This window comes from Coffea arabica, chromosome 11c (assembly GCF_036785885.1).
Source record: "Coffea arabica cultivar ET-39 chromosome 11c, Coffea Arabica ET-39 HiFi, whole genome shotgun sequence".
In the NCBI taxonomy this organism is placed as follows: domain Eukaryota; kingdom Viridiplantae; phylum Streptophyta; class Magnoliopsida; order Gentianales; family Rubiaceae; genus Coffea; species Coffea arabica.
The window spans coordinates 29,693,747-29,765,835 of record NC_092330.1 but is presented as its reverse complement, the minus strand read 5'-3'; the positions used below and the strand labels follow the sequence as shown (position 1 = coordinate 29,765,835).

At 35.6% G+C, this 72,089-nt stretch overlaps 2 protein-coding genes and 1 long non-coding RNA gene across 5 annotated transcripts; 2 read left to right on the top strand and 1 right to left on the bottom strand.

The window, feature by feature from the left end:
- The first annotated feature begins 19,876 nt into the window (after positions 1-19,876).
- On the top strand, positions 19,877-28,560 carry LOC113715762 (uncharacterized). Of its 2 annotated transcripts, none has more exons than XM_027240057.2 (5): positions 19,877-20,312; positions 20,819-20,941; positions 25,199-25,298; positions 25,580-25,725; positions 28,034-28,560. In XM_027240057.2, exons 1-5 carry the CDS (start codon positions 19,947-19,949, stop codon positions 28,409-28,411), a joined length of 1,113 nt encoding a protein of 370 aa, XP_027095858.1. In that variant the 5' UTR covers positions 19,877-19,946; the 3' UTR covers positions 28,412-28,560. The 2 variants fall into 2 exon arrangements, with proteins under 2 accessions (XP_027095858.1, XP_027095857.1); XM_027240056.2 differs by having other exon boundaries at positions 25,199-25,313.
- Positions 28,561-30,624: 2,064 nt separating this feature from the next.
- On the top strand, positions 30,625-32,613 carry LOC140016669 (uncharacterized). Its single transcript, XR_011822873.1, has 2 exons — positions 30,625-31,448; positions 31,635-32,613. It is a non-coding gene; the product is annotated as an uncharacterized lncRNA (long non-coding RNA).
- Positions 32,614-43,926: 11,313 nt separating this feature from the next.
- LOC113717271 (autophagy-related protein 9-like) lies at positions 43,927-52,510 on the bottom strand. Of its 2 annotated transcripts, XM_027242026.2 has the most exons (10): positions 52,270-52,510; positions 49,971-50,623; positions 49,499-49,819; positions 48,597-48,819; positions 46,240-46,419; positions 45,958-46,164; positions 45,599-45,676; positions 45,420-45,490; positions 45,181-45,291; positions 43,927-45,010 (listed from the first exon to the last, which is right to left on the bottom strand). In XM_027242026.2, the coding sequence occupies exons 2-10, from the start codon at positions 50,546-50,548 to the stop codon at positions 44,191-44,193; spliced, it is 2,589 nt and encodes an 862-aa protein (XP_027097827.2). In that variant the 5' UTR covers positions 50,549-50,623; positions 52,270-52,510; the 3' UTR covers positions 43,927-44,190. The 2 variants fall into 2 exon arrangements, with proteins under 2 accessions (XP_027097827.2, XP_071926653.1); XM_072070552.1 differs by lacking the exon at positions 45,181-45,291.
- Positions 52,511-72,089: the final 19,579 nt, after the last annotated feature.

Below are 72,089 nucleotides of genomic sequence, written 5' to 3'. Positions count from 1 at the left end.
TGTTCTCTGAATGGATATGAAAGCTGACACGATCATAACCCTTATAAACGTATTTGTAGAGATATTTGACTAACTTGACAGTTGAGCAGATCTCAACGTTCAAATGGCAATCAAATAAAGCAAACAAGTACGGATTGTATGGCACCACCCGTCTATTATCCAACAAATAATCCCTCACTTTAATAGACCTGTAGACACCAAAATTTTGGTTTTGAATTTTATTTATTTAATTAGTTTAATTTTAGATTTATTTGTTTCTATTTTAGGTTTATTTTAGTTGATTCCTGTTTCGTGTCTCTTATTTTAATTAGTTTACGAACATTTATTTTATCTACTAATTTAAAAAGAAAAAAAGAAGAAAGAAAAAGAGGAAAAGAGGAAAAAAGAAAACAAAACAAGAGGGAAAAGAGAAAAATCATGAAAAAAGAAAAAGAAAAAGAAAAATAGCAATTTTGTTTTAGTTGGCTTTATTTATCTATTTTTAGTCAATTTTACTCAATTTATTTTTTATTTTTTTTATTTTTGTTTATTGATTGGTTAGTTCATTTAGAAAAGAGAAAAACGATGAAAAATGGAAAATGAAAAAAAAGGGAAAATGGAAATTGCACTTTGTTGTTTCTAGTTTATTTATTTTTATCCAATGTTAATTAAATTATTTTTGTTATTTATTCTTATTATCATTTTTGTTTTAAATAATCTCAAAAAAAAAAAGAGAAAAAAGAGGAATACGCGACAGCAAGCTACGTTTTTTTTTTCGCAGCTTGCAAAGAAAGGTTCGGGCAGCCCTTGGCTGCAAATATAGAGAGGATGGTTGAGGGTTTAGGATTGGTTTTTCTCTGATATAAAAAGAAAAGAATGAGAGCAAGAGGTGGGCGGCGGATAGAGATAAGAGTGAGAGAGGTTGAGAAGGACAGGATCGGGAAGTTTAGCAAAAAACAACAAGCAAAAGAAAACAGAGAAAACAACGGAAAAACAACAAGCAAAAGAAAACAGAGAAAACAACGGCTGAAGACAGCTAGAAATTTAGGGCTAGAAGAAAAGGGAGTAAAGTTAGCGGCTAAGAGAGAAAAGAGGGCAAGAGTTGTTGGACGACTAGAAAGGAAATCAACAAGAAAAGGCTACGGAGGAAATGGTTGTAACATTTTGACTGAGAGGTGTTGAGGGATCAAGGGAGTATTGAGTGACGGCTGTAAAAAGGAAAAGAGTGGTGGAGAAAGTTTGGGAGAGACCGGCCAGAAGAGGAAGTCACGGCCAGGAGGGAGACCGAGAGAAGCCCAGATAGCAACTTCATCCGAATCTGCATCGCGTCCAAACTAAAGCTGCAAATCCAAAGGTAGTGAACAGGTAGCCTTCAACCCTTTCTCTTGTCTATTTTTCATTTCATATGAAATCTGATTGCTGGACAGATGATGTTTCATGCATACCTTTTTATTATACAGCCAAAAGCTGCTACCTTTTTGTTGCTTTTGTTTTTTTGGTGTATCATAGGTTTCTTGCTCACTTAAATGTTGTGGAATCAGGTTTAGCAGGCCGAAAATTTCTTTTTGTAGCAGTCATGTTTCACGTTTCCTCTCTCTTGTTCCAAGTTCTTGCATTTGTTTGCATGTTGAATCTGTTATGACTTTCCGGAATTGCTACGTATGAATGTCTCTCGGTTGAGTAAAGAGATGAAGCTGCGTAGGAGTGTTGCAGCAGTTTTATTGAATGTGGTTTGGCCGTAAGAAATCTCAGTTTGCTTGAACTTTCGGCATGAGGGCCCTTAAAACGTGTGATGATCCTCTTGTTTGGTTTTAGATTACACATGGTTGAATTATAGGCATAAAATTTTTGCTGCAATAGACTTGAAGTTTTTTAGCTTGATGTAGCAGAAGAACAAATAATTTTTCTTCTTTTTTGGGTTTGCTGAAGTCCATGGAATGTCTTGAATTTTCTTTTGGTTTGCTGGTTGCTTGGTGGTAATCCCTCGCATTTGTTGGCTGTAATTTGAAGCAGTGTTGGTTTGGCATGATAGCAGACCACAACAATGTCATTTGCTCCTTGTCCGTCACTGCATTTTGATACATTAGCTGAAGTGTGGTGTTGTCTTTGTTGCATTTTTTTTTTGATTTCTTCACTGCTAAAATAGATATCTGGAAAATGTGTGTGCATTTGCTGAATAAATGGTTGGGTTTAATGAAATGTTTTGGCATTTTAACCTACATGAGCTTTGTAGCTACAAAATTTCTTAGCAAGAACAAAAGAAGTTGCATTCTCTGTTCTGTTTTTCTATTCTGTGATTGCACATCAAGTCTTTCCACCTAAGTTGCATGTTTAATCTGTTTTGAGGGAAAGGAAATAGGAGGTTGGGTGTTGAGTTTGTATGTTTAAAGTCTGAATTACTGGAGCTATGGTCGAACATTTTGCTGGAAAATGAACTTTAGGTTGCCAAACCGTTGTTGCATGAATGTTTTTCCAGAACTTGGCATCAGTTTTCTTCTATATTTGGGTTTGTTTGAATTTTGAAATTGTGTGTTATGATACTTAGATTAGCTTTGGATGTTTGGGTTGAAAAGTTTTGATCAAAATTAGTGTTGAAGTTGATGCCTACTTGCAAAAAAATAAAATTGCAGCAAACTTTGAAACAAAAAGGAAGCATGTTTCATTGTTCTAGTTGCAGAAGCTTAAACCATACGTAGCTGCATGTTTTGCATGAAATTAAATTCTGAAAATCACACTTTAACCCCTCAAGTTTCCCCTTATGCCTCCATGACCCAAGAAATTGGGAAAACTAATCAATTTGATCCCCTTGGTTTTTGGTTAATGCTACAAAGACTCAATTACATTCCATTCTCTTGCAATTAAGTCCTAAGTTGATTGCAATTTGAACTGTTATTTGGCCTTTCCTTCACTTGAGGACCTTTGAGTCCTTCAATGTTTCAATTGGATTCGAATGATTGAGTAATGTTTGCAATTGGGTCTTTAGTCATCTTTTTATTTTAGAAATTTGATCAAAGATTCCGTTTTCTTGGTTTTCATGCATTATTTGATCATTTTTAAGTTGCAATTGAGGAAGGATTCGATGATTTTGGTGGATTCCGATTGTCTTATACATGTTTTACCATTAAGTTGGTACATTAACCCTTTGTTTTGATGGTTTTTAGCCCAAGTTATCCTTTCTTTGGTGACTATAGCACAAGTTAAGTCTAGTCCACTTTATTAGCACCACAAAAGGGGGAGGTATAATTTCTTTTATCTTTTTGTCTCTCCTATGTGATCCAACGTGCTAAGTGAGAATTGCATGTCTAATTTGCTTTTCTTACCTTTCTTTAGTTCCTTTATTTCATTCATTCTTGCTTTTATTAAGTTATTCTTTTAATGGGGTATGTGTACACCTCTTGGCTTGTAATAGATATGGCCTGGTGATCATTCTTGTCCATTCTTCCCCTTCCCCTTTTGTTTTAGTTAGCAAATGTAATAGGTTCATTAGCTTGATTGCTTGCTTTTGTTGTTATGTGTTAAGTGCTTTATTAGGCTCTTGCACCTAGTCGAGCATGCTAAGTGTTACGTGCTACGTGTTTATGAGTGTTTGGCATGTCTACTTGCTTTCTATAGTCGTAGATGAATATGATGGATGAGTGCACGTCACCACACTAGTCCAATGCTAGTTGTGGCTCCCTTTCCCGTCACCACACTAGTCCAATGCTAGTTGTGGCTCCCTTTCCCGTCACCACACTAGTCCAACGCTAGTTGTGGCTCATTGTTCCGTTTCCACTAGTCCAACGCTAGTAGGAATTCATAGAATGGGCTAGTCCAATGCTAGACCCAATAGGCCATTTCCTTTCGTTTGTGCATATTTGCATGTTCACTACATTTCATGCATTTTTCTTAGTTTTTATCATTTGACATGCTCCTCCAATCCTTTTCCCCTCATTTTAGGCTTTTTGCATCCTCATGCTAGTTATAGGGTATATTTGCTTGAGAGTCCCCTCTCGATAAGGGAAACGAGCGAGTTTGGCTACAAAATAGCCTTAGCACGCTAGTTCTTCCTTCTAATCCAAGGGAAAATCAAAGTCATGAAATTAGGAGTCATTCCCGTGTCCGACTTGATGCATTCCTTTAGGATCATACATTTTATTTTTATCATATCATCTTCTCACTACTTAGACTTTTTCTCAATCTACACTTTCTCACCACTTTCTTCCTATCACTTATTTATTTTTCTATCTCATAAATAGCACCCAATTGCACTTATACGTATTTACTATCCTATTTTCATTCATTTGCACACACAAACACCTTTATTTTCTCACACTTGCACGCTTACACTTGAGTCCTCACTTGCATTAATCACGACTTTTATGAGAGTTTTCCTTATTGGCCATCACAATTCATGTGGTTGGGACCTAAAAGCCTCATGAGAAACATTTTAGGTTTAGGATTGCATTTTTCTTTCCTTTTCGCATCCATTAGTTTTATCCAACATGCGATACATACCTTGGGTAGAAAAATTAGGAAAAATGGGACTAAGTCACGCAACTAGCTTTGGCTAGGGTAAGGGAGTGCCTTAAGCTTTGCCTTTGCCTTCTCCCTTATCAAATGTGACCTCCGATCCCTTTCTTTGGTTACGTAGACCTAAAAAGTTCTTTAAAAGGGTTTGTTTACTTTTTTCCTTTCAAAAATAAAAATCATTTTTGGATGATTTGGTACACCCTAACTCTATACCAAGTGGCGACTCCATTTTCCATTCAAAAACCCTTTTTTGAACTTTATTTGACCAAACCGTCGTATTTCACAATCCCACGGTCTTTTCTTTTCACTTTCACACATGTTCACATACATATCTTACACACTCACACACCACACATCAAAAAGTGGAGCGCGACAAGACCGACTGTTCATCCTTCTTCTATAGTGAGGATATCCATCCTCTGCATAAGTAGTGTAGTCATTGAAATCCTTCGGATACCAATTCTTACACATATTATCCTTCATGCATACGTTATCTTTTTTTAATTATCCACAAGGGCCATGAATCATGTGTTTCATAACTAAAAGATATAAATGTCGTTGTGTACCTGGATCGGGTATTTCAGTAGAGATTATCATGTCATAAGCCTCAAGATTGAGAGGTTTATATTCTGGTTTTAAAATAACTAACATATGAGCGTGAGTAAGACCTCTCTTCTGAAATTCAATCACATACACGCAAGCAGTAACTTCACCAAATATTTTCTTTTTTGTAATCTCAGTTTTGCTCTAAACACTCGTGAGACCAAATCTAGCCTGTCTTGAGCTTCTTTCCCATATTTTAGATTTTCTTGTATTTCTTTCCATATCCTATTGCAAGTCATGGTAATAAATAGATCAGGTTTACCATATCTCTACACCAAAGGCATAGCATCTATATACCTCTGCCTCATGTCCCTTGGACCACCAATAAAAGAAGAAGGAAGATAAACCCGATGACCAACCTTACTACCTTCAGTCTGGCCAGTAGAGATGCTATCTACTACACCTTTAAGGATTTCAATTCTTATTTCTGTTTATTTTTTCCTATGGTATTCAAGCCTAAAAGTTTCAATCATAACATAAATATCAACTACAAATTGCTGCAATAATTGCCTCGTGTGCAAGATCATTGATCTATCATCATCTCTAATCTGTAATTTATAGCAATAGTATTCTCTGGCAGAAATAGTTTCTCGTTTGTTTTTTCCTTTCTCAGCAACTATAGAGGAAAAAAAAGAGAAACTAAACAATTAGAAATTCAAAAACTAATTTATCTATTGAAACATGGACAGCAAAACAGTTGTGCTAGATCCATGGACTATGTTGATAAATCTCAAGTAATAGTTATTATGTTATTGAGAAGAATGATAACTTTCCAGAAACGTTAATATGTTAGATTTCATAGTTTGATCTCTTATATATATATATATATACATATATATATATATATATATATATATATATATATATTAGCAACCAACTAAGAAACAAAAACATAATACTATTATAGGAATAACAGGAACCAATGATCTATATTATAGGAACAACATTGACATGAGACGTATATTATAGAAATAACAGGAATCAAGAGAGAACTACTATTAAAAAGAGCAAGCATTATTCATCAGTGAATACTATAAAATAACTAAACACTTAAGATCAGAAATCATATTCTAATCAGCCTCCTAAGATGTTTATGGATTTCAACAAAAAAATAACTGCTATAACAGACATTTTGCTTATAGAAAAGGTAAATGCCTACTGTTTTTTACATTTTTACTGAATAGGTTTTCATTTAGACTCTAATATCTGTATAAACCAATTAAAACTAAAAACAGAGATGCCTTTATTTTCCATATCAATAAGGTCTGCAGCACTTCTCATTTGAGAAACATCAGCAAGAGTATCATGATCAGATTCGTTCCTCTTTCTTTTATGAGAAAAGGTACTTCTCGGAATGTCATAGTGCCAACCAGATTCACCTCGAGGGAACAACAATGGATATTGCAGTGAATCATAGCAAGCAAAATAATGTTGAATCCGATGACTTGAGTTTGAATGATTATACACTTGTATATGTGCACTCTTGTCAAGGCTTCATTATCTATCCCGGTCCAAATAGCAGCAACTTCCGAAGAGATTGCTATGTTATACAGATGTTGATCCAACTCGGGATTGGAATTAAGAAATAAGTTATGGTCATCTAGATTAGGAAGATCTCTTAAACTCTTAAAGAACCTAGTGTACGGATTCTTGTCAAGAATACCCATCAAGAGTTTAAGAGTATTCTCGCGCAACCTAGGAGAAACACTAAGCCTCTTTGAGAGTTCCTTCTCTTGATCATAGAAATATAATTGAATACCAATAGGAGGGTGACCATTTGGCATTAAACTGTTCAAGAGATGATACACTTGCCCCTGTACTTGAAAAGTGTAAACTCCCTGGATATTTTTGGTCAAATTCTTACCATATTTTGCACCAAACGATGTAAATGCAAGATTGTTGTTATAAGTATGAACATTCTTTCAAAAGTTAATGTATTCTTCGTCTATACCAGAATAGAGACAAAAAAGTGCATGAGGCATAACAGGATGCCCAACAGAAACCTCGCCTTCAAAACAGCAAAAACTCGGTGGCTCTAAATGGAATCGTTTAGCACCATAGTGTTTATAGTTGAGTGCATCAGGCAGTATCAATGATTCAATCGGAATCTGGCTTAGACGAGAGTAACTGCCCTTTCTAGATATTTTCCTTTTCCCTGAGTAAATAGGTAAATATTAACCTCTTTAACCAACCAAAAAAAAGGGAAAAAAAAACAGGTAATGCAAGCCATTAGCATTTTAAGCTAGAACAAATTTATAATATTCATTAAAACCAACCTGTATTCTGAAGCTAAGTATTAACAAGAATTTATTGATTACTACCATCCTTGGAGGAACAAGATGATTCAACATTGATTATACGTGTTCCTTCTTCTATAAGGGAATGATTATGAACTGATACAAGAAGTTGATAAAAAAATTTATAAGTTTTACAGAAAAGAAGAAGTGTAAAAGAATGGACAGACAATTATTTCTTTAAAAGCATTATTTTTTCAGAGGAGTATACCTCCAGGTACAGAATGATGATCAGCCGAAAGAACAGATGAAGATAAGGTACATGACGATGCCTCGAGGCGTTGTGTCATACTATCAAACAGATAAGCTAATTCACTATTACTGATAGCTGGTTGCTCCACGCAACCAGATGACTCAGCAATTAAACTATTGAGAGCTGATACTGATGGAGATAATCCAGAAGTAGAACCATAAGCTTTCTGATTATTCTTAGAATTTTGCACTTTGCAAACAGAATAAGAAGGAACATTAGATGCAACCTGCTTTGTTTTTTTTTGCACCAGACGACCCTGTCTTATTTTTCTTTTCTTCTGCTACAGAAGAACATCTAGAGGTCTCAATAGATTGGATAGTAGTAGCTTTCTTTCAAGTTTATGCCTCTCGTCTACGCCTCAACAATTCATCCTTTTTTTCTTTCGGCATATTAGAATAACGTCTACGTTTAATAGCATTACGGTCCATCATAGCAATTCAGTCTAGCACTACACAGGTTGTTTAAGAGATTAGGGAACAATTAGCCTAAAGCAAAACAGCTAGAAAAGATATATATTTCATAAATGCATCAATAACATTGCTGCTACATAACCAGTTCTCTTCCTAGCATATGTGTCTCATTTATGCCTCAATAATTCATCAGTTTCCCCTTTCGACATAGTAGAATAATGTTTATACTTCAGGGCATTATAATCCCAGGGGAAAAAATCACTCTAGCATTTCACACATTAATTTAAAAGGTCATATAATAACTAAACTAAGATAAACAGTCAGAAATGATGTAAATTATAGAATGCATGAATAATAAAATTGTTGGTGGTTAAATGACACAAAGGGAAAAAATTCCTGAGGAACAATACCTGACAGTCTTCCAAAAAGTGAAAGAGAACAACAAAACACTTAAAATCAATCCTTAGCAAGACTCCAAAAAGACAAGTTGAACAAAAGTCCCATGGCCACCTTAACAAAAGGAAGAAACCACATGAGATTTCAAATTCCACATAGTTATCAAGGAATGATTTTATTGATAGTTGATTGTGTCTTCAAAAAAAAAAACACAAACAATAGTTTTGTTATTTGCTTTCTGGAAATATGTTGACTCCTAAGCAACAACAATCAGCACATTATTTTGAACATCATTAGTAAAAAAAGTCAAAAAGCTCAAAAGAACAATAAGCAAATACCAGATTAACTGCAAGCAAGTGAACAGCCTCTATAACACTCTTAATGCAGCAACTAAAAAAAAAGGAGAAGCCATGACTACTATATTAGGATGACTAATTTAGTTAAGTAAGTTAACCTGAAGATAAAACTCTTCTAGTTGAATGCTTCTATGACAGAGCTCTTTACTCTCGGTGTAGGAGTTCTTACAATTATCTAACAAATTTACCAAACAAACAAGAACAAAAGGTAAATAGAGTGCATGCAATTATTTCAGTAGCATGTGGTAAACTACATAGGCAACAACAACAAATTACCATGATCGACACAATGAAGAACTTCAAGTAGAAACATACCAGCATTCTACAGAGCAATAGTTTGTCTTAAGAACAAAAGAAGGAGAGGCCTGAAGCTGTGGAACTCAAGCATATATATATATATATATATATAGATATATATATATATATAAGGCAGCTATAAAGAGCTGTTGAGGCCTAGCAATATTTCTCACAATCTGCCAATGAATCTGCAAAATTAAAAATAAATAAACAAATCAGTAGCCACTTAGCACAAACTCAAGCATGTATCTATACCTATTAAAAAAAAGGTACAAAAAAGGACCATTGCTAGACCACCACAAAATTAAAAGGCATAGTGGAACTTAGCAATCTGCAGCAAGGATCATGTCTTTAAAGGGTAATTACAAGTGATAGAATACCTGATTAGGATAGACAATAGTACAGGCCAGGCAACAATTTCATTTTTTAGCTTGGACCACCTATAGAATCAACTCCACTTTGTCTGTAGAAGGACATGTCCATTACTTGCGCAAGAAGGGTACGAGGTGAGCTATTTCTTTTGAATTAGATATGAATATTTTTTTTGTATATGATCATAAACAATCAAAAAAAACTTATATATTCTCTCATTGATCACCTCTTTTCAATTCTCTCTTAAAGAAAATTTTGATAGTTTTATATTGCCTGAATAATATTATCTTTGGACATGGCGTTGGACATAATTTCTAAGCTTAAGAAGGCAAATGTAGTCAGTTTAACAGAGAGAAAATAAATCTTCAAACATCATAGTAATGACAACTAAATCTGATTTTTTACTTTCTCTTCACAATAAATATACCAGAAAATTATAGTTCAGTGAGCATGGTTTTAGGCCATGATAAAATAAGAAGAAAACAAAAATAACACTAAAGAATCTTACATTTGGTATACCCTTTCTAATGGACATGTCCATTACTTCAGCAAGAGTGGTACAAGATTAACTAAATCAGTTTTGTTAACAACCATGACAAGAGCAGTTAACATTGAATTAATATCCAAATACATACAGATCCAAAAAGAAACATAATCCATGCGCCAACAACATTACAAGTTCACCATAATTCAACCTAATTAAAACCAGCAAATAAAGTCTAATGTCTCGTACACTATAACTCAGACAACCAAATACAAAGAATGGCAAATTAGATAAACATCTAAAAGACATCAAAAAGTAGTGCTTCCAATTTCATCTGCATCGTAGACAGTAACAATTGTATATGGAGCACCCTTCACAACCCTGATTACATTGATGGAATGCTTAACATAACACAATAAGAATTTTCCCTCGAGTTCACTTGCAACACGATCAGTGATATGCACATTCTGTCAACCAATTGAAAACAACAACTCATTGGCATAATAAATAATTGGTCACACAAGATAATATTTCACTATTATGTCTAATCCAAGAAAAAAGAAGCACCTCTTGCTCCGCTTGAAATAAACGATGAACACTAATACCAATCAACTTTTCAGCCTCGTCTCCCATGGCTATTGCATTCAAAGATCCAGTCTCATCCGTGATCGTAAGAGTCATGCAAGCCCTTACATTACAAATTTATAAACAGCTCAGCATAAAGAAAAAGCAAAGACAATAATTCCCTAGATCAGGCAACTATAGAAACAACACATAAAAAAATTTACAGTAACCAACATAAAAACATTATACCTTGGGTAAATATAAACCTCTCGCCCATAATAATAGCACATGATCCCCCATTTCAAAGCAAAATCGTTAGAAAGATAACAATGTGGGCAGACCAAGTGCCATAGTTTATCCATTCTATACTCAAGAGACACTCTACTCTTTATCCAAGCAGTCCCCATATTCTACAGTCAGCAACATACATAAAAATAAAAAATGGGTATCAACTGATTTAACTAACAAAACAAAGAAGATTAGACGAAGGAAAAGCCACAGCTCTAGAAAATGAATAGCACACGCACAAACTTAGTTGCTTGAGAAATCGATGAGACTGGACTTATATGATTAGAAGTAACCGGAGACAACAATACACATGGGTTAGCATAACTCCGTTCATGAAGCATCCAAATCAATTGCGAACTTTTAGCCTGGAACCTAAATAAAGTATACTGATCTGTCAAAGACAACACATAATAAAGCCTAGAAGCATAGCAGGACACAACAAAAAAGGAAACAACTTCAAAACGTAAGAACAACAAACTACATCCGACGATTTCCTACTTGCTGCACATTCGGCGAAACCAATATAACAGATAAGGATTGAGTGGACAATGACAAATCTAAAAAGACATCGAGAAATTACAGTCAAAGAGATCAATTACTATTGTATTCAAACAACAAAACCTGCATGCACCAAAAAGCAAAAAGCCAAGTAAAAACTAAAGAAACCTACAACTATCTGCAATCACTCTAACCCTGATACAGATTACAACCAGATTCTCTGCAATACTAGCCAGAATAGTAGTCCCCTCTAGGGCCTCGAACTCATTCTAGAGTGTCAATACAATAGGTTTCATGCTTCAATCACAGTGCCAAATAAATAAAAGTTATCAAATCAAATACAACCAGTAGAAATAACAGACAGAACAAAACTAAAATCAACACCTACTCATAATTAACAATTACGTAGTCCCGCGCAACAGATGGTCCCCCTTCAAAATAAACCTCCTTGGCAGGAAAGGCACAGAGAACAATTCCCATGATATCTGCCAAGGTCCAAAAAAGACCGGTGAAAACCACAACATACAGGTATAGTTATACCCATCACAAAGAAAACAGTTTAATCCACAATGCATTACTTATGAACTTTTCTATCTTAGCAACAGTGTGACACGAAAAAATAGAGTCCAACGCAAAATAACATGGAAGTTTTGGAGCCTCTATTTCAAATACTTCATCAATCACAGTTTGGTCAGTCAAAACCCAATAATAGGGATAAGATCCAATAGCCACACAATCAGGGATCTTATAAACACGAGCCTTGGATATATGGTACTTTCTAAACGGCACAAGTAACTGGCTAACACAATCGATGTTACCATCAATTGCAAGTGCAGTAACCTTCACGCCCTAAAAGAAACAAATACACAGTCAGTAAAAGCATTAAGGAAAGCAAAACAACAAACTAGCAGAAATCTATACCTGAAAATTAGAAAAAACACAATAACGAAACTTTTTCGATAAATCGCTCCCACAGGTTGCCTTTACATGCGATGTCTCGATAAGCTGAACTTGACACGTCTAACAAACCATGCAAGAATCAACCTCCGGCACACGTAACATAGCAAAAAGATGATAGCAATATACAATAAAAGGCACCATAAATAAACACTGTATAAAAGCCAAAACACTAAACTTCAAGAGAGCACCAAACAAGGCATTACCGAAAAGCTAAAACTCCAAAAAACAGAGAGCAACCACAAGTATACAAGAAGCAAATGGAGCAAACAAAGCAAACCATAAAAAAATGTAAAAAATAAATGAAAAGGGGAAAACAATTTACCAATCACAAAAGTACAATAACAAAGCAAAACAGATAACAATAGTCTACCAAGGTAAAAAAGAAAAGCAAATTGCCAATCACAAACAATCCACTAAAAATATAGTAAAAATTGCAGCTAAACAATTAGCTAGCCTTACAACCCCACATAAGAAAGGGCAAAGCAGAAACCTGAAAAAAAAAAAGCAAAAAGCTACAAAAGATAGAAAATAAAAAATAAATTCAAAAAAAAAAACATACGGTGACAAAGATATAAGAAAACAAACAAATACAAAAAAAAAGACCACTTTCAAAGATAAAAAAATCCCATAAAAGACAACATTCCACTACCAAAAAAAACCAAGGAAACCAACAAAACAATTAGTTGGCCTTAAAAGTCCACATAAGCAAGAAAAAGGTAAAATACATTCTGAAAAAAACATCGAACAAAAAAGACATAATCTATATTCTAGGAGCCTCGAAATATTACAACAAAAAACTCATTCCACAAACCACAGATACAATGTTGGCTGCAAAAATGGAAAAAAAGCCGAAGGAAAATCAAACCAGCAAGAAGTTCCAACAAGAAGTCAGTCTTTTCTTGTTCCAACAAGAAGTAAAAAAATAGTAAGAAACTCCCCCTTTTCTTTCTTCTTTATGGAACCCCAGAAGCTAGGAGCCCCAAAATATTACAACAAAAAACTCATTCCACAAATCACAGATACAACGTTGGCTGCAAAAAAGGGAAAAAAGCCCAAGGAAAATCAAACCAGCAAGAAGTTCCAACAAGAAGTCATTCTTTTCTCGTTCCAACAAGAAGTGAAAAATAGTAAGAAGCTCCCCTTTTTCTTTCTTCTTTATGGAACCCCAGAAGCTAAAAAATAGCCGGGAAAATAGCACAAAAAAACCATAAATCAGAACAATGGAGGCAATACCTTTAAAAAGACGAACAAAAGCAACTGGAGGAAGATACTTCTATACTACCAACTCGCAAGAATACCAGCAGCAGCAAAAGTAAAGAAAAGAGGAAATGGCGGGAGTACTGCCAAACCACAACGATTCCAGTTTAAAATCGATAAAAAAACAACCGGAAAAATAGCACCAAAAAACCCATAAAAGAGAAAAATGGAGGCAATACCTTTAAAAAGACGAACAAAAGAAAGCGACTAGCAGAAGATACTTCTATGCCACCAAACCGTAAGAATTTCGTCCACAGCAAAAGGAAAAAAAGAGGCAACAGCGAGAACTATCAATGCAGAGAAAGTGGCTCTAGCCGAAAGAAAAACTACATTAATCGTCCAGCTCCATCGAGTACAAAAAAAACCATGACTTAGCAGAACCAGCACAACTGCAGTGGAGCAGAGCTGAAGTGGAGCGGAGACAAAAACAAGAGCTATAAAAAAAAGAAGAGAAATAGAGTTGTAATTTTACAACTATCTATCGAGTACAATAATAAAGAATGATTCAGCAGAACCAGTACAGCTGTAGAGAAGTAGAGAAGTAACCCAAAAAAAATGAAGAAGAGAAGTGGAGCTGTAATTTTACAACTGTCATCAATCCTGGCATGTGAGTAGCACGAGGGCCGACGAAAAAAAGAGCCTCAGACCAAAACCACTCCTTGGCTCTTATTCCATATATGTTGGTAAGAGATTCAAACTCAAAAAAATAGAATTTTTTTGCCTACAAGAAAAGCCAATGAATTTGATCAAATAGAATAGTATTCAACTTATCACTCCTATAATATCCTTTGGCAAAGAACTATTATAAAACTATCAATTTCTTTTCTTTAAATACTCACTTATGTTCTGGGAAATATGAAATTTCATAGCCACCATTTTGGGACCAAAACAGAAAAGGGATGGATTGAACTAGTGGGCACTATTTTAGTTCAAGCTTTCAAGTTCTCAAAAAACAAAATGGAAAACCAAACAAAGGAAAAAAGAATGATGCTGCCACAAAGAGGGGGGCATGAGATTGCCACTGATAAGTGTTTATATTGCATCTCTTTATTGTGTTTTATAGCTTATCTTTTGTGTGTTTTAGTTATTTTTATAGTTAATTAACTAGGTTTCTACTGAAGTTTGCATGTTGTGGTTTAGATGAGAAATAAGTGCAATTTTATGGATTTAAGTGGTGAAAATTTCATGTTTTTAGAGGATTTAATAATTCAATCACCAATTGAAGTGAACTGAGAAGATATTTGCATTATTGTCGATGATTTTAAGTGATTTAAAATAAATATAAAATGTTCAAAAGATGAAATGCAATCAAGTTCAAAAGAAGAAAAATTTGATAGTTTTGATAACTTCTGATATTTTGGCTATATCTTGAGTTTCAAGCATTGGATTGAAATGATTCTTCAATCATTTTGAAGATACAACATAGGACTACATTTCACATAAGATATTGAAATCTAGTTCATAAGTTTTCATAGTTAAAAATTCGAAATACAAAGCTACATTTATGCTGTCAAAGTTTGAAATGAGGGTTTGACCAGTCAATGGTATTTCAGTCATTTATTAGTCTATAGAGCTCCAAATGAGATTATTTTTGATGAATTGGAAAACTAACTCAAAGAACTATAGTTTTTATGTTTTGTCTAAGAGCTAGTTTGACTTCCATCATAAGAAATTTGCAGTTGAAATTGATGCAAAAATAGAGTAATGTTGAAGATTGATTAAAAAGTGCAAAACATGCAAGAGAAGGGAAACACGAACTGAAACATGAACCTACCTTGCATTTCCACCTTGCAGATCCCTGATTTTGCTTGTTAACTTACTCTATAACTTGTACTCTATTCACACAACCTTTTTGGACCATTTTTTTCGATCAAATTTGGTGGGGACTGCCCAAGGAGATCATGTAGACTTCAGGAATCAACTTTTGGCAATTCAAGAACCAATTTGCTCCAACTTTAACATGATTGGAGATTTAATCTTCTATAAATAGGCCTTTCAAGGCACATTTTTACATAATTTTGAAGTCTAGAAAAACTACACAAAATGTACCATTTCAGTAGAATTCCAAGTTCATTAGTATAATATAACTTAATATAGTTAGTTTCATCCAATTCTTGTATGTAGCGAGATGTAGATAAAGTTAAGGATGAAAATGAAGAGTTTAGGGTTCAAGTGACAAGGGTCACATCTCTTCTATCACTTTATTTCTTTTATTGATTCTCATATTTAGTTATAATACAAGTTTGCTTTTGTTTTCTTAACTGTCATGTTTTGCTAGTTTGTGTTCGAAATGATGGATGAACTTCTATGATTGTTAAGTAAAGTTTCCACGGTTATTTGATCTCATTTCTTGAACGAATTATTTAGCACTTTTGTTATTACAATCATAATTAATTGACCATCAGTTTTGATTATCTAGAGGTGTTGTTTCATCAATAACCATTGTAATTCAGTACTAGTTCATGGAAGTGTTATATATAGGGAGTTAACTCACTAATACAATGTTATATCTTTTGTGGTTTTAGTGACTTGTTCCATGTAATTTCATAAAATTTAATGAATCTATAGTTAGTTTCATACTAGGTTAGTAGGTGTAGGATAGTTATAGGTATGGTTGGTACATCGATGAAAGTATGTATCACGCATATTTAGAAATTACATCATAAATAGCTAAGATAATGAACTCATTCAACCAGTTATTTCGTTTGCATGAGTAGAAAGGAATTCCATAACCCTAGACACATTTTCTTGTCAATTTTACTACTTTTATTGCATGTTAGTAGTATAGATTTACTTGCATTATTTGTGGTAGTCTAAATAATAGAGAAGTTCGAATACCATCGATAGTTGACAATCTTCCTTGTGGGATCAACACCTAATATTTCTTATATTTGATAAACAATCTGTATACTTGTAGAAAACATGATATTTAGATTTTTAAAATTTGGTGTGAATGATTAAACCTCGTTAGCCACCCCCTTCCATAAATCCGATTGAAAAGAGTAACCGAGGAAATGAGCGTGGCTACTGCACCTACTATATAGGCGCACTGCTTGTATAGTGTCACTTCTTAATGGTTGTGGCAGCTGTCACCAATGTCTATTCCGGCATTTCTCTTTTTCTAGGTGGATGCATATATCGTGAGTAGTGGTAATAGTGGCAATGACGACATTGACGAGGGAGTTGGTGATAGTGGCGATAGATCTTTCAAAGATAAAGTGAAAGATCTTTTCTTTTAATTGGCTCAATTTTCTTTATACAGTTTTGCCCCAAAAATCCTTAGCTTGTAGCTCATGTGACTTCCTTTCCCTTTGACTTAACGCTTAAATTAAACATAGTGACCAAAAATTCACATTATTCCAAGGTGAGTGATATTTTTGGTTTAGCAAAAAAATATTTAGTGAGAAAAATAGTCATAGTTAATAGTTTAATGACATTTTATACCATTTGCTCTTACTTTTATTGATTGTTGAAGTATGTTAGAAGATCCCAATTTTGTTTTCATGGAGTTTGAATGTGTTGATGGGTGTTTGTATGTGAAATCAATTCCATTTTGTACCCTTTAACTTTATTCCAACCCCCATCCTTGAACTTCAAAATGAGACACTTTGCTCTCTAAACTATAAATTCTGTTTCATTTAAATACAATTTGTGATAGAATGCCAAAAACTGACAGAATAATTACCACATTTCATTAACTTACTAGTGTAACTAAAATGAACACAATTTTTTGGGGACAAAAATATAAATTCATGAGACAAAAGAAAACCTCTTAGGGTCTATTTGATAAAGTAAAAAGTTGCTGAATCTGAATTTTTTTAGAGATATAGGAGGTTTGGTTGTTTGATAAACAAAACTTTATCTACTGAAATTATTAAGTGATATTGAACTTATGTGCATTTTTTTCAGTACAAAAACCCTAGCTAAACGTTTAATTTTGATTTGAGTCAGCAAAATTACTTCAACTACTTTATCCTATCTATTAAATCTACCCTTATTTATTAACCACATTCAAAATCCTTCTCCAATTAAAAAAGCTGATACTGTTAACCTAACAGTTTTTCTACTTCTTCTTTTCTTTTCCGCTCTATTTCATGACTTTCAACTTCTTCTCAATATCTCTCATATATTTTATTCTTCTAATTAGTCAATTTACTCCTTAGCATTGTTTCTATTTTTTCTCCCTTTCACTTTTTTGTATCACTTGCTACTCACCCGGTCTTCTCAAATTCTTTTTTCCCCTCTTTGTGAGGTAAGTGACATTCTTATTTGTTGTTTTTTCTATGTTTCTTTTTTAGTACATTTTGCTATATAGGTCTATCTGTATGCAATGTAGGTATGAAACTAGAGAATTCTAGCACGGCTAATTAGAAAGATTCACAAGTATTCAGACAATTCATAGAATCATACTTGATTGAAACATGTCATAATAATTATAGTGAAGGTAGTTTGAAAAAAGAATGTTGGGAAAGAATTAGATGAACTTTGAAAGATGAAAATAAAGGTGACTTTATGCAAAGACAATTGAAGAATGAATGGGATTATTTGAAACAAAAATACATAATTCGGGCAAAACTCCTTGGTAATACAATATAGGGAATATTACAAGCAACCATTTCTGATTTTCTTAAGTCGAATTTAGATGCTAGATGAATTATTGCATTGTAATACTTCTTTAATATGTTTCATAATGCATTTCACATTTTTATATTCATTTGATTTAAAAATAATTATTGTCTTTTCCATACCTAACAATTTCAAGCTAATTAACTCACAGGTTTTTTTTTTCGATGAAAAGATAGCAGGGCAAATTGTACAATTTAACTTATTAAGCATTCAGTTTTAGATGTTTACCAAACACTATAGATAGATTAATATATTCATGTATTTCTTTTCAACACTTAAAATATACTAAATTAATTTTTTTAGCACTCAAATTTTAGAATTTAGATTTACTTTTATCAAACGAGACCTTAATCCAATAACGATTCTTCTGTCATACCTAGGGGTGCTGGCAAGTCAAGCTGCTCGCGAGCTACTCGCGAGCAGCTTGATTAGCTCGCGAGCTACTTGATCAAAAACTTGACTCGAGCTCGGTAAAATCGAGCTCGAGTTCGAGTTCGAGCTACTCGTTAAATTTAACGAGTCGAGTTCGAGCTCAAGAAATAAGTACTCGAGTGCTCGTCGAACTTAACCGAGCTTTCATATTTTATTTATATTATATTATATATTATATATATTTTTTAAAAAATTATAGATTTATTTCAAAACTCGAGCTCGAGTTCGAGTAGCTCAGGCTTGATATTTACTCGAGCTTACTCGAGCTCGAGTCCAAATTTTTTTACTCGATCGAGCTTGAGCTCGAGCTCGAGTAGCACAAATTTTGATCGAGTTCGAGCTCGAGTATGGTGCTACTCGAGCTCGACTCGGCTCGATAGCACCTCTAGTCATACTCATACCCTCTTTTTCATTCCTTTTTTTTTTCTTTTTGCTTTTCTTCTTCCTTATTTCTTATCTTATTCCTTTTGGACTTGTCTAATTCACTAGTTCTCTTGCATCTTAATTTACAATGAAAGATCGTTTCTCCTGGTTCGAAAGATCCACTCAATAATTTAACTCTCTTATCTTTGTAACTCAATTTTTAATATCCAAAAAATTGCCAAAAATTTCTAATCTGCTAGAATCCAAGCTGCAAGTGATGCCTTGACTGCCAGTATAGATCGAGAATCTAAGGTAAAGCATTTTAGTACTACAGCTAAATAGTGATTTTTCAATGAGTATCTTAACATCTGACTTGCACAGATGAGGATCCTAAATGACAACCACGATACCCCTTCAAGGTTGCTGGAATTTTCAAAAGCAGATTACCTATGAAATTGGTTAACCAAAAAAAAAGGGAGGGGACATTGACTGCAAACTCACACCCTTTTTTCATTAATTTTGACATTGACTGCAAATGTTTCTTGACAAAGGGAGGGGAAAAAGATGAAGCAATTTGATATTTACCCATAATTTTTTTGGTTTTCAAATTTTACCCCGACTCTTTGTGCAAATATTTAATACTTCTTATCGTAAAATAATTTAGTAAAACAAAATATTTCAATTTGAACAATCATTTCAATCCTTCACAAATTCAAATCCACTAATCAAAACACAACCTTAGGAGATACGAGTGAAAATGTATCAACTTTCACTTCTTTTTGTGTCCTCTGAAAATTATTTTCCTTTTTTTAATATATTTTTTAAAGCTTTTAAAACTTCAAATCTAGGGGCAATAAAGTCATTTAAGCAAAATTTATTTTTCCCTCCATTTTTTTAATCTTCCCGCCAGAAGATAAACCCCCCAGCCCCTAAAACATTCATCACAGATCTTAAAACATATCCCCCACGGCCCCACCCCCGACCACCCACTCCTCCGGGGAAAAAATGGACAAAGGCGGCAGCGGCGGTACTGCGGCAGCGCCGACAGGCTGCTACAAGTGCGGGAGACCGGGCCACTGGTCACGAGACTGCCCATCAAACCCACCATCTTCAAGCTCCAAGAACAACAATGACGAAAATGCTATTGACAAAGATCTGAACAGAAATCCAAGTGGATCTGCTTACAGTTATTCGAAGAAAACTTTCGAAAATAATGCTCAAAGCAACTCTGCCTCTGCTGCAGAGAAGCCCAAGAGACTTCCCAGAACGAGGCCTAAGCTTACCCCAGATCTCCTCCTCTCAAACGACGGAATTGGGCATATTCTCCGCCATTTCCATCGTGCTTTTAAGTACCGCGGCCGCGGTCATGAGGTCGGACAATTTTCCATCTCTTTTTGTTTATTTTCTTGTTTATTTATCAGCTGCTGAACTTTTTACCTGTTGGGTTCTTTTTTCCTTTCTGTTTTTCTTTTTTCTTTTTTAAAATTTAGATATTTGAAGTGACAGAATGATGCTTGAGATGAGAAAATTATAGAGATAAATTGTGGTGGAAAGGGGTGGGTTGGGCGGTTCGGGGGTTCAACCCCTCCCACTTACACAACAAAAAAAAATGGTGGTGATAAATTGTTAGTCCTGTCTTGTTAATCAATAGTGGAAAAGTTTATTGGATTAGGTAAAATTGGTGAAGAGGGGCTGCTAGCATGATTAATTAATAAATGATGTTCAAGGTAAAGGTAGATATTGCATTTAACCATGTCTTTTAACTAAGATGAGTATTCTTGATGCATGCTTGAATTTGTAAAGGTAACTTATGAGATCCCTCATGCTATGCTTTCAGAGGATATTAAAGTTTTTTCTATGCTAACTTATGTCTACAGGTCAGTGATCTGGGGAACCTACTTGGCTTGTATGCTGAATGGCACTCTCGTTTATTACCATATTTCTCGTTTGATCAGTTTGTACATAAAGTGGAGCAGATTGGCACCAAAAACCGTGTCAAGGTAAAAGAATTTTCTTTTTTGCCTTTACAATTCGCAATCCGAAGAGCAGATGCTGTAATTTCTTGGTTTCCTGTATGGTATTTCCTTTGAATACATATTTCTGCGGATTACAGTGTTCAAACAGGTAGGAGTGCCAATTTAAGCTGAAAAGTTTAGAAGGAAAATGTTTCAAAATTCATTGATATTTTCTCTCTCAACTCGCACTTCTGGTAAAATTTGTTCATGGTTTCCCGTAGCTGCTAGTTATTAAACTTCTGAAACTGTCGATGCGCAAGGAACTGCTTCCTGTTTGAGTGATATTGCTGAAATCAACACTACCTACCTCTCATTTTCGGTTGAGTTAACATGTTATTTTTAATTGTATCTTTGATGTGTAAGGCACCCTGGAAGGTTAAGCCATACTCCAAAGTTAAATTACGTCTTACAGGTCCTGGAAACTAAATCGTCACTGCCATTATTGGTTAAATCTCCCTTCTTTTTCTTTTAGCAATGCTGCATAAATTGGTCTAATGAGTGTAAAATATCCTCTGCAACCCTGCAATGTGCTGCTCTCCATCTATCACATTCAAGCTTCTCACATGTGAACCAACATAATTTGTCATTGCTATGTTCTGCTTCTGCTCCTCTCTTCATCCACCGTGTCTTACTCCACCCGTGTCCAAGTTTGGAGTCATGTCATAAATACAATGTCCCTATTCTTTAAAAATTCTTGTGCGGATTACAGTGTTTAAACAGGTTGGAGTGAAGATGTGAACTAGAGCATGTGGAAGGATAGTGTTTCAAAGTTTTGGTGATTTTTGGACTCCTCTCGATTTATTAGTCAGGTTAAATTTGGTCATGTTAATCCACCGCTGCTGGTGATTAAACTTCTTGGACCTAGGAAGCATAAGGAACTTCTTACTGAGTCCATGTAATTTTTGAATCTAATAGTAGCTATTGCTGATTTGTGGTTGAGTTCACATGTTAATTTCATACAGTACTTCTGATTGTAAGGCACCCTGGAAGCTTAAGCCATACTCCAAAGTTAAACTTTACCTCTTACTAATCCTGGGATCTAAATAATCTGTCACTATTACTTTAAGCTCTCTTCTTTTCCTTTTATTCATACTGCATAAATTAGTTTGTTCTAGGGTATAATATCCTCTGCAAATGAGCAATGTGATACTGTCCATCTATTTTATCCAATATTCTAACAAATGAACTAGCTGATATTGCTGTTGTCGTGTTCGGCATCCAATCTCTTTTCCTCCAAAGTATCTTGCTCCACCTATGTGCAACATCAAGTTTGGAGTCTGTCAGGCAAAAAAATACCCTGGTTCTTTAGACAATCTTTAGTTGTGCAGAATTTTAAAGTGGTTCATTGAGGGCTGTAAATGGCGTCATAGCCAGATATACTGGTGACATGGCTTCCATGGTCATTTCCTCTCAATGCCCCTTTTAAGCTCTGTAAGTTTTGTACTTGAGCATATTATTTTTCCTGATTAGTCTCATGATAAGGAAGAAGAGTTAAATAGCAAATGTTAACCTGTCATCATGGATAAATCTATCGTGTTACCAATTGTAATGACAAATTCTCTGGAATGCCCATGGGTAGTGATGTAATCTAGCCCCAGGTATTTTAGCTACTGAATTAAACAATTCAAATGAAGTGTGATTGTGTTCAAACACACATTGCACTGACTTCTTACTGCAGCACACTAAATAGTCGGATATCTTTTCCTGGACAAATTCCATATTACATTTTAATATGGAAAAATTGACTGCTCAAAGTCAACTAATTCATGAACAAGAATTGCCCTTGTTCTTTGGTATTATATTCAGAGCACTCAAATGCCTATCCATCTCATTGATGTAGAAATAATTTGTGCGATGGGGTAAGATTGAGAAAAGCTTGAGTACTGCAATGGTTCCTAGTAAAATTGTTCCTCATGTTGGAAAGAGAGTAAAATATCGATTTGTAAAGAGTCGATTCAGTGATTGCTCAATTTAATGAAAGGGTTTACTCTGAGTTGATAACTGCAAGATCAGGAGTGGAAACAGGGAAAGGAAGAACCTTGACATCACACCTAGCATTTACTCAAGATCACAACTTGTAGAAGTAGAACTTGGTATCACACAATTCTAAACTGAATTTTCAGTATGCCAAAGTCCCTCGTGGAGATGCACATTGTAAATGCCCTAGTTAACATTACTCCACATGAAGTACTTTACTAGATTAGATCCTCTTAAGTATTAATAGAAAGAGCTTCAGTCCAAAATTTTAACAAGAAAAGTTCTAGTCTTACAACCAGCTAAAAACGAAACAGAGGTGGAAGCGAACAAGTTCTACAATTTAAAAGCTGGCAGCTTGAAATAGCATATCTGAGAGACATGAATGCTTGAAAAAGGGCCAAGACTATCACTCAGTAGAATTCTCAATGAGTGCATGTTGAAATTAAAAGCAAAATTCCACAAGGAGCGAAGGATGCTAGTTGAGTGGATACATCTAGTCTCATCTAGAAAAAGATGAGGAAGATAAGAAATTGTGATGGAGCTGCTGTAAATTTATCAAACAAGAAGTGACAAGTACAAAATGTTTTTACTGATCAAACCTCAGATTACTACCGATGAAGCTACTTTTTTGATATCTACTACTAGGAAACTATCAAATGTTTGATAATTTTGTCGATAAAATTATCGCCAAGGCCCAAACTTCAAGTACTACTTTTGGTATAATTTTAATCCACAATTTCACATACTCCATAAGATATCATTCCTTGTTGAAAGTTAAGGATGGAATAAAGGTTGAATTTACCATGGTACTGAGGTTGTTTATCTCCTTTTCTTTTGATAAGGAAGGTATGACTTCTCTTCTGCTTTAGCAATTTGACCTAATGCATTATTCTCATTTTGTCCAAGATGCTTTTCTGCAATAAAACTAAAAGTATTATACAATAGGACTTAAATTAGGAAAACCAGCAAAAGTGCCCCGGAAGAATTATGCAGAAAATGGAAATACATGCACTAGCAAGACAAAAGAAGTAATATCGTAATAGTTGGAGGATCAAGTGGAGTTTGTAAACAGCATAGCATGATAGAGAACTTCAGATTTCTTTCTTGACTGTTAATGCTCTACAATGCTTCTTTTATCTTGCTATTAGATCTTCTGTTATCAATGGGTGCTTTCATCGAGTGACAACGCAACATTGACTTGAAGGGGGGGGGAAGCTAATTTCCCACCTGATGTTTAGGAGATGTTTCAGAGGCACAAGGAATTTTAGGTTCCTTTTATTCTAGCCCCTCAAATTTCCCACTTGGAGTTCCCCTGCCAAATTGTAGGAAATTTGTAATACCAACATGAAGGACAAAATAGTTGGTGAATTTGTTATTAATTTAGTAGCAACACAAATTCATTTGTAAGATTTGCATGATCAAGCTAAATAGGATAGTTTATCCATCCATAACAACAACTAGTTCTTGTATGTTGACTAGAAAAGTTTTACGATGAACCCCTTCAATTCCATAGAATTTTGCTCCCCCTCCCCAAAAACTTATCAATTTTTTAGTTCTACTGTTTAACGTATCAGTAGTTCACTATCTGCATTACAAACAATCTGAAGAGAATTAAACGGTCTGTGACTTATTTTTTCTTTTTATATTTATTTTCATCAAGTACACCCTCTTTTCTTATGTTGACTGTTCATGTTGTTTGTTCTTTTTGCATGGTCTTCAGTAAACAAGTAGGATAGTTCATATCATAAATATTAGATTATAAGTATTATTGGGATATCAAAGGTAATTGTTTGGTGCCCCCAGAAATATCCCAGCTCTGCCACTGCTTTAATTATCAATGGTCTAAAGCTGCTCAACAATAAGACCTTCAGGATGTAAATTTAGTTCAATAGCTGGAGTGCCTACTAAATTATAACTCATTATGGAGTGTCATTTGCACATTCTTTCTGTTATATTGGGGTTCTTACAGCACTAACTTGTTAAAATGGGATTAGTTTGTTAAAATGGTTTGTCTAGTCAATTGTCCTCAATTCCCTTGCAATTATCTGCAGAGCAGTATATGCTATAGGTTTCAGTAAAACTATATGCTCTGTAAAGGCTGGTATAAAGCTTTCTGTGTTATATGTGGTGATTTTTGGTGAGGGGGGCGGGGTGGTGGTGGTGGTTGAGTTTGGAGTAGCCATCCACTATTTCTTTAGATGTTTCAAAATGAATCATGTTAGTATGTGTCTGATGTTCCATATGTTCTGGAACTTATCATACCAGAAATGTATCCGAGAATTACGAGAGAGAATTGCCGATGGAGTAGACCCAGCAGAGCTGCATGAGCCTCAAGTTCAAGATAACAATCCAAATCATGAACAAGGTACCTCAAATTTAGGTAATCTACATTGTGACTTTAGCAAGTGACAGAACTAGTTACATAGATGACTTCTCCATGTACAGTCTACCTTTTGCTTTTGTTGTGAATGCTATTCAAACCTACTCAAGTTATTCTTATTTTGTTCGCATCAGGACTACTAATACTCTAAGCATACCCATTCAGGAGTTTGATTCAACAATATTATAAGTAACTGCACGTCCTACTGCTTCATTTGGAATTGATTCTCTGGTGTCTAATCAAAGGTGTGTTTTTTATTGTTGCAGATGCCAGGGACATAGAAGAAGAAAATCGTTTTCATGAGGATACTAATATGGAAAATGCTATTGAGGATAACACATGTCTGGAAATTCCAGATAATAGTACTCTTCAGGAAAGCAACCTTAATGAAATTTGGGAAAAGGCCATGGAGGTTAGATCTAATGCTGCTTCAAAATTTTTGGTTCTTTTTGTTTTTCCATATCACTTTTTTTTCCCTTCTTTGGATCTTGGGCATATGTTTTTTATTTTTATTTTCTTAAACTTCAGATTTGTTGTAATAGGGGTACATTCTGTTGATATGCGTATCATTGTTTTTTGTTTCTGCTTTATCTCTGTGAAACATGTAACTTTTCTCTGCAAGCATAAATTGATGTCTGTTGTCCATTATATTTGGTAGTTTGTTTCATTTTAGTAGCCGTACAATCCTCTGGCTTTAGGAATCACATCAACTGAAATAGCTTTAATGAGTTTGTATTCCTTTCACAGACAAAGCATCTATGCATCCACACCTGCCATATGTTATTCAGATTCTAATTTTGCAAGCCCCGCTGTGAATCCTAATTGGTCTTCTACACATTTATGCTACTCTTAATATAAGTTGAACTGGATGGTATGTGTTAGTTGAATAACTGCTTATATAGTCTAATTGTTGAGATACCTAGAATCTCTTTGTTGATTTCCTTTTTGTGTTAACTCCAGCTTTATAGATTCACGCCCAGGTTGTTCTGAAAGTGATCATGTTAGATAGTATGAAAGGATGCGTCTTAAACTTTCTTTCACCCTTTGTTCCATTCAGCAATTACACATCTTAAAGTTGCCAATTCATCACAAGGTTTAAGGTAAATATAAAGTTTTATGTGCTATATTTACTTGATGCTTCGTTAAAGATGTGAATACTTGAAACCATAACACCTAAAATTTCCTATGTTCAGACTAGATTTTGTATCTCAGCCCCATCTCCAAAGTTCAGTCTTTTATTTGGAATGAAAAGGAGGTATAGGTAGTCTAACTACTAGAGCACAGTTGATCATCATGCTTTGTTCTGGTGCTCTTAATCTCTGGTTTGGCATGCTCTTAGTGAAGAAAAGTGCAAGAAATTTGAATTTCACTGTCATAGTATTCACATCCTAGATGGTCTTAAAGTTATAGATATATAGATGTACGAACCTGAAAGCGTCTAAGTTAAGCTGATAAAGATCTATTCATCATCAAAGGAATTAAGCATTTGGGATTTTCAATGAACAGCGACATGACATCCTGAAAGATAGAAAACCCGAGAAAACAGCGTGAACTTGTGTCACTGGATCAAAATAGAAGGGAAAAATGGACTTTCAAACTGAGGCCTGTATTTGAAGATCACCAGTTTGAGGTATCCACAAGAGAACTCACCAATACTACGTTCCCCTCATTTGAGATTCAATTCCCTATGAGTTCGATCACTGGAAATGTGGTCAAGAGTTATGAAAATATCTTTGGAACCGTAGGCCAGACATCCCAGATGAGAGACAAATTTCTGTCATAAATGGTAATTCCTCAAAATGGGCCATCGTTCATTCCTGTGCAGAAATTGATGGATGGTAGCACCGCTATACCAATCATCAGTGAGGCTGAGAGTAAAAGTATTGTATTTGCAAACAAATGAAATGCATAGGAAAGATCTGGAGACCTCACTGCCACTCAACCGGCTGAAGTCTAATATAAGTCTCTGTTATTCGACATGCTTAACATGTTTCTGAAGACTTTTTAGTTTAAGCTGGCTTAAAATTTTGAAGTCCTAGGATTTACAGGCTAAATATTAAAATAATTATCCGAGACTGACTTCTGTGTTGTTGTCTTGAAAACTTGCTCAATTTCGAAGTGTCATGTAAAGCGAATTCGTATATGAATTGAGAACAGCAGTTGTAATCTTTGTCCGGGAAAGCTCTTTTCAGGCTACAATGACTACTGGTAATTTCAGCTATTCCAATGCCCGGTTATGAAAAAAGTAGAATATTCTGTGGGAAGTAAAGATATTCTGAACAGTGATATGGTGCTTATATTCGGATGAAATTACTGATTGTAGACATGGACTACATGGTAATAAGTAGAATTGAAGAGTTAATGGTGATTATGATTACATAATGCTAAGAATTTTTAATAGAAATATTATCATGCTTAAGGTGGAAGCACTTGTTTCAGCTTTGAACTTGCCTCGGGTGGCTGAAGCTTAATTATCATCTCTTTACATTTGTCTTTTCAGTAATTTTTAGACCTGTCAGTGTTGGTTAAGGAAATGGTTGCTGTAGGCTGTTAAGTGTTACTGGATCAAGTGATTGTATCAAAAGTAGGATGACAGAAGCACCTAATATTGCATGTTGTAAGATGGGATGGGATTAAATTTCCTTTTGAAAACAACCATATTAATCAAGTTTAAAATGCTTTAAACTTTTACCCTACTGTTTCAACCTCTGTATGGACAGGAACCATTTAAGCCTTCAGATGACAAGATTGTTGAAGCTGGTGCATCTCATGCAGATAATGAGACACCAAAAATGGCACCTGGAGAAACGTCTTCCAATTCTAATGGAACTATGCTCTCAGAAGAACAGCGAGCTCGTATGGAAGCTAACAGACTGAAGGCATTAGGAAAAACTGGACAGGAACCATCTAAGCCTTCAGATGACAAGATAGTTGAAGCTGAAGCATCTCATGGAGATAAAGAGACACCAACAATGGCACCCAGAAAAACGTCTTCCAGTTCTAATGGAACTATGCTCTCAGAAGAACAGCGAACTCGCATGGAAGCTAACAGACTGAAGGCATTAGAAAAAGCTGCTGCTCGTGCCCGGAAGCTGTAATGACATTTGATTCTGGAAATTTGGAGGAAAAATGACTTTCGAACAGTTGCTATTAGTTCTTGTGGTTTGGAAAAATGATTTCTCGTCCTTGAATTCTTGGTTCATCTGATATTGGTTGAGGGCATCATATTTGCTTTACAGATTTTGAATTCCTGTCCCAAAAAAGAAAAGAAAAACAACTTATGCGTATAACTTGCTTCAGCTGGCTAGTGTTCGAGATGGTGACCAAAAGAATTAACCCATAAAGTTGCTAAGCGGTAGAATATAAAGTTGGATTGACTTCAATTATTTTGGTTAAATTGCAGTCTTAAAGAAATAAACTGATTGGTTCATCTAAAATTTTTCTGGTTAAGCAGTTTGATGGTTGAACTGGTTCTCTTCTTTTTTTTATTTTATTTTATAAATTTAGCTAAATAAACACATTACAAAAGTGAATTTTAACAGTTGAACTGGCTCTTCTTTTTTTTTCGGATTCTACGTAAATAAACAGACACAAGTGAATTTAAGGGACTGCAATGAACCGGAAAGCAAAATGGTTGAAGGTTTAACTAGTCTCATTGGCCGGTTCAAACAAGTTTTATAGTTGAAGGTTTAACCGGTCTCATTGGCCGGTTCAAACTGAGTTTTAAAACACTATTGCAATCTCTTGTATGATTTTGGTGCAAGAGGGGACCTGTTTGCAGTGGACTTCCTCACCCCCTAAATGTACACTAATTCTTGCCCATGCAAGGGCTTTACTAAATACTAAGAGGAGCTTAAGAAGTGTTTAGGGCTGTTAAGGCTCGAACATGGTTTTTTTTTTTTTTTTTTTTGGTTAGAGGGACCAAAAACAAGCTTAAGGCCTTATTATCTCTTCATTAAATGGCTAGGGTTGTTATTGTTGTGGCTACTTCCGAAATTTGAAACTTCACTGCAGGCAGAGGTAATAGTGGGCATGCATCAATTTTTCTATGTGATATATAATTTCAAATGAACAGCAAGAAAACAAGCACTTGGGCCTTCAAGAAAAAGTAAAGGAAAAGAAATGAAAAGATGACAATGTAACCAAATAATTCTTACGTGATATTGCACCATTAAGATGCTAACTAGTTCAAATTCTCATGTAAATACACATAAGAATTGTTTATTTCATGTCTCGTGTCACCAAAATCTCTAATGTCAAATTAAAGCGGTGAATTTTAGTACTTGATTATTTTGCATTAGACTATTTTGCATAGAAGTGCCCTAAAATGAAGCCAAAGATGGTAGGTACATTACAAGGCTGTGCTTTTTTGATTCGGCACAAATTAGGAAGACTCTGTGCAGTTTGCAACATTTCTTGCCTCTCAATTCCTTCTAATTGCTCCCCTTGCATTTGCTGCAGAACTATCTACAAAAATAGTGACATATGAAAGTAAAAGAACATATAACTTAATTTTGAGGTGTCGTTCAATTTGGTCCCATATACAGTTATGGTTAACAAACTAATTTAATTTGTTTAGTAAAAGAAATAATATTGAATAATTAATGAAAACTTGGAGAAAATTTTAGAGACTATAATATGCTCACCAATAATATTGCGTGACATGATAGAAGCGTCATCAATTAAGGGTAGAATTTATCACTATACTATAAGGCGTATATTGCCTTTATAAAAACCCCTATTTAAGTATTAAAACGATAACGTGATTCTTTGACTCAAACCCTTTTTTTTATCTTTAATTATATCATATTGTTGTATTAAATATATGTAAAATATTTTATTTATATATACTCATGTTCTTTTAAGATACAATGATAAATATAATTATACATGAAATAATAGAATAAACATAACACCGCACAGCCCAAATCACAACTGCACTGGCCCTGCAACTTTGGGATATGGGTGAGGCTTAATAAATTCCTATATCACATGAATGTAGAATTGTTACTTAGAAAGTTGCAACTAAATTCCTAGGAGTGAATTTAAAAATTGCTGTGAAATTTAAGATATTACTTAGCCTCTTCGGGAAGTAATGCCAATGTTCTTGCATGATGCATGGGAAAATGGTTAACAAAATTAGTCAAGGGTAATCTGTAATTTTGAATAACTACCAGTGCTGAGATGTCAATTAGTTTGTTACGTAGTTAGCATGTTACAGGTTGCTGACATCATTAATTAGTTAGGAAAATGGCCACCGCCTCAATGGCTGTATAAATGGAAGCAATAGGAGAAGGAAAAGGATGATCTGGATTGTAACAAGAATTCCTCATTCATTTTTGTACATTTCTCTATCCATTCATCATCAATACAATAACTCCTTATGCTTACAAATTGTTGCTCCATTATCTTGCAATTCCTGAGTTAAGGATTATTGATCTTTACTGCTTTTTGCATCAATGGTATTAAAGCGGGGTTATCTAGCTCAGAGGTCAGAGATGGTAGAAGGCAATAGATCACATGATAACAGAAAACTTGAAGAGCACATAAAGGCCATGTTGAGGGAGCAACAAGATCAACTTGAGACGGAAATGACAGCACTAAGGAACCTGGTGGTTAATCTGGATCACATGAATTCTTCTCCTTAAAATTCTGGGTCTCTTGGGGTTAATGGAGGTAACTATCAGATTCCAACACGATTTTCTAGAATGGATTTCCCCAAATTCAACGGGGAATATTTCAGAGGTTGGCTGTATAAGAGCAAGCAGTTCTTTGAGGTAGATGAAACTCCACCTGCTTTGAAGGTTAAAATGGCAGCTGTGAATTTGGAGGGTACGGCTCTTCAATGGTACCAAGTTTACATGGAAGTCCAGGTTGGCTCGAGAGGCACCTTCGTCGGAGGAGTATATCAGAGAATTATCCGCAAGATTTGGAGATTATCTATATGATGACACAATGGGAGAACTAAAGGGATTAAAACAGACTGGTACTATGTTAGAGTACCAAGAACAATTTGAAGAGTTACTCAATACGTTAGATTTACCTGAAGATTATGCAACAAGCTACTTCTTAAGTGGATTAAAACCAGAAATTCAGCTGACTGTTAGGATGTTCATGCCTAAGAACGTGGCTCATGTGAGGGCGCTTGATAAGAGTTTATTTTACGTATTTTTAAGTGCATTTTATTAGTTAATTTTCAGTTGATTATTTAGTTTTATAATTAAAATAAAGAGGTTTTTGGTAAAATTATATATTTTTGGTAAAAGTGGATAATATTGCATTTCTATTGATTTTAATGGTAAAAACTTCATTTTCTTGCAGGTTAATGATCCAATCACCAAAAGATGTCAAATGAGGTGAAAAGTAGATAATTGGTGATGAATTCAAGTGGTAGAAAAGAGAAATGAAGTGAAAAATGTTCAAGTGAGAAAATGCAAGTCAAGACAGTTTTGACATTCTTCGGTATTTTGGCTATATCTGGAGCTATACTTATCGGATTGAGGTGATCTTTATACCATTTTAAAGCTAAGAAAGAGACCTACAATTGGTATGAAGACATCGAAATATAATTCTGCTGTTTTCATAGACAAAAAGTCGAAATACAGAAGCTGCATTCTGTGGTCGGAAATTGAAACAGGGGTTTGACCAGAGGATGGTATTTTGACCATATCTCAGCCTACAAAAGTCCAAATGGGATGATTCTTGATGCTATGGAAAGATAATTCAAAGAGGTACGACTTTCAAGACTAGCACAAGAGTAGATTCTGCCGTTTTCATGGAGAAATAATTCATGCAATCTGTCAAAAAGAAATTCCAGCAGCAAATCCTGACTTTGATACATGTGCAACTTTTCTTGAAAACTTTTTGTGTATTTTAGTTGAATTTGCAGCTGCGATTTTGAAGATTCTTGACAATAATTAAGCAATGAGGTCATGGATGATAATTTAAGTTTTGTCTTAAACTCATCCAAACACCTATAAATACCCCTTACAATTCAAGAACAATGGGGATTTTTTTTGGCCAACCTTTGTTAGTAGATAGAGAGCTTAGAATAGATTAGTTTTCAGATTCAATAAAGCTCTTTGAGCTAGTTTCGTTTTTAGCTCTGTTAGATATTAGTTTTCATATTTCTAAACACCTTGTTCTAGTTTTTATCTTTATAAATACACTTCTTGCTGGTTTGATTATCAAAGCTTGAGTGCTTAAAGAGTTGGAGAGTTTGTTTATTCTGTAATTGAATTAAGCTTTTATCTACCACCACTTAGGGTCGGTTCTACCACCCTAATCGGATTGGTTTTAATTGCTTTTCTATGGTCAGTTTTGCATATGAGCTTTCTCTTCCATTTTTCCTTCATTTCTAACTCTTCTTCTACTTTATTAGAAGTTGGAGTATTTTGATAATCATGTCTAACTAGCTAGATCTATCCTTTGTTCTACGGGTAGATGAAACTGGTTGGTGCAAGATTTGGATTTGTATGCTGCTAGTTTTCACTAACCTTGTTCTTGGTAATTCATTAATCTTGACTTTCACATTTGTTAAAGCTTGATCATCTTTTGCAAATTATATCAGTTATTGTGATCGCACGACAGTGGTAAACAATAATGGAAAGAAGATTAATTGAATTCTAGCATGAAACACACGACAGTAGTGAATCACTAGAAGGGTTTTTCATAATATTTCACAAAGGCCTAAGATCATCACTGGTTGATTTTCACCACGACAGTAGGTGGAACCTAGTGATCGTGACAAAGCTTTTCTGCACAACAGTGAGATAAGTATACATTTGGAAATGTTCCCTACCAAGACAAGAGTGAATTGTGACTACAAAGTACATGGCAAATCTGATCTTTACTAGCTAGTGGATTTAATTCCCCTAGAACATCTTTTCTTTTGACATATTTGTTAGTTGGGATTCATGCACTTAATCTGTTTTTAATTCTTTGATCAACACATAATTTGAAAAGTTTAGATAATAAGATAAGGTTTAAAACTCTGGTATTTGTTAAGTTGCTCCCTGTGGGATTCGACCCTTGTACCTTTGCTATACTATATTTCGATCTGTATACTTGCAGCAAAACGAGGTATTAGGTTATAACTTGTGAGTTGATTTAATTGGTAAATTTTAACCTCGTCAGCGCTTGCAAAGATAGAGGAGGCAAGGCTAATTATGCAATAGAAAGCCAAAGTGAACAAGAAGGTATCTCCTAATCTCTCAGATCTTGTTAGCAATACGCATCAAACCTATAATTCTAGCCATTATTGGAAGAATAATAGTCATGCTGGGACTTCTAATCACCAATGGAGGAAGAATGCTTGGCCCCTATTGCCTACCTCTTCTGTACCTGCTCTGCCTAGTATTGGGAAGGGTAATGAGGAGTTGGAAAAAAGACCTCACAGAAGGCTAACTCGAGCAGAAATGGATAATAAAGGGGCTAAGGGATTATGTTTTTGGTGTGATGAAAAATTTGGCATGGGGCATAGATGTGGTAATAAACAGTTCCATAGATTGGAGATTTGGGATGACCAGGGGGATGTTTATGAAGAAAGGGGGGATGAGTCCGTGGAAGAGGAAGTTGATGATAGAGAAGCTAGGGGAGGAAATTTGGCACACATTTCAATCAATGTTATGACTAGCATGGCAGTCCCAAATTTCAGAATTATGATGATCACAGGCCATGTGGGCAAACAATTAGTGAATATACACATTGACTCTGGTAGTTCTCATAACTTCATCCACCCTAATGTGATACAGAGGTTGGGGTTAAAAGTACAGAAGGTAAACCTTTGGTGGTGTAGGTTGCGGATGGAAATAAGCTTACCACTCATGAATTGTGTCCCAACTTTTGTCTAGAAAATGCAAGGACAAGAGTTCAAAACTGATCTACTGGTACTATCAGTGGGAAGGTGTGAAGTGGTTCTGGGAATTCAGTGGTTGACCATTATTGGAGATGTTAAGTGGAATTTTGGAGAACTCAAAATGGAATTCCTGCAGAATGGTCACAGAGTAGTGTTGAGGGGAATCAAGCAATTGGGATTGCAGTTGATCAAGAAGAAAAAATGCAGCAAGTTTTGCAAAAACCTTCACAAATTGCTGCTAGCCAACTATGCCTGATCAGGGCAGTTGTTGATCACACTAAAGAAAATGCTGAAATTCTTACTGTAACTGCTACACATAAAGGTGATCAGACACAAGAAGGTTCTGCATTAGATCAGTTGCTAAAGGAATATGATGATTTGTTCCAAGAACCCACAGAATTGCCACCAAAAAGGCTACATGATCATAGAATACCTCTCAAGGAAGGCACTCACCCTATTAGTGTCAGACCTTATAGGTATCCAATCTTTTAGAAGGGGGAAATAGAAAGATTGGTTACTGAGATGCTTGAAAGTGGCATTATCAGGCCAAGCTCAAGCCCTTATTCATCACCTGTTGTGCTGGTTAAGAAGAATGATGGCTCATGGAGGATGTGTATTGATTATAGGACACTGAACCAAGCTACTACCAAGAACAAATTCCCAATTCCGCTGAGTAAAGAATTGCTGGATGAGTTGATTGGTGCTAAATATTTTTCTAAACTAGATCTTAGATCTAGTTATCATCGAATTAGAATGTGCCCAGAAGATATTCATAAGATAGCTTTCAAGACTCATGATGGTCATTATGAATTCCTAGTTATGCCATTTGGTCTCACAAATGCTCCCTCTTCTTTCCAGAATCTCATGAATGATGTTTTCAAGCCCTTTCTCAAAAAATTCTTGCTAGTCTTCTTTGATGATATATTGATATATAGTCAAACATGGGCGGATTATATGATACATCTCAGGAAGGTTTTTGAAACCTTGAGAGCTAATACTTTAAAGGTTAAATTGAGTAAGTGTGCTTTTGCAAAACAGCAAGTTAATTACTTGGGACATGTGATTACTTCAGAAGGAGTACAGGCAGATCTCCAAAAGATAGCAGCTATCTAATCTTGGCCTATACCTCAGAATGTCAAGGAACTAAGGGGTTTTCTGGGCCTCACAGGGTATTACAAAAGTTTTGTGCAACATTATGGGAGAATCACCAGGCCTTTGACTGAGTTACTTAAGAAGAACCAATTTCAGTGGAGTAATGCAGCAACATAGGCTTTTCAGTAATTGCAGCAAGCCATGAGTAATCCACTTGTACTGGCATTGCTAGATTTTAATCAAGTGTTCACTGTTGAGACTGATGCATCAAGAACTGGGATTGGGGCAATCCTAGTGCAAGGGAAAAGACCTGTTGCTTTCTTTAGCAAGGAACTGTCTCCAACTCATCAGACCTTATCTGTGTACGAAAAAGAAATGCTAGCAGCGGTGACTGCTATACAGAAATGGAGGGCTTATTTGGTTGGCAGACATTTTATAGTCAGAACTAATCATCAGAGCCTTAAGTACATTCTGGAACAGAGGATTCACACCCCTTTACAACAGAAATAGATACCTAAGCCGATGGAATATGATTATGCAGTGCAGTACAAAGGGGCAATGACAACATTGTTGTAGATGTCTTGTCCAGGAGACCTTATGCAAAAGGACAGTTGCATTCCTTGGTCACCTTTACTTCCTCTTTGATTGTTGATATCCAAAATAGCTGGCAGAATGATAAGCAACTGCATGATATTATTCAGAATTTGTTTGTAGGGCACCAGTGCCATAGGCAATATACATGGAGTCAGGAGTTTCTTAAGAGGAAGGGCAAGTTGGTAATTGGAGATGATTTAGCCTTGAGGCATAAATTGATCGAATTATGGCATTCTAGTGCACAAGGTGGTCATTCAGAAGTGGAAGTGACTTATAAAAGACTGAAAAGTGTGGTCTATTGGAAACATTTGTTCAGTGATGTTGCCAACTTTCCTGTAGCTTGTGATATCTATCAGAGATCCAAACTAAAGAATTCTTCTTATTCTGGTCTTTTGCAACCACTACCCATTCTACACAAGGTTTGGACAGATATTTTCATGAATTTCATTGAAGGTTTGCCCTTATCCAAGGGAAAAAAAAATGTCATTTTATTGGTGGTGGAAAGGCTTAGCAAATATGCACATTTCTTGGCTTTAGCTCATCCATATTCAGCTATCACTGTGGCTCAGCTGTTCTTGGATCAGATTTATCGTTTGCATGGTATGCCCCAGTCCATTGTGAGTGACAAGGATACTACATTTCTTAGCAATTTTTGGCAGGAGCTTTTCAAGCTTCAGCAGGTGCAGTTACACATGTCTACTTCATATCACCCTCAAAGTGATGGACAAACTGAGGCGGTTAAACAGATGTCTCGAGCAATACCTAAGATGTATGACCAGTGATCAACCTATGCAGTGGAGCCTGCGGTTAACTTTTGCAAAATATTGGTACAACACCAACTTTCACACCTGTACCAAATTCACCCCCTATGAAGTGGTCTATGATCAGGCACCAACCATTCATGTACCATACCTACCTAAAGCAGCTACAGTTGAATCAGTAGATAGAAGCCTTATGGCTAGAGAGATGCTGATACATCAGCTTAAGCAAAATTTGGCTAAAGCCCAACATAGGATGATGCAACTAGCAGATAAGCATAGGACTGATAAGTAGTTCAACATTGTTGACTGGATTTATGTTAAATTGCAACCATACAAGCAGCATTCTTTACGAGCTCACCATTGTCAGAAACTAGCTCCTCGTTATTTTGGGCCTTTCCTAATAGAAGTAAGGTGGGATCAATTGCTTACAAATTGAAACTTCCAGCTCATGTTCGGATTCATCACACTTTCCATGTTTCTATGTTAAAAAAGAAGGTGGGGTCAGTTCCAGTTCAATCTCATATACCTGTTGGAGTGACAAATCAGGGACAACTTATGATAGAGCATTTAGCAATTCTAGACAGACGTAGAGCAAGAAGGGGTCGAACTGCAGCAACACAAGCTCTGGTTCAATGGAGTAATTGTTTTCCAGAGGATTCTACTTGGGAGTGTTTGCAAGATCTTCGGCGACAATTCCCTCATTTCAGTCCTTGAGGACAAGGACTTTCTAAGGAGGGGCAATTGATGCACGTGAAAATGGTTAACAAAATTAGTCAAGGGTAATCTGTAATTTTGAATAACTACCAGTGCTGAGCTGTCAATTAGTTTGTTACATAGTTAGCATATTATAGGTTGCTGACACCATTAGTTAGTCAGGAAAATGGCCACCGCCTCAATGGCTGTATAAATAGGAGAAGGAAAAGGATGATCTGGATTGTAATAAGAATTCCTCATTCATTTTTGTACATTTCTCTATCCATTCATCATCAATACAATAACTTCTTATGCTTACGAATTGTTGCTCCATTATCTTGCAATTCCGGAGTTAAGGATTCTTGATCTTTACTGCATGCTTTCTGCATCACTGGATTAGCCAGTTGATTACAAGAAAATAGGATTGAAGTAATTTATTATTTGCATTTCTCAATTTACTATTTAACTCCCATAGCCCTTTTCAATCGTCATCTGAGGTAGAAAAATTGCAACTGACTCCCCTCCCCCTCCCCCTCCTCCCCCCCCCCCCCCCCCCCCCAAAAAAAAACAAAAAAAAAAAACCTTTGATCAAGATTTGAGTATTGTATTCTTGACTTGAGTCTAAGCTCTGATTTAAAAAAAGGATTTGTCTATTTGAAGACACCAAATAAGAAGTAAGTCAGTGTTAGTTTTTTTTTTTTTTTTTTTTTTTAAGAAAAGGGCAAATTTTGGTTGTGAAAGTGATGCAATTATGGGGGTGGGTAGTAATTCTGAAGATTGAAGAGTGGACTCACCTTCCTTTTTTTTGTGTGCCTATTTGGTAAATAGAAATAACTTTTAAAAAATGCAAACCATTGGAAAAAGGTAGCCTGCTTTCTTGGCATCAGATTTTTAGAACATTGACGTAAAGATGCCAAACAAGTAATTAATAAAATCTTGACATAATTTGTGGGTAGTAAAATATGTTCTTATTTTTATGGTTTGTGAGTTAGATTCAAAGCAGGACAAAGAAAGAGCAGGGGAAACAAAAAGGAAAAAGGTTAAAAAGAAAAGAAAAGAAAAGAAATGGGGACAAAAATAGAGACGTAGAGTTAACCAAATTTGAACCATCTCACAATTGGTCTCTTACAAACTTATTGCTGCAAGTTTTTAAGACTTACTTATACATTCGAAGAAAAAAAATGTATTCAAAGACAAAAATTCTATAATTAAAGTATATTCATGATTCTTCTAACACAAGATACAAAGTGGATCCGATGTTATGTTATCTGTAAAAGCATAAATAATACTAGAGTATACACGTGCACGATAATATTAAAATTTTATAGTAAATCTATTCCCTTTTCTTAGTGTGCTTATCATGTGCCATTCGACACAATCACATGTTTAATATCTTATAGCCACACTGCTAATTGTAATTCAAGTAGCCACAGAATAGAAAAGGCCATACGTAAATATATAATTACTGCTATATTGGAATCAAAATAGCATCAAGAACAACCAATAACATCAAGAACTACGACCCACCAGCCCATAAAAATAGAATAACAACTATATAAACTTCAACTTTTTTTATGGAGTGGACTTGTACTGCTTCATCTAATTCACACCTATTAGGTAGATAGTACTGGCTCACAAACTTCTTAACGACTAGTCTGTTTCTTTCCAGAGATCCTCCAAAATTAGAGGAAACATAAAAGACCAACAAGAATAAATGTTAGCCCAAGCGTGTCCTTCGTAGAACAGTCAGAAGTTGGGATTGATGGAGCATTAGGAATCATAGGAGCATCAGGAATTGATGGGGCACCACAAGAACAAGAACACATCTGACCTTTGTGATCTTTATCGTGCTTGTGTTTGTGGTCGTCTTCGTCTTGGTTATCATCATCATCATCATCATGATCCTTACGACTGGTGAAATAATTTTCTCCATCAGATGAATAATTTGCAGAATTGTTCTTGTCATTGTAGGAGGCAATTGGCGGTGATGGTTTGTAGGACTCGTAATCATCTTTCTTCTCTTGCAATATTGCAGTGTCTGAACTTGGACCATTCTTGATAACTGCATATATATGTTACACAGTCAGAATTAAGGGCCCGTTCTTGTTTGTTGTAAATTTTCCAAAAAAAAAAAAAAGGAAAAAAAAAAAAGGTTGATGATGGATGGTGATTTTAGAGGGAAAAAAAATCACAATCAACTAAAGTTACTCTTGCCTAGAATCTAAATTTTAGTTTTTTTTTTTTTTGGCCATTAAAAAATTTTGAAATCAAGATGAAAAAAAAAGAAACGTAAACATTATTTAAAAAAAAAAAACTGATTACATGAAATCAGAATTTAAAGTCAAGTTGAATAATCAAACAAGAAAATTATGTTATGGTGGTTATGTGAAAAAAGTTTTACACGATAAATTTATGTAAAAGAATATTAATCCTATTATTGTATACACATTCTCACATACTTACCGTGATTGTCACCTACTTCAACCTTCTTCATGGAAGTCGACTTGGTAACATTGATGCTCCATATACCGTGGTAATTTTCAGCCATGGAACTACCCAAAGTAGCCAAAATCCAGAAGAAAATTGCTACAATTTTTGACAGCCCCATAGTTGGAACTAAGTGAGAAAAACTTGACAAACCCTTAAATTGGACTTCAATGAGAAAAACCCTGGTGCATTGTTTAATTTATAGGCAGTGCATCGAAGGATCCCTAGATACGGAATCTATCTATTGCCATACGAAGAAACTAAACAAAAGCATGAAGGGAAGAATAAAGAAAGTTTCAATTGAAATCAAACACATAAAATAAGGAAACCTTCCTAGTAAACTATGAGATTTTAAACAATGCATTTGATTACTGCATTCGTTCCAACTCCAACTATTTACATATTTCAATAATTACCTACTAACTTAGAATTTGATTCGGCATAATGCATCTCAATTCCATCTAAAAGTTAACAAATCAAAATTTTCTTACAAAATGTATTAGCAATTTATGTTTTGCCAGGTGTAAAAGCAACTAAAATCGAGACAACAATATTGCGAGGAACCTAGTTTCACCAATCTAGGCGATATCAGTTTTTGGGCCAATAAATAAATAAGCAAGAAGAAAAAAAAAGGCTATTTTAATCATTGTTAATAAATTTGTTAGAAAATTGGTTTAATTTCTTTAGGCGGGTTTCTTATTTTATGTGAAAGTAACTAGCTTCCTAATTATTTTAGTTACTTGAAGTAGTAGTTTAGGAATTTCCTATTTTTATGAGTTTAGGAATTAGTAGTTATTTCCAATTCTGTATAAGATTAGAAATTAGTAGTTATTTCCTATTATTACCTAGGTGTTGGCCAAATAATGCAACCTTCTACATGGGGTGGGCATGAAAGAGTTCTTGGGAGGCGAGAAAAATTATACAAGAATTAGATTTGGGTTCAAATTGTATTATTGTATGAAATTTTTCTCTTATAATAAAGAATTGGTGCTCTCTATGGATGTAGCCACAATTATGAAACTGAAGCACATTAAATCTTGTGTGTTGTTTATTTTCACACTTGCAGCTTATTTGTTATTAAATTATTGTACACCATAGTTGTTTGTTTCCAAACGCCTAGATCCCAGCCAAATTCATGTAGAATATCATGATTCATGTCAACGTGCATGATATCCAGGGTAAAGTTGGAAAGACAGATATTAGGAAGTGATTAAGTAATGACCAGAATAGAAGTAATTAGTTAAGCTAACATGCTTATTTCAATTTTCAGCAGTGCTGTTGTACGGGAAAATAATGAAAGTTATCAAACTTTTATATGAATGATTTAATAGATTTGCTATATATTTCAACATTGCAACAGAAAGTCTAAGATGTTATATTTGGCATCAACGCGAAAGGTTTGTAAGCCAATTCCAAAGGCTTGGACAGTTTTGAAGGTGAAATTTTTTGGCATTGCAGAAAATTATCAATTCTTCCATTATTTTGTGGGGAGTGGCTGAGACAGTTGAGAGTTCAACGGTTTCAGAATGGTTTTGCCTAATTCAACAAAGAATGTATATTTATTTGTGTAGAATATAAATTACTTTGTACACGAAGTAAATATAGAACAAATTTCTGTAAACTCCACAAGTGACATTGAAAACGATGTACATGGTGTAATTTGAGCCTTACGTTACTTTTTGGACCAATTTTGTCCTTTAACCATTTAGAGATGTTTACTCTAGCAATTGTCCCTGCTCCAATTTCTTATTCTAGAGGTCTTATTCAATTTGGTCTCTTACTCGTATCAATTTAATCAGCTAACTTACAAAATATGACCAATGTAGAATAATTGACGAAAACTTAAAAGAGGAATAATGGGAGAATTGAATAAATTCACCATTTTGATCCTTTGTATTTGGGGTTAAATCAAAGCATATTTTATAAGTTACAAGAGCTAATCTCATCTCGTGTTAAAGGAGCAGATCAATTCAAGAAAATTAATCCCATTTGACCATAGCCCTAAATCATGAACATTTAGTTTTTTTTTTTATGTAGATAATGTTTTCGAAAGCAATATCTACTTTAGTTGAAGTTCTGTTAATGAAGATAGTTAGCAGGAAATGTTTTGTTAATTATTTAAAGTTTTTTTTTTTGGTATAATTATGTGAAGTAGTTGCCTTGATAAAAGGTAGAATTGAGAAATCTCTCTTTTGCATGGATGCCTGATTATGTCAATTAGAAGCAAAATGGGCACTGAATCAATGGCCCAACCTGCCCAAATGTGGTAGGGTTGAAACAATTGAGTAATTAATTTGGTAAATTCTTCTTTCTTATGCTCCAATCCTTTGTCAATGTAAATAGAGAAATTAGGGCCCGTTTGACAAGTGAATTTTTTGGACATTTGTCTAAAACTTTACTGTAACTTACTGTAAAAATTATAAAAAAAAAAAAAATTTGAAGTGTGTTTTTTTATATTTTGAAGTGTATAGTTTAAAAACTTTGAGAAGTTTTTTGAGGTTATTGTAACTAAAGTTTTTAAAAAACTTGTAGCAAACAAACTTGACAAAAAAACTTGTCTGCCAAACAAGGCCTAGGTTTGTGTGAGTTGGTTCATTTATTTTTTTTTTTGTTTACTTTTAAAAAAAAAAATTGGACAATATCGAGTTATTAATTTCCTTTTTTGTTGGTGTGAGGTTCTTTCTCCCATGCCTCACAAATGTTGAAAATATCATCATGGTTTATCTTGAATTTTCTCTTCAGTTTACTTTCAAATTAGAATTTTATATACAAGTTATAGACCGTTAGCATTAGTTTCAAAATTAAAATTGTTCAATTATGAATTTGTGCTATGATCCTGTCAACTTTGCAAGGCTTGTCAATTTTTACGTTAGTACTACTATCTCTCTTATGGGAAAAAAAAAGAAAAAAGAAAAAAGTTTACCTATCACCAATGATTGTACTTTTAGTTCGCGTTCATAAATGGAGTATAAACTTTTTTTTTTTTTTTGACTAGTTGGATGCGAATTGGAGGGCTAATAAGTATCGTAGGCAATTCTATGAACTAGCAATCTAGAAGTGATTTTCATTTATAAAGTCTTCGTTAATATAATGGGAATATTTATCAATAAGTTACTGTAAAGATCCTCAAAACTTACATCGAAGGCTTATAAATTTAATGCGGAAAGCCTATTTGGTCCCTAAACTTGTGTTCAATGGTTTGTTAAATGTGTATATCCCAACTAGGGGTGTTTCGCAAATCGAGCCGCTCGCGAGCGACTCGAATACGAGTTCGACTCGAGCTCGTCAATATCGAGTTCGAGCTAATTAAGTTCAAAAACATTAAACTCGTCCGCTCGCGAGCTCAATTATATATATATTTTTTTATTTTTTATTTTTTATTTTAATAGTAAAATTATATATATATCCCTAATATTTTATTATTTATTAAAAAAATTATTATTTTATTCATTTTTAAAAATAAATAATTATTTTTTATTTTTTAAAAATAAAATAATAATTATTATTTTTTTATTTTTTAAGCTCGAGCTCGAGCTCGAATTCGAGCTTCACAAAATTAACTCGAACTCGGCTCGATTAGCCAAAGCTCGACTCGAGTTCGGCTCGTTTGCACCTCTAAATTCCTAACCTTGGAATAAAATTCTATCTTTTGACCTTATCAGTCAATTGAATCATGTATTCGTTAAAAAGACCTTAATTTATGTAGTCGTTAAGAAATTTTGGTCTAATGACTAAGTTAAAACTCTAAAAATTAGAGATTCTATATTCACGCCCTCATTTTTTAAATTTCGACCCTCCCTCTGTTGACAAAATTTAAAAAAAAAAAAATCATACACTCCTTGATTTATAATTTATTTCCTTTTGTTCTTTGAATTTTATCAACACGAAAAATGAACTTATGTCTCATACATAATATCTATATTTTACATGGTTTGGCAATTACGGTTGGAAGCAACACACACATCAAAGAAGCCCATTCTAGTGTAGAACCACCCTATATACACAAGTATTCATTTCTTAATTTGACCAACAGAATCAAATGAATAACAATGTTCAATAAACACCATTTTTGAGTGCAATCCATTAAAGTTTCCTACCTATTTTCCAAGCATAAAAGGCAAGAACAAAGTACCCAACTACCTTTCATTTGCATTGAGTGGGGGACATATGAATCAATAGGTTGGTTATTTAACAAATTTGGTGGGATCAACGGTGACTTTGGCACATCGACCTTCCAAATCAATCAGAGGCCTATCTGCTGTCTCAACTTATATAACAAATTATATACAACAAAGAATAGAGAGCACCAGTCCTGGGAAGAAAGCCAACCCCCTTCTATACCCCAAACAGTCCATTTCAATGGATCTTAGACCGTATGCTATAAGAGAGTAAATCAGACAATATCTGCAGGATCCAAATTCTCTCGGGAGCTTTGAGAATGCCTTGTATAAATATCATCAAATGGAAGATTGAAATTCCCTCCATCGTCATCCATTAAGAAAGTTCGAGACAACCTACTTGAGTTTCTCCAGTCCAAGTGTTCCTGTTCCTCTAAACTTCTATCGGAGAGATTATCGTGGTAATGACTTGTTTCACGGTTGAAATTTGGGGGCTCCATAAAACTAGTCTGCGGATCTGCACCTTGTGGCCGACTTCGCGCCCACCAGTGGCTAGTGGTAGGGTGTGCAACATTGTTCAACTCGTGATGTTGCAGCACACTTTCCTTAAAGAGAGGAGCTGATGTTGAAGCTTCAAGGTGACTGCGTGCTCTATCCTCAAGAAGGTGTCTCCAATTTTCATCGTATGTTACTTCGTTTTGTGTCAGGCGAGGCGAAGTCCATAAGTCGTTATTGCATTCCTCAGCAATGCCTGAAGAACTTGATGAAACCTCTCTTAAATCATTGGACTGCTGGGGCTGTGAGGTGTAAAACCAGTCCAGTATATATGGGTAGTCCCTTTGCTCACCATCCATTGGCAACATTGAATTTAACTGATAACCAGTTCCTAAATAGTTGACAGGTATTTCTCTTGACAAGTAGCTATTTCTATCGCTTAAAACTCGGTAGTTTGGGCTGAATTGCTGAAATCTAGAAGTGACATATGCTGGTCTCAGTGCCTGCGCTTGCAATTGTTGCTCTCTGAATCTCTCAAGAGCAAAAAGGAAGAGCTTGCCCGGAGTATTTGGTTCCCAAGAAGGGTAGCTAGTGCGAAAGCTGCAGGTAAGGAAAAAACAAGTTAGCCCAATCAAAACCAGCTAGACCCAACAGATAATTATGGAAAAGATAAAAACATTTTAAACCAAAAGATGATTATGCAGAAGATAATGGCAAACATACCCCAATTATTACATAGAAGTTCATTATCAGAATGGTTATTCTATTACCTCAAGAATGATTTTTCCATTTTTCCCTGGGAACTCCTCTGGAGGCGAGGTGCATTAAAGGGTGAACCATATCTAGAGTTGCCATGACTTTGAAAATCAAAGACACTAAAGCTGCCAGGAAATTAAGTGCTGAAAATTTCAGTTTGATAGAAAAAGGCAAAATTGGATACTAAAGCAATCTTCAAACTAATTTACTGAACAAAAGTATCAGAAGTAATGGTTAAAGTTAAGACACTAGCCTGCAAACATGACCAACACCTTCTACATCCACGGTGAAATCTACAATGAACTGCAAAACATCATCGACCCGCTGCAAAAATAGCATTTTCGAATTCAATAAAAAATCTTAGCCGTCGATAGCATTTCGCAGTCAATGTAGCTGATTGAAATTATAACTATGAAAACTTAAAAATAAAACCTTTGGGACAACAAATAGAAGTAAGTATGGTGTGAGAAAGATCGAAGCCATCTCCTCTAGCAGCATCATTCCTGTGTACTGCACAAGCAATTTCATTGGTCCATTTAGAAAATGTTAATAGAAATACATAAGCACTTTACATCTACATCGTTCATCAAACCGCTGATTAATGCAGGTAAAAGTGTTTCTAGAAAAGCATACAATCAATGGCTTAAAAGCATCACATTTAGGGGAAACTAGACCAAGCAAGCTCGCTAACCAACTCATAAAAGTTGAATTAGTTGACATGTCTAATCTTAGAATGACTGGAGTTTTAAATTGACTCTTATATCAAGTACAACAGGCACAATCAAGAATACCTGAAATAGGGTTTCAAACTCCATCCTCACAGCCTCAGTATTCTCTTTTCCCCGCCATCGCTTAGGCATATAATGTGTATGTTGGACAACAAGTGACATCATCCCCTGAGGGTCGAGGACAAGAAGTTCATCTGTCACCATAGCACGGCTAATAGCTGTTATAGTACCAAAAACTGCAGCATACCAGAACAAGTTGCGACCAAATATCTGCACATTTAAATAAACTATCATTAACAGAAGAGTATCAGTAAAACAGTTGTTCCAACAAGCACAAGACCTTACATGGCCTTCCAGCAGAGATTCTTCGAGAAACGCAACGATGATGAGAATAGCAGCAAATCCACCAGAAACAAGTGAGATAAACTTTGCAACAATTGATATCATAGGTGATGGAAATTGCTTTAGATATCCAGAAGCGTGAAGAATACTGGTATTTATCCGGTGCCTGAAGAAATGATCAACCTGTCAAAAAAAAATCCACAACATGATCCAAATAACCATGAATACGCTATACAAAAATATCTGAGATAAATCAAAATTTATAAGAAACAAGCAAGACTTAGGAGAGGTGGTTCAGAGTGTCCATGACCATAAACAAAGAATACAAGTCATTGCATACACCTTGAGATCAAATCTGTGATAAAGTGATGTGGGAATAATAACATGGGGAATAAGAAAAAATTATTATACAAAGAACCAAAAATATATTACGTGACAATTTAGAGAGGGAGGCAGAGGGATATATATGCATATATATATATATATATATATATATATATATATATAGAGACAGAGAGAGAGAGAGAGATGCAATATATCTTATGTTTCCAATGTGAACTATTTTTTGTCAAAAATAAAAACGATGAAAAAAATGCTGATCTGATTCAATTGAACTTTGACCCAATGCAAAGCAACTTAACATCCATCAAAACAGTTAGCTAAACATAAACATGATTTTTGGGAATTAGTACCAGGGAGGTGTGCGAAGAAACATTCAACTGATAAACAGAAACGTAAAAGAAGATCAAGATTTGAATTCAAGCCAAAACAAGAAGCCTTAACCACTAGTTGACCTGGGATATTAGCCCATGCATATTATGCAAAATTTGGCGTCAGAATCGATGCTGTTGATGAAGCATTGAGAGGGGAGGAACTAGAAGTTATCCAATGTGATTAAGCATGCAGACTCACCAACTGTTTGAAAATTTTCTTTTACCCCAAAAGGTACTTTATTAGAGTTTTCAGTTCAAATTCATATTAATGTAACAGGGCAGGGAAGATTCACCACTATGCTGCTTAGGGCAAGGAAAGGAGGAAAAGTGAGGCAAGGGAGGGAATAAAACTTGAAGAGAACAACCAGCAGAAAAAATAAGAAAAAAGGAGAAAAAGAAGAAGAAACAAATGAAAAAGAAAAAAACTAGTGAACGGGTTTTATTCATCACCTTGTCAACTACTTAATCTATAAAGAAAGACCTTTTCCTGTGGAACTTATACTTAACAGAAAACTCAAAGGATAGCATATTCGGCAAAAGGATATTGAAAAGAGGGGGGGGGGGGGGAGGGAGCCACACTTTTAAACAGTAATTGCTTCATAAGTCGAGACAAGTAACTTTTTTTTTTCGAGGAGGGGGGGGGGGTGGTGGTGGGGAGGAGAAAGCAGTAATTTGCCTAAGAGCTAAGCAAGGTTTTTTATATCCCATGAGCACATTATTTTGGCAAGTACTGGAACACACAATGTTGGTTTGGAAGCAGGAATGCCCTAAGAGTACTTCACTAATAAAATTGTAGAAGAGTTCATATGGTTTCTAGTCTTTCAAATTTTAAAATGACATCATTTAGGTCAATTTGCAGTTTTGCAGAATTTAATATGACTTTTGTATTTACTACATCTAATGTCTTGATTTAGAGTCGAAATAAGAATCCTATCAGGGTATTATTAGTTTTAAAAAGGCCAACATTATTTGGAAAGAGGTAAGTTCTACCAAAAGTAAAAAACAGGTTTAGGAGCCTATACATACTAGCATGTCTCCCGAATGAGACAGATTTGAGTTGATAATACATCTTGCAGATTTCAGTGTCTTCTTGGTCATTGTGTCATGCAATCTACCCTAAGCTGCACTGCCTAAAGGTTCTTAGGAATAATTCCTAGAGTTTCCTCTTCCTTTTTCCTGATCTCCCAGTCCCACTTTGCTACCTAAGTTTCTCTGCATTCTAATCCTTAAGAATCATTTCTAAATAACCAGTTGGCTTGCCAGCAGGTTGGTGCTGCATCAAGCATCCACCTCATGGTACAATGCTCCCTAGAAACAGTTTTCTATGATAAATAAGCTCAATTTCCCATAACTTTACATCCTCTAAAGAAAAGCTGATGTCCTAAAAGAGACTATCCCCAATTGCTTGTAGCTTTTAAGAAAGTGCCAGAGGCTCTGTATACAAAAATATCCCAAGTGCTGGCACAAACGCCAAAAGGTTTTTGCCTAAAAGAAACAACTACAGTCATTCTTTATCCACTCTAACCCTTTCAACACTAAGAAGTTTAGAAACAAAAGTAGAACAGCAACCAGAGAAATAAAAGAAAGATAACAGTCTATTACTTAAGATGGTTAAAAAAAGACGTTTAAATGATGTCAAAAAAATACCTCATTGAATTCCCTAAATATCCACTTTGAGAGATTTGACCATCTTCGGGATGATGCTGTACTTGGATGATTATAGAACTGTTCAGCATGCCTCAGGAAGAGGTAGACCAGCATGAATATTACAAGAAATGGAGAAAGGAGAAGCATTACAAAACCAACTATCATAAGCCTTTTCTTTAATGTTTTAGGGTCAGAAATAAATTCCCTTCGGATGCGGAAGTTTCTGCAGAGAAATGATATCTTGCTCAGAAAACATAGTCAACTTCAGCAACATAGAGACTTTTTTGCAACTTTCCACAAACTACTCTTACATCATATTAAGAAACATGTAAGCGAAAAGTAAACAATAAATAAAACATGTGAGCTGCCACTCAGAATGCAGTTATTAAAGATGCAAAAAGTTAACTGAGGAATGAAATTTAGAGCATTGAAAAGCATAAGAGGTATCAATTTCCAGTGCAATCAGTGACTTCAGTCATAAATGCCAATTAAAGAGCTTTGTCTTAGTCATTAATAGGACGTCATTCTTTACACAAGCTGCAAACCTGTGCAGATGCTCCAGCCTTGGCTGACAAGTATCAAAAAGCAATACACGTTACAAACAATAATATTTTGTGAATGTTTTGTCCCTACAGTAGCACCTATAAACTCTGCTTTGCATTTATAGTGAATGTATGATCAACTAATGATCTCATCTACCATGAAAGCAGTCAATGTTTCAGCATATTCGTTGAACTAAAGATGCAACAGTATCGATCCTAATAACATGTAATCAAATTCAGATATGGAAACTGAATGGCATGCTCAACAGAAGGCTCAACCTACTTGTGAACTCTGAAATCTTATGAGTAGTTTTTGGTAAAAGGAAAAAAAAGAAAAAGAAAAGAGGTAATGGGAACTACCGATCAAACATGCTTTGCAGCACACACCAATTTAAGGTCCACTCAAGGGTTTTTGTTAGAATCAACCGATATCGCACACCATTTGGACCAAATTTCACAGTTGGACCAGCTCCAGGCACCCAAGGAGAAATAGGAAGAGCAAGCACACCCTTGTTAAGCATGCCAATCAAGTAGTTCTCCTTCCGCATCAGTCGCATTACAACATCATGTATAGAAAGGTCCTTAACTACACATAACTGTTGTGACCTTTGGATCTGAACAACCTTTTCAAGAATCAATGCCCATGGCAAGGTTTTTATTTCATTATCCGTCACATTCAAACTGCAAAAGAGATGCAAAAGAATTTTTCAAGAATCCACATTGTACTAGAAAAGGTCTCTTACCATTAAGTAATAGAAATTAGATGTAACCCCAAAAATAAACTGCTTCACATTGGAAAAACTATATTCTTACGTAAAACAATTTTATGTACCTGTTGTAGTAGAAATGACGGATTTTCAGGGTGTCCTTCAACTGTGCAAAGAATTTCAAGAAACAAAAGATCCAGTAGATAGAGAATATTCCCAAATAACCAACAATTATAGCTTTTGCCAACGTAAAAGGCGTCAAGGGATGCTGATGAAGGGCTTCCTTGGCCAGATCGCATGGCTTAATTCCAGATTCCACTGCATCCATCCCACATTTTGCATTTCGAAGGCCATTCCAATCAACATACAGTAAAAAAAATCCAGAAAAGCATATGGTGAAAGCAAGACTCAGAAGCTCAAATATCCACTTTATTATAATACACCAAAGCCCTTTTTCACAATAGTAATTATAAACCCTCTCAAAGAACAGGTCCAAGTCAGCAATTGGTTCAACACTTGAGCTATCACCATTAAGAAGCCCCGAAGGGCTTTCACTCCCAGGACTTGGTGCTCTGTGGTAGTCAGACAATTCAATTTCGGGTGGTACATCATTAAGCAATCCTGCTTCTAAGGATGATTCATTTTGCCATTTCCATTTGAATATATTAAGAGCATTGGGACCTTTTTGCCCCCTGAACATCATTCATATGCGCTGACAGAAGACAAAAACATCAAGTCCATTCCCCTAGCACTCCAAGGCTCTGCTAACTAAATAAGGCTGAACAAAAAAAGGACAACGTTAGCACCTCCTGTGCCAATTGGATAACACCAACAGCAACATAAAAAGGGAAAATCAGAATGTGTAAACATGACAAAACTAACATATAGTGGGGGGAAGATGAAGCATAACAGTTAAAATTCTGATATCAATAACATTCTTCAACTGTAATCTTCTCATTCTTTTCTTGAAACTTCTAGGAATGAAGCAGAACAAGTGTGACCTTTCTTTCTTCATTATTTTCTGAGAAAAGGTGTTCAAATCACAATCCTATTCCAACAGACTAGCAAAATTATGTCAGAGTACAAAGAAGCTGATGCAGAATTTGGAAGCACCAAATCATGGTTGATGAGCCTAGCCCTTCTTAAAGTCAAAATTTTATAGCCCACTGCACCATATAAACCCCAAGAAAAAGCTGGTTGACGATGAATGATTTCTTGTTTAAGTTTACTATCAGTAGGAGTGTTGAACCAAAACACTAGAAACTAATCTTTAGTTCATGTCTAGGGTTTGACAACTAAACGTGCAACTGCATGCTAGTTGACATAAGGTTGAAGGTTTGGTCACAAAATGCCAATTCTTGACAAGTCATGGATTGCTACTAAATTAAACCAAGTTTACCTATTCCACAAAAAGAGGTAACATTGACTCAAAAACACAAATGGTTTTTAGCAATAAAGGACTGGTCTTGGAATTAGTGACATGCCCAATCTTTGAAGCCTCTCTGGGTGTCTTTCCTAGAAATTCTCTTCATTGGTCTTGAGCTTCATCTTATTGTCAATGATGCATCTGAATTAGAAACTACAAAAAAATAAGACAAATTCACCCCGAAGGAAATGGGGCATTCCCTCAAATCATGCCAAATTTCGTACTGACCAAAACTCATATCATGTTATTTTTTAAAAAATTTTATCAGTTGGAAAATGATATAACTGCAAAGGCAAATGCATCACCCAGGAAATGACAAAAAAACAAGTCCTCAGGTCAAGGAATGAACTTTTATGCTAATAACTCATAGTGCAAATCAAGGGCAATCTCGCATAAAAAGGTTCCCCGTACAAGCATGGTTCAAAGACTCAGCCGAGTCCAGAGTTGTCACTAGAACTTCAACCTCCGTTCCGTGATCAGTCCGCCGTATCCCGGAGACGGTAGACCCAGTGAAACTCATACAGACTCGGAAGATTCGGGCTGAGTTGACTCCGGGACTCAAAAGAGCAGCCGAGTCTACCAACTCAACGCGTATTGACTCATCAAATATCCATGAACGGAGGCCTTCACCATGATTTTCAGAGAATTTTCCGATATAAACAAACAAAAAAATTACCCGTATCCAATTTATGAGAAATTGCACAGAAAGACAGCCATAACAAATCAATCTTTAACCCAAAATTCTCTATTTGAAGACTCTTCGAAGTTAAGTACTGTCCTTTGGTTGCTTCGACCATATACGTTTGAAGCTGTACAAACTAAAAAAAAATAAAGGCATAATTTCAGAAACCTCCATCTACTTTACTAAAACCTTAACCCGAAGACTATAACAATCCCTCAAAAACATCCCAAAAAATATTGAAAAGGGAAAAATCCATCGAACAAAATCAATGTAAAGAAAACTACACCAAAAACAACCAAGAAAGCAAGAAACTAACCTGGACAGAAACCTTTCTTTTAGGCCAAACCCAAACTTGTCTCCTTTAAAACCCTTAAAAAGGGAAGCTTGTATAAGCGAAGGAGAAGCCGGAGGGCTACCGGAGGAGCTTCCTTACGCAAAGAGGAGAAGGAAATCGCGGCGGAGGGGAGGCCTGGGCAGGGGGAGTTGTCGTCTACTATGAAACTTCCGATTATTTACAAGAAGAAACGTAGTAGAAAACTTCAATTCAATTTTCTGAGTGAGAATATATAGCTTGTTTAGGAGTTTAGGGGCGTTTAAATTGGGTTTGGAGTGGAATGGGGTACTGGCATTGGGCTTTGGTGGGCTTGAGGTTGGTTTCGTGTTGGTTGTGGAAAGGGCTATTTGGATGGGTTTTGATGACTAGAGTGGGTGGGTTGAGTGACCGATTCTTTATGCAAAATAGATTTCATAGGATTATTTTTTGGTTCTCTTTTTTTTGGGCCAATTATGGGTAGATTTTTGGGAAGGAAAATCACAGAAAATCTGACACTGGGGATTGCCGGGGAAAATCTTGTTGCTACAATTAGTCCGGTACTGTTTTTAGTGTCTTTCTTTTTTGACCCATGTGATGCCTAACATTAGAAATGCTATCTGGCATCAAGTGGTTATATGCGTTATAGGGAATAAAGTCCCAATGGCTCTCTAATTATTAGCCAGGTGAACTTTTGGCCCCTTAACAATTAAGAGTCAACTTTTGGCTCTCGATCTATCGAAAGTGCAAAATGTTGAACCTTCTGTCAAGTTTAGCTGTTAAAACCAATGAAACCAACACCACGTGAGATGCATGCCGAAATCCTGGGGCATTTTAGTTCAAGCTGTTATCCACTCAGTAAAAATGAGTACAAATCAGTTTTACTTAATTGTTGGCTTTTACCATTCTCTCTCCCTCTACCGCAAGTGGTTGGAAGCTCTTGCAATTCGTCGACCATCATCACCAGTGCACATCTCTTGAAACTTCCGCTGGGAAATTACAGGTACCCAATCAGATCCTCTTTCCTGTAAATGAGCTGCGTAGAGAAACTAATCAAGGATAGTTGTGTGTTAGGCATCGGTTGTAGTTTGATTAGCAATCATCCTCCTAGCAGCAACTATATATTGATTCAAACATGTGAATTGGTAGTCCCTTTACGATTTGAAGTGCCTGACTGGGTTCTCCACTTCACGCTGTGAAAAGCAAATGATTTTCATCTCTTTTGAAAATCAAATACTATATCAGATACTTGTGAGATCCTCCCTTTTTCTCCTTTTTTTTTTGGGGGGGTGGGGTTCCAATTAGTTGTCTATTGCACCACCACGCTGTAAAAATGCACTTCTGAGGCCTTTTGTCCACTCATCACTTGATAGTTTCTGGGAGTATCACAATCTCGGATGATACAGCAGATATGAACTTGATGCACCCTTCTTGCCCAGGAAAATTTGGCTCAAGTGTTTATAAATCTTAATAATCAGTCCCTCTCACCCAGGTTAACCTAATGGTAGCTCTCGATGCTAAATTGGAAATTCTTTTTGGATGAGAAAACAAAGAAGAAAAAGAAAAAGAATCAATTATCTGCAACCACATGGAACAAAAAACTTGACTAGAAGCTCTTCACCTGCCATGGAGATTTTCTTCCTACAGCTTTTTGTTGGGGAAAAAATCTCGTTTTACCGAATAGAAAACTATTGGACAGACTAAAATGCCCTTCATATTTCAACATACGTTTCATGTGGTGTTAGTTTCCGTCAATCTTAACGACCGAACTTGACAGAAGGTCCAAAATTTTGCACTTTCGATAGATTGAAAGCCAATGATTTACTCTTAATTGTTGGGGGGCCAAAAGTTCACCCGACTAACAGTTAGAGGGTCATTGAGACTTTTTTCCCTATGCGTTCTGAGTTCCAAGTCGAGATGATCTCTGATATATTTTAAATTGGGATTGTCAATGTAATTGGGTCAGGTAGACTCCAACCCCAAAAAATATATTACCCATGGAGTGGTTTGAAAAATACTATGGGGCATCAAGTGATTAGATGCCTAACAAGTCTCAAATCAAGATGATCCCTAATGTAATTTAAATTAGAACTGTCAATGTGATTGGGCTAGGTTAACTTTGGTCCCAAAAAAAGTATGTTGAACCTAATCTTTAATTGGGCAAGGCAAAGATTGGGTCTAAATATTATGCCCAAATAAATGTGAACCGAACTTCGGTCTTACTAGGCTCAAACTTGATTAAGGCCCAACTCGTGCAATAATAAAACTTTATACACACATGCAAGCTCACACACACACACACATACATGCATACATACATATTATAGCATAAAATATTAATAATTTATATTAATTCATAATTGTTAAATATATACTATCTATAATTATGTATTTAATTATGAGTTTCAACTGATCCCAATTTGAACCTGAAACTTAGTTATTTTTGAGCCTTCTAATTTGGGCTTGAACTCAAATGTCCAAAGGTCAAAAGTTTTATTTAATTTATGAGTTAAGTTTGAACTCATCAAAACCCAATTTAAAAAACTCGATTGACAACCTACTTTAAACTCGTAAGATAACCTATGTGTTGGTGTAGTATTGTAAGGATGAAGTGGTTTAAAAATGCGATATGACATCAAGTGATTGGATGCTTAATAAGTTTCAAGTTAGAATAATTCTGATATACTTTAAACATATTCTAAGAGTAGGTCCATTTTTAGGGCATGATATCACTCAGTTTGTTTTAACTTTCTTGAATAATGGTGTTTTCAATACTACTATCAACTTTACTCATATAGTCCTCATCCCAAAGTGTAAAAATCCTGAAAATATCTCCCAATTCAGACTCATCAGCCTTTGTAATGTCCTTTACAAATTAATTTCCAAAGTGCTGGCCAATAGAGTTAGATCAATCCTGCCTGAGATTATTTCAAACTCTCAATCTGCCTTTATTTCGGGCAGGTTAATTATTGACAATGTGTTGGTCTCTTTTGAACTTCATCATCACATCAAAAACAAAAAATGGAGGCAACCGTAGTTTGATGTCACTCAAATTAGATATGAGCAAGGCTTTGATAGGGTCAAGTGGAACTTTCTCACTAGGATTTATAAGAGCCTTGGGGTTTGATGTTAAATTTGTCTATCTAATTTTCAAATGCATCTCCTCAGTCTCATTTTCATTCCTTCTCAATGGTGTCCAGTTTGGATCTATTATCCCGCAAAAGGGGCTAAGACAAGGTGACCTCTTGTCCCCCTACCTCTTTCTAATCTGCAAAGAAGCTCTATATTGTCTACTGTAGGAATCCTCCAGGTGTGCGAAGCTAAAAGGCATTGCCATCAACAATAGAGCGCCTTCCATCTCTCATCTACTATTCGCGAACGATACTCTCTTGTTTGGAGAAGCCACTGTTGAAGAAGCCTTGAATTTCCAGCATATCCTCCAACTTTATGAGAGAGCTTCGGGCCAAAGTGTCAACTTCGATAAATCTGCCATTACTTTTAGTCCTAACACTCTGCAAAGTATCAAGCTTCACATTTCCCAAGTGTTGAGTATGCCAATAGTTGACGCTCATGATAAGTATCTGGGGTTACCATCAGTAATTGGCAGATCCAAGGCAAAAGTATTTGCATCAATAAAGGACCAGATTTGGCATCACGTTCAAGGTTGGAAAGAAAAGCATCTTTATTGAGCAGGCAAAGAAGTGCTCCTTAAGGCTGTTGTTCAAGCTATCCCAAAGTACTCCATGTCATGTTTTCTCTTACCAGATAACATCATCAGAGACATCCAATCCATGGTGACAAATTACTGGTGGGTTGATACTTCTGAGAAACACAAGATACATTGGATTAATTGGGATAAGTTATATTGATCAAAGGACGGTGGTGGTCTTGGCTTTAGGAATATGAAAGCCTTCAATTATGCAATGCTAGCTAAGCAAGCATGGCGAATTCTCCGTAATCCTAACTCTCTTCTAAGTCTCATTTTGAAAGCCAAGTACTTTCCTGATACAGATTTTTTCCATGCTAAGTTAAGTCACCGACCATCACTTACCTGGAAGGCTATTCTCGAAGGAAGGAAAATCCTGGAATTGGGCTGTAGACTTCGTGTGGATTCGGGAGATTCTATCCAAATTTGGAATGATAGATGGCTTCCAAGACCAAAGTCCTTTCGCATCTGCTCTCCTCCCCGCTTTCTTGACCAGCATGCATATGTATCTGAACTAATCGACCATGATGCTCACTGCTGGAACTTAGGTTTAATCGATAGCATTTTTTGGGCGAGAAAGCTGAACTTATCAAAAGTATGCCATTGGAAAAGTGTTAGACGAGGGACAGATGGATTTGGCACCACTCAAAGAATGGAAAGCTCTCAGTTAAAAGTGCATATCATGCAATCATGAATTCCAGCATTCTTCATGTGGGGCAGCAAGAGCGGGCTAGCACTAGTTCTAACAACGACAAGGTTTGGAAGAAGATTTGGGCTCTCGATATCCCTAACAAAGCCAAGCACCTCCTCTGGAGATCCTATCACAACTCCTTACCATCAAATGATAATCGCATGAAGCGTGGAATCATGTCGGATCTCACTTGTGCTATTTGCAAAGAGAGTTATGGCAATCTATGCCATACTTTCTTCTCCTCTCCAGTGGCGGTGCAAGTCTGGGCGCTTGTCTTCCTAGAACGGAAAATTCACAGTTGCCATCACTCCAGTTTTAAACTCTGGTATAAAAAAATTATTCGCTCATTGACCTCTGCAGAATGTGAAATTTTTTCTATGTTGTGCTATGCAATTTGGAACAATAGGAATGTAGCTTTGTTCAATGGCAAAATTCAGAATCCTCTATCCTTAGTCAACTTGGCGGCTCACAGCCTTAGAGAATTTCAAGAGGCCAATACCCAACCTATTATGACTTCACCCTAGACTGCGCAACTGAGATGGTTAGCCCTGCCTTCTCCCCACTTTAAAATTAATTTTGATGCTGCCATATCCTTAGCTCAAAGCATCTTTGGCATTGGAGTAGTGGTCCATGAGCATAAAGGCTCTTTTATTGCTAGCCTTGCAAAGAAATTTGTTGGTTCGGTGAGTGCAGAAATAGCGGAAGCCCATGCTGCTAGGGAAGCGATCTATTTGGCAAAAAATCTATTGATTCCAAGCTTTATTTTGGAGGGAGATGCAGCTTCAATTATTAAGCTCATCCTTGATAAGGAAGACATCCTATCTGACTTAGGCCCGATTATTGAGGATATGCATTTAGCCTTACTAGATCAACATTGTGTTGATGTCAAATGGATACGAAGAGAGGCAAATAAGGTTGCGCATGCTTTAGCCAATCAAGCTAAAAATGCTAGCTTTTCTGAATCTCTTTGGAATACTTCTCCAATCTTTGTCAAGCAAATCGTGCTGGACAATTTCCGGCAACCTCAGTAATAAAATTTTTTTGTTTGTTTTCTTATATATATAAAAAAAGAGCAAGTCCATTTGGATAGGTCTTAGGGTGGATTTGGATTTGAAATCCTTCATTTGAGGTTTTTAGTGTTAACTCAAATTTGGATTTGAAATTCATCTTTTGAATGATAAATTTTGAGAGTTAAAACTAATTAAATTCAATTTTATCGAATTATTTGAAACCAATCTTCAGTTTGGTTTCTAACATTCTTGTAATTTTTTTTATTAGCCACTACTGATTTTGTGACTTCATACGTAGAATGAGAAATATTAATGGTGATGGTTGCCTAATGGTAAAAGAAGATATAGTTCTTCTATATATAAACTTTGAGCACATTTTTCTATTAAAATTTTTTATTACTTAATAGGATGATTGAAATACCGTCTTTCCACATAGATTTTAACTAAACCATTCTTCGTTTCTCTTATTTACTTTTCTGTCTTACTCTCAATGAAAATTTGCATACATAAATAACTTCCTTCAACCTACTTACATTAAAAAAAGGTGAAAAAGAACTCAACGACCATTAAACTATTACTCGAATCGACTTTTGACCATCAAACAATTTTTCGTCATAAATTGACTACTAAACTAACTGATCAACACATCCGTAGTCATTTCGCGGATTTTGGCTCTTAATCTAACAAATAATCAGAACACCTAGGGGCATTTTTGTCCACCACTAAGTGTTAATTATATTGGATGAATTCTAGAGTTGGTGAAAATACATACATTTAGTACTATTTATCTGAAAAAAGGAAAGGTGTAGCTATTACCATTAAGAAACTTAAAAGGAGCTGTTTTGTTCGAACTTAATGGAGTAACGGCATAGGGTTGAGTTCCTGGTGGACAAAAATACCCCTAAGTGTTCCAATTATTTTGTAGATTAAGAGCCAAAATCCATAAAATGGCCATAGTTGTGTTGATCAGTTAGTTTAGTAACCAATTTATGATGAAAAATTGTTTGATGGTCAAAAGTCGACGCAAGTAATAGTTTAATGGCCATTGAGATTTTTTACCCTTAAAAAAAATTCTTTCAAACTTATACTAATAAAATATTCCATACTATATAAAAAGGAATTTGTCTTATACTACTCCTTTGATTCAACTCCCAGTTATAGGCTTATTTTAATTATGTCACAATAGAACATAAAAAGTAGATATAGCATTAGGTACAAGTATTTTAAGCAAGGAGTATTGCAAGGAGTAGATATATTTTAAGCAAGGAGTAGATATAGCATTAGGTACAAGTATTACTTCAATTACTATCTTATCCTTATCTGTTTCAAAACTGATTGCAATTCACATTAGTTATCAGACTATTGTATATTTATTTATTCTGTTGCTCTTCCAATTGCTAAGTAATTTATTGTACTTTTATTGCTAATTAAATTTATATTATATGAACAACTATCAGTAGTTGTTTGATTTGTTTGATACATGGTCTGTTCTTCTTCTTCTGTTTCTATCATTCACATTTTATGCTACGGAATATAAGTTGTGGGCTTTGCAGTCTGGTATTTCTTTGATAGATATGTTCTTCTCTCCTGGTGTCTTGTTTATTGCTATATGATTTAAGTTTATTTTGATTATAACAAATATCAGTTCTCCTTGTACGTATCTAGTTGTTTATGGTTTTTACAATTTATTGGTCCTTTGCCCTTTTTACATGATAATGCAAAAACCCTGAGTTCTAGTAATTCGATCCTCTTCTTTTTTGTTTCAATCTCTGTGTTCTAATAATTTTTTTAGTCCTCTTCAAATGCAATTTCTTCAAAATGACATATTCACATGTGATACAAAGAGTTCTTAGTTCTAATTTTGATTTTTTTTTCCAAACATATTTAATTTTTCTCTTAAGATTCTTGGACTCAAAATTTGCTGATTAAGATATGCAATCTATCATTGCTCATTTTTTCCCCTCATAGTTATTTTTCAATATTTTGTTATCGTATACAAAATGTCTCATTTTTTCCCCTCATAGTTATTTTTCAATATTAATTGTTCATGTAAATTAGTGGTTGACATTTAATAAATTTTTGTTATCGTATACAAAATGTTAGATCTTGCATTTATCATATTTACATCTATCCTATTTATTAACGGATATAAGCTTTGATAGATATGACTACTTGATCCATACTGAAAGAACAGCTTGTATATTTATTTTTTGAGTCTTTAGCTATGTAAGTTTATTTTCATTGTAGTTTTCTATATTTTAGAGGATAAATTTTATATACACTGATAGTATATACATTATCATCATTAGATTCATGACATATGTCTAATAGTTGAATTTCAAATCCAAATTTTGTATAGTTATCATTCATCCAAAACTAATAATATATACACTATCAGTGTAGGAAAAATTAATTCTACTATATATTAAGTTGGATCTTGGTAATTTGTATTGTGTAAACCATGTTTCTGTTTGATTGTGAAGATTTAATATTGGTATTAATTGAAGTTTTAGTTTGATAGACGGTAGATTTTGTTCTAGTTCAACTTTGTCGCTTTGCACTTTTGTCAGATAATGATAAAGAATTATGGCGGAGCCCTGAAAAAAAAAAAAAAAAAAAAAAGAAGACAATGGCCATGGCACTTTTTTTTTGATAGAAAAATTGAAAAAATTTATTAAGGTGAAAATAGATCCGCAATAATTGCGAAAGAAAGAAATGATGGTGGAAAATATCTCAAACTATAAATATTTGAAATAGAACTAGCATTCTTGACTAATAAATCAGCAGGCACATTTAGATTCCTAGAAATCTAATTAGCCTCCCAAGTGACGAAATTCTATAAACTAACAAGGATATCATCTAATAGCACCGGTAAACTGAATCATCAGATTCCATATTTTTAAGCATATTGATGATCTTTAAAGAGTCACCCTTCAAAATAATCTTGTAACAAGGACATGGCACATTTAGTACCTTGTATTTGAGTCTCACCAAAGAAATCACATATCATATGCTCAAGATTCCTAATAAAACATTTTGGACCGTTTTGAAGGCTGCCAAGAAAACATGCTTGATCAGATCGTGTAGGCCACTGGCTGACAGAAGTTTCTTTTTCCACCTCACAATTTTACTCTCAAAATTTTCCAATAAGAGGCGAAAGTATTTCTTCTTCCTTTTACCACCATACAAGTTACAGTCGAGCTCATGTTGTCGTTTGGAAAAAAAAAAAAAGTTACAGCCGAGCTAAACAAAGGGGACCTTTTCTTGGGTTCCTCAAATGTTGAACTAAATTCTTCCTGGATGAGGAGGCCGTACTTGACATCGTGGAGAGACTAATCTTCTGCCGTAAGCCCATGATAAGGCCTAAGAAGTCCAATTACCATGGAAAAAATTACTGAATGTGTTTGGATAGGCCATTATTTGGGTTATTTCAAATAATGGTACATAAAAGTGTTTGGATACCACTTCAAATAATGCAAATAATTGAGGTTCTCTCGCATGACTTCTGCTCACACGTGGAGTCCTCTTTTCAACGCTGGTGCTGAAGCGTGCATCCACGTGGAAATTCCTTGGGACCCCTGGCTGGCCCACACACGTTCTCTTCAGTATGCAAAAGACGGGAATTCTGAGAACACTGTGCATTTTTTACCGTTGGTGCTATTGAAGGAGAAGAGTAAAGGTAAAGCTGTGATTAAAGCTTCCAAACCTGCACAGAATTTATTCTCTTAGCTTTGCTCCTCCATTTCATAGCTCACTGTCTTCTCCCTTCCAATAGTTATCAGATAGGCCTGCCTTTATCTTTTCCCATGGCCAGATAGCTCGCAAATTCATCAGTTGGATTCGATTTGCAAGCTGACAATCTAGCTGAAAGTGGGCAAGTAACTTTCTGAATCACGGGTTTGAAAGCTCGCTAACACGATACAGTACCTCTGTGTAAACGTACTTTTCTGACGAAGACCGAACTGCAGCTACCGCGTTGGTGCAATAAAGCTGGTGCGGGGTTGCGGCTTGCAAATCACCTCAATCTTCAGCTATTTTTTCTTGATCATCAGCGGCATTCGAGCCTGAGCACATAGTGTGCATGAAGTCCTGTTTGGAAAGGAGCTGTGAGAAATTGAATTCGGTAAGAACGCATCCTCCTTACCAAGTGCAACTTCTGTTTGAGGTGTCTCTCTATTTGGAAGTCTGGATAGGTTATTGCATGTTGTAACTAAAATTTTTGTTGATGGAGCTCATTTCTGATGAATTTTAATTGGACTGTTCTAGGGTTTTGTCGATTTGTTCGTTGGTGCATTACTTTCAAATTATCTTCTGGGTCGCATATTTTTCAAGTTCAGTGACTGATTATAAGCACCCCTACTCGTTTGTCTTGTTCAATATTCTTGCAATTAGTCCTCTCTATAAGGCCTAAGCAAATATTCCTGCAAATGCCTTGAAGGTGTTAGGCTTTGTTAGGTGGCTTGCGTGGCCTGGTACTCGTTTTCAAAAACATAATGTGCATGCTGTTCAATAAATTGTTGTTTTGCCTCTTCATTTGTTCAATAAAGAATGGTTTGATCTATGAGAATGTTGCATTGTGAAGTCTTTCCTCACCTGATTGTGCTCTAGATATAGACCAGTCAACTGTAGACAATCCAGTATAACTTTAAATACTGCAGGATATAATTTTAGCATAAATTGGCTTTCTGAATTTATACCTTGCCATACAATAAGACGATAAAATAAACATGTTTTTCGCATCCTTGTGAATGAGCTTACTGTTATCGTGGTTGCACACATTTTAAGTAACCCAAAATAATCCTTCACCCCATCGAGGCTTTGTTTGTATCTGGTAGTTGGAGGAATCCATTGAAGGCTCTTATCCAAGTAGGAGAGTGCTTCATTCCAGTGTAGGCATTTCTTCAGTCATTAGGTTTAAGAATGTACACCTGATATATCGAGTTTCCATGCTTGTACTTTCATCTCGCCAAGCTGTTTTCTTATATATTGATAGGCTCTGAGACTTTGATTTCTTTGAGTTTTGTCAAAGCAGCTGTCTTGTCTTCAAGTGGTTTTATGGGTACTAAACTGGAGGTTGCTAAAGTTGCGTTTACTCTTTCTTGATTTTATCATAGATGCCCCATTCATGTGATTCTTTTCAATAAAAAGTTGAAAATGGTTGGAAGAACTCAACCTAGAATTGAAATGGACAAGTCAGCACTTCTGGGTTAAAAGGATCCTCTGTGTGGCCTACAGATTTGTATGGTAACCAAACTTTGTGGCCTTTCAATATGGGTAAGAGCTAAAGGGTAGAGTTATCAAGTGATTCATGGCATTGAAATTTTACCAGATACATAACAAGTGGTATTAGATTGTCTTCTATCCAATGTCTAGAAAGCAAAATGTACATCCATGCTGTATCAGATGTTCAGCTTGAAAGTAAAGTGGTATAAAATCCGGTCCATTCTTTAGGATTTAAAAGCCAATTCTGAGGGCCATGCATTCTTTGGTGTTCAAGTGGTTTTTTTTCAACATATTCAGATTCAATAACACAATACATAACTATATGTTGTATTGATGAACATTCATTACTTATATATAAGGTGTAAAAGTATACGAAAAAAAACTGGATGACTTTGCACTCTTTTGGTGATGAGGTTTCGGATTAGTGGGTTGGGCGTCTTAACTTTATATAACTACAACAGGTTCCCAGGAAATTTGAACAACTATAACACAGACCTTACTGTATAGAATTGGTTAATGCTTGTTTTCAATTATAAACCTTAGTTCATCACTAGAATCCCAGAAAATTGTTTGATTTACTGTTCCCAACTGTTCTGCCTTGAGATCATGTTCTGTTTTTGTTTGACCATCTTCACGTGTTTCTGACGGGCAGCTTGCTTATTGTCCTTCGAATTATGATATATGTCACATTTTTTCAGAACTGAAACTAAAAAGGTAGTTGAAATTCAACTCAAACGGACGTGTTAATGCCCACTGCAAAAAGGATAAAATTAAGTTCAAGTCCACGTAAGCCATGCATTGTGACTTAACCATCCTCAACTATATTTATCTTCCGTATAGAAGCTCTGTAGTTAACACTTCTTAAATGCTTGTTCCGTTCCTTATTTCCCTAGAATCCCTCTCAAGTTTGACTAGTTCGGTCAGTGCACAGTCTTGTTGCGACTCAAACGACTTTGAAGAAAGCCTAATCAACTATTTTGAGGTATGCCCATAAATTCTCGCCTGACCTGAATACTAAAAATAACAGCTACGTTGTTGTTTCCTCTTTATTTTGCATCGAAACCTGCTATTGAGTTTCCTTTTCTTGTTTTTAATCATAGATGTCTGAAAAGAAGCACTGGGAAGACTGGGAAACTGAGCTATACATCCGAACGTATGTTGAATGGCATAAGAATGGAAGGTGGGAGGCAACTCGGACCACTTTCGCAAACCACACTGCAATGGCTGCCTACTTGACTTAAGAAGTGGGGGTTATTTGCACTGGAGCTCAATCCCAGTCCAAGTTCTATCGTGTGGTCGATAAGTGGAGACTTTTCACACACCTACGAGGTGATTCTGCCAAGCCAGAGACCGGGATAGGATGGGATGAGGAACACAGATGCTTTTTAGCCGAAAAAGAGCAATGGGCATATTTGCACAAGGTATGTTGTTCGAGCTCTGGATTCCACTATATTTGTTGCTTAAATTTGTTTCTTTGTGCTTCGAAAGAGATGAAATGCCTTACTTGCATACACATAAAATCCAGTTGAAGTGTGTGTTTGTTCGTGATTTTGTTCATATCAGATTAAGGTTGCTGGTCCTGTCTTAATGGTTCTAGTGTCATTAACACTGAGCAATTGTGGAGAGTGTGTATGTGGTTCGAAATACTATGCCGTTTGTCATACTATGGTCTTATCCTTGAAGTGATCTGTTATCAATTATGATTTCCAGTATGTTATTCATGCAATACAACACTTTCTCAGTGACTCACTATATTTTATAATGCGGACTTGCTCACTTTCTCACCTTAGTGGAGCCAGTTGTGCCACTTAAGTTGACGCTCCACAAGTTTTATTTAATTTTAAAATTTCATTTGCACCTTCAATCTTCCGGAAAATTACTACATTTCCTCCCACTGGCTTTTCTACAACCCTTTTATGCTTGGGAACCACTACATAGTTCAATTTCCTTTAGGTGTTTGTGGACTGCTGTTTGCTTCTGTTAAGAGTGCAGTGTGTGAAGGCATTCTAATAAACTGTCATTTCTTTCTTGTATGCCTAATAGTTGGACAAAAGCTATACAGACTTCCAGCACCCAAATAGTGTTGATTTGATGATCCTATGGGATGAGGTGATGGACGGCAAACATGCCACAGGCACTCGTGCTCAATCTTCGGCCCAACACCCACCCCAATTTGTGCCTCCTCGTGCCCGTAGACGTAGGGGTGATTCGACCCTCAAAGGCAAAGGAGTTGCTTCTAGTTCTGTCATCAACCCAGCAGATTCCAAGGGAACTTCGGATGATGATGGCAGCCCAAGTATGAGAAATCCCGGCAAGCGACCGTTGGGTAGTGCTCCACACAGTTCGGAGAATGAGGGATCAAGAGGAACCAAGTCCCGAAGGTCGGGTTCGGAGAACTACCAAGAGGCACTGAGCAACTTCAATAGATTTTCCTCAATTGTTTCTATCGAAAGAGAAGCGCAGGAGAAGTATTCAATTGAGGTTGCCAAACAAGCAGTTCTCGCGCTGAAGTTGGAGAAAACTGTACGTATGTATCTCTTGAAAGAATTGTTGGACAAGGAATTTCGGGCCTTATTTCTTAGCTTGGATGAGAGTGAGTAGATGACATGGATTGAGTTGTTCATCGTACCGAAGATCATCGTGAAAGAGGGGACCTCAAGGGCCTAACTGTTACTCTGATTTAGTGCTGCTGTTTCTCTGTAATTGCTAATTCCGGATAGCTTGTTTCCCTGTGTAATTTGATTATATGTTGCTGTAACAAGTGGTGAAATTTTATTATCATCTTTTACCACCAGAATATTTAAGTGGCCATTTGTGTCATTTCGGATGACTGCTCCCAGGTGTTGTACCTTAAGTACTTGTCTTATATTCAGGATGTATGAGATGTCACCTTATCTTAACAGTTGTTAGCAGCTTAAAATCAATCATCATACGTTATTTGACCCAACTTTCTTGTTATCAGTTTTTTAAAATATTCCATTTCATTATTTTTTGCTTTCAGATTTTACATGAAAGCTTATTCAGGTCATCATGTTATTCAGGCCATGTTTTTCTTTACGTGAAAGCTTATCAGCTTGTTAGTACTGCCGTTCCTAGGAGAAATCGGATCAGTGTAGTGAGCATGATGAAGGTGCCGGCATGAACAAATCTGAGCTGCGATCGTGATCAAGGAAATTTGATTTGCTTGTTCCATTTGGCCGTTTTAAAGAAAGGAAAAAAAATTTGAAATCATTAAACAAAGCAAAGAAAAAGAGGTTGCTTCATGCAAGGACACAAGATCATGCTTGGGAAGAGAAGTCACGCGTGCTATCTCAACATCTATACACACAAAATCCAAAATAAAAAAGTAGATGCCTTGGGTCCTACTACACACATAGTCCTACATTTGTCAAATTATAAAATGGCATGAGAGGTTCTCACGTCCGTTGGCCATTCGACATTAGGACTATTTTACCTCATGCATGTATATGCAATAATAGAGACAACCGTTGTCTCAAATCACCGAAAGTGGGCAATCCCACTAACATGCTTGAAATGATTTTCACAGAAGGAAATAGTTAGACCAAATATACAGGGGAATCCAAGAAAGGCACATGCATGAACAGCTTAGGCATCTCTTTCTCTAGGACAACGTCACAGCACCGTGAAAAGTGGATGCAGGCATCCTATAAAATTCCTCAACATCAGCTAACTCAACCCTATATATATAACCTAACACTAGCCCATATATTTTGTACATGCATGAACAGATTAAGTATCTTTTTCTCTGTTCGACATGGGAAACTAGTACAACGTTACGGCACCATTTTAGTGGATTAAACCAATTCATTCAAAATTTCCCAACATCAGCGAACTCAACCCCATATATATATAGCCAACTAGTCCATATATTCACGCCACCTTTAGTTCTCAAAATCAACGGCAAAACCTTGGGAATTTGTCTTCTTTGTTATTTCCTACCTTTTCTTCATAAGTGCAGAAGCATTGACGACCATCGGCACCAAAACCACATAAGGATTGGCTCCATCAGCTTTTGCCTTCCCCACCAAACTTCCAACTTCTGCTACTACAGCTACCATAAAGCTTTGTCCTGGAGAGACGCTCCCCCTCCCACCGTCCGCCCCTCGGTTTCATCTTTCATTCATATGCTCTAGCACCACAGTCCTGCTACTTTTAAGACTTCACTCTGCATTTAATTAACAATTACTTTATTTTACCATTGCAGGCTTCTAGCTATTTCTCATTCATGGCAAACTTCAATCCGTACTTCGCTTCCTCATCTTCTGCCTCACGCTCTGAAGAAGATGAAGAGATTATTCTCAATGCTGTAACCATGCTTCTTTTTTCACCGGAAGCAGAACGTTACGATGGGCCTCTAATAAAAATACCTTGCCGCAATTCTGACATGCCTGGTTGGAAGTGGGTTCAAGAACTAATAACAGGTCACCCACTACGTATTTTGGAGAATTGCCGAATCACTGTAGATAATTTTTTGTGGCTTTGTGATGTTCTAGTAGGCAATAACTATGTACCTCAGAATCCACACAAGCATGTCTCGATCGAGGAATTTCTAGCCATGACTTTAGTTATGCTAAGCCATAGCACACGAACTCGTGTCGTAGCCGAAAGATTTCAACATTCAATGGAAACCATCCATAGAAATGTAGCGGAAGTGCTATTGGGGTTATGTCGATTTGCACAAAGAATTATTAAACCAAAACAAAGTGACGAAGTGCATCCAAAAATAAGATATAGCACCAAGTATTATCCTTGGTTCAAGGTAGGGAAATTTTTTTCTTGTCGTATAACTTTTTTTCTTGTTGAAAGCAAAAAATTTTTTTGGAAATATCCACCGTTATTTTTAGGGCAAATGCCAAGTCTGGAAAAAGTGTCTTGCAAATTTCAAGTAAATTCATCATTCAAACCCATGTTTCGGCATTTTCCATTGATTGAGGTAAAGCAAGGACTCAAAAGAAGAAACTCCATTAGTTCCTCTTGGTGCAACCCCACATCAGATGCTATGATGATTCAAGGCATCTTCTTAATAGTGGTGCCCCAACAAATAGAAGTGGTTACCTCTTTTGGAACCTACTGGATTTAACATTCATTTGATGAAACTTTGACATTTCATTGCAGGATTGTATCAGTGCTTTGGACGGCACACATATCCCAGCTACAGTTCCGGCACACGAGCAGATGGCCTACACAAATAGGCATGGGACTCAAAGCCAGAACGTGTTAGCTGTATGTGACCTTGATATGCGGTTCATTTATGTCTATGCCGGATGGGAAGGCAGCGCACACGATGCACGGGTGTTAGAACATGCAATGAGAATGCACACCGATTTTCCATTTCCCCCCCCCCAAGGTTATTCATAATTTGGCTATTAAAAATAAGATGGCAAAATTCAACATATATAATCTGGTTTGACTCCCTAAGTGACAAACATTTTTTTTTAAGTGGAGAATTATTTGCTCATTAGTTAGGTACTAAACTTCTTTTCTTGAAAATAGGCAAGTTCTATCTCGTTGACGCAGCTTATAAGATGGTGCCGGGTTTTTTAGCACCGTTCAAGGGAGGACGTAACGTAAGAGTTGGACAAGGACGTGGTCAAGGACAAGGGCCGAAAGAGTTATTTAATACTCGTCACTCCCAACTTCGTAATGTAATTGAACAATCCTTTGGTGTCCTGAAGCAACAATTTGCCTATTTAAGGGGGTCCGGTTCCATATTTATATATGCAAACGCAAATCAATGTCGTTATTGCATGTTGTGCACTTCACAATTTTCTTAAGGAAACTCAGCCTTCGGATGATCACTTCATGATGTACGAGCAAGAGGACATGCAATTTGAAGGCGAATGTGGAGCTCCTCCATATCCACAAATTCAACCATTGACGCCCCTACAAGAAATAGAAGAATGGAAGGGAATGAGAGAAGAAATGGCTAATCAAATGCATGCCGCATCACGAAGGCGGAGACATTAGGTGAGTGAGAATAAAAAAATCTAATACCTACAGTGATATTAGACGATGTGAGGGTGCATCGGTATGGAAAACTTCAATAACAAGGCGTACGGTGGAAATAAACTATTGAATGCGTGCTACTTTTAACTCTTTGTAATCACATGGTGATAATTAGTACAAGTACTATGCAAGTCTTCGTATCTCTCGTGAAGCTCCTCTTTGCAATAAGTGAAATTTTCAATTGAGAAATGAGGACTTAAATTGGCATTTATAAACACATTTATTTGGAATAAAGCTCCTGTTTACAGAACTTAAATTGCAATAAAACTCAGAACTTAAATTGCAATAAAGCTCCTGTTTACAGAACATATAAACTAAAATGAAGCTCCTGGAATAAAGCTCCTGTTCGAACAACTTAAATAGGCAATTATAAGCAAATTCCAGAAGTCCTGCGCAATAACAGATAGCCATGTTCAGCTTGAAAATTTGGAGACATCTCATATTACTTTATGGTACAATCCCACGTTAGTGCTTATTTCTCCCTGCAGGACTAGTGGGCCTAGCGCAAATTTTAGGAATCCCAGCCTTTATAAACGATACAATCGAAGTTCACAGCGGGTTGCTTCACGAGAGAATAGCTGAAAGTTTATTCGGGTCATCTCACGTGGCAGCCGGAATTCCTCCCCCGTCGTGAGCAAAATGTCCTCGTCAGCAATTCTCACCTGGCCCACGCTGAATAGGATTAGTTCATGGTCCAAACAATTATTTCAGCTATGTCTCCTAATTTGACAGAAAGGCCAATATTATTTGAAATATTATTCCAAATATCACCTATCCAAACACCTCCACTATCATTGTCAAATAATGCACATCTACTTTCTATACAAATTATTAAAAGACTAATTTTTTTATATAATAATAGTATATCTACTTTTATTATTGGATGCATGATATATAATCTAAATTTAAATTTGAAATTCAAATTTTACAAATGTGTCGTATATCTAATGATGATAGTGTATATATTGACAGTGTATATAAGATTTACTCTTATAGCTAGTTTGGGAGCTTAGGAAAGAAAAGAAAGGAACAGAAACCTTAAGTTAGAAAAGAAAAGACTGTAATATCTTTTCATGTTATTTGGGAGTTTTGGAGAAGAAAGGAGATGAAATAACTTTCCTTTGTTTGGAAGGGAGAGAATTGAAAAGACAAGATTCAATTTTACGTAAAAACCCTTAAATCTTAAGATACCATGAGAATTTTATTAGATTATATAGTTATATTTTAATCTTTTAAGGGTAAAAATAGCATATGGTATAATTCATTTAACTCACTCCACTTTCTCACGTTTTCCGCCGATTTTGGGCAGAAAGTTTTTCTGACGTGGAAGGGAGCTGACATCCTTCTGTTTCTTTTCAATTCTTTCCTATCCAAAGTCCCAAATGTGAGAAAGATTCAACTTTCCTTTGTAATCTTTTCTTTTCTCACCAAATGTGCTCTTCCAAACTAGCTATTAAAGAAATTACGTAAAGATACTTAAATTAGCTAAACAAAAGAAATGAATACGTACGCACTCTGTATATGATGAAGAAGAGAAGAAACAACCCTTTTTTTTTCCTTAAGAATCCGCAACCTTATTACCAAAAGACAAAAGAAAGAATAAAAAATGAAGGATGGGTTGGAAAATCAGCAATTAAGTTTTTTGGACTTGCATAACTTGCCATAAACAAAAAATGAATTATAGTTTGATTGTAAAATAGTAAGTGGGCAAAATATTTTCTTACATGATTACTCTAATAGCTCGATTTTCATATTTATTACCATAAATTTTTGGAAAATTTTACTGATAAATTTAGGTTGTGTTCGGCTTTCCATCCGAATTTCTAATTTTAGTAGAGAGATAACCATATCTTGATATAAAAACCGTGGTGGTATTGTGTGATGTAAAGTGATTTCAACTTTTTATTTAAAAAAATTTCATTTTACTCTTATATGTCTAGAAAAATTGATTTGAGTAAACTTACAAATTAATCTAATATCCTACAATTGAAACTCAATAATCAATTCGAGTTCATTATATTCATTAAAATTAAGAATTGTTTTCTAGGGCAATTTTCTATTTATTTGTATTGATTTTAAAAGAAAAGAAAAGAATATATATATTCAAAGGAGCTCATTAATCATTGCATGGTTTATATGCCTTGCCCGGCAATTTCAACCTTTTTATTTTAAAATTTTGGTTTCTTAATATTAGAGTAAGGTTTAAATTCTCTGCATTTTCATCCTTATTTCTCTCATAACCTCTTAGAATTAAATGTAAATGTGACAAATATAGACCACAAATATTTCTTGGTAGCATCATGAGTCATAATAGTGGAGAGGGCTACTATAGGGACCTTAACAAAATTGTGAAAAATTTGAAGGCAAAAGGGGAAAATAAATGCTTCATTAGACTTTAGGCAGGTAATTGAAAGAAGAAACATGCTCGATTTCAATGCGCACACGGGGGGTTTATTGTCTGACTAGAAACCTTTCGTGTTTGGCGTGTCATCCATGTAAAGTCAGTCGCTTTAATTCTCCGTCCAATTTGGTTGACCAGAAATTGAAAGAAACACGGGAAATCGAGTACTTATCATTTTTCCTTTGCGTCAAATGCAACCTGGAAAGGCTGGAATGGCCTTTTTTCTTTCCTTTTTCACTGAGGCCTATCTAACGTGTATTCATTAGGCACTCTTTAAAATATACAGCAAATGTTAAATTTTTTAAAAAAATAAAATCAATTTGAGAAGGTATATAAATAGAATAGAGGTTTTTTTTTTTTTTAATATAAGTAGGAGGACTCGAACCCGAGACCTCTTACTTACACTCCCTCCTCTCGTACCACCCAACACATCCCTCCCTCAGAATAGAAGGTATTAATTATTACTATGTGTATTTAAATGGCAGGTTGTGTAGAATTTAGGCGTGTTAATTAATAGTCAAAAAAATCCTTCTCACTGTAAAGTAAGAATATACTTCATTTACTTTTTTTTTTAGGGGTGTCCCGCAGAGAATGGACCCCGCAGACTATTCTCCACAACTTGCTGGCAGCAAGGTTCGAACCAGGGACCTAAGGCTCCATGTTCAGCAATTTCAACTGTCAGACCAAGCCCCGGAGGGCTATACTTCATTTACTCTAGATTTATTATGTTTGAATTAACTAGTTTTAGAAAGTAATTTTTTTTGTTGA

What these genes read in the sequence shown, in the direction of transcription:
- LOC113717271 (XM_027242026.2), bottom strand. Translation starts at nt 50,548, where the DNA reads ATGATGTTCAGGGGGCAAAAAGGTCCCAATGCTCTTAATATATTCAAA. An exon ending in TTCTATTTGTTGTCCCAAAG is followed by an intron (nt 45,491 to 45,598) that starts GTTTTATTTTTA and finishes CTATTTTTGCAG; the next exon opens with CGGGTCGATGATGTTTTGCA. An exon ending in ATGGAAAAATCATTCTTGAG is followed by an intron (nt 45,011 to 45,180) that starts GTAATAGAATAA and finishes CCTTACCTGCAG; the next exon opens with CTTTCGCACTAGCTACCCTT.
- LOC113715762 (XM_027240056.2), top strand. Translation starts at nt 19,947, where the DNA reads ATGGACAAAGGCGGCAGCGGCGGTACTGCGGCAGCGCCGACAGGCTGC. An exon ending in GCACCAAAAACCGTGTCAAG is followed by an intron (nt 20,942 to 25,198) that starts GTAAAAGAATTT and finishes TTATCATACCAG; the next exon opens with AAATGTATCCGAGAATTACG. An exon ending in TTTGGGAAAAGGCCATGGAG is followed by an intron (nt 25,726 to 28,033) that starts GTTAGATCTAAT and finishes CTGTATGGACAG; the next exon opens with GAACCATTTAAGCCTTCAGA.